The sequence below is a fragment of the Trichosurus vulpecula genome, chromosome 1 (assembly GCF_011100635.1).
Source record: "Trichosurus vulpecula isolate mTriVul1 chromosome 1, mTriVul1.pri, whole genome shotgun sequence".
Classification (NCBI taxonomy): domain Eukaryota; kingdom Metazoa; phylum Chordata; class Mammalia; order Diprotodontia; family Phalangeridae; genus Trichosurus; species Trichosurus vulpecula.
In genome coordinates, this window is record NC_050573.1 from 75,139,143 (window position 1) to 75,211,231 (window position 72,089).

Below are 72,089 nucleotides of genomic sequence, written 5' to 3' on the forward strand. Positions count from 1 at the left end.
TGCCATTTCACTAAAAGATGGGTCAGTCATGAAAATGTTATTATTATTATATTACAGGTAAGGACATTAGGGCTCAGTAACATTAATTAACTTTTCCAGTACTTAGGTGGTATAATACGATTACCCCTTCCACATCACGGGCGTTAGGGACATAACCGCTCCTCCTGCCCCCTATGATCCATGTAAAAATTTGTACCCCTTTGTACCAAAAAAAAAAAAAGTCTAAGCAGCTCATCTTTGGAATTGAGATAGCTTAAGTAAGAGACAAAGCCCCAGATTTCATCCAAAGAGAAATTCTCTGAAGTCTATATAGTATAGTAATCTGGGGATAGGGACATGATCAAGGTGCCAGCTTCTCAACAACTCTCTTTTCAAGGAGCTGAAGAGAATCTGCAACCACATGTCTTCTCTCGTGAAGCTGGAGAACACCAGGGACTCTCTTTTCTCAGGCTCTTGCTAACTCTATCCCTTATTTAGGCATAGATTATTGAATAATTAGTTGCCACCAATGAGGAGAGTCTTATGCAAATAGCTTTGAACTTCAGGTTACATCTTTTCCCACTAGTCTTTTCCCCTTGGACTATCATACAATTTGTCAAATACTTGTGAACAATGCATTCATGGAGTAAAACAAAATTTTATCTTTGCGTGTAGTTTCTGCTGTTTTACTTTACTGAAGAAAGATTTTCAGAATTTATAATTTAGTTGTCATAAAATTCCAAGAGGAGAGTGTGTCTTCATTTTGGGGGATGTTGTAACTTCAGTCCTTGCTATACTTTCTTAGCAAATATTCTTGTAAAAGGAAGTTGATATCATCTGGTTGACTGATATTGGCAGTGCAGGATTGGGATTAGTGAGTACCTGATGGTAGAATCCCAAGTCAACTGCCCCCTGGGAAAAGGGCTCCCTAGTAGGCATGGGAAGTGGGGAAGGTGGGAGAGAGGGTGCTATATATGTAAATGTGATTTTACTGGTATAGGGAACTCCCTTTATCAGTGTAGATCAACTGAGGCATGGAGATATGAAATGACTTGTGCAGGGTGATGTAGCCTATGTCAGAGGTGGAATTTGAATCTGAATTTTCCCAGGATGAGGGCAGCTTCCATCCATGTGCAATGCTGCCTTTCCTCCAGGGGGAGAGCATTAGCAACTAGAGGGACTGGGACAGGTTTCCTATAGGAAGTGACATTTGAGCTGAGCATTGAAGAAAGCTAGAGATCTCATAAGGCAGAGATGAGAAGGGAGCAAATTCTGAGCATAAGGACTGGTCTATGCAAAGGCATGGAGACAAGCAATAGAATCTTATATGTGGAAAGCAGCAAAGAGGCCAGCTTAATGCATTAAGGGGAATGATGTGGCAAAGGTAGGCTGCAGCCAGATCATGAAGGGCTTTACAAGCCAAACAAGGAGTGGGGTTTTAAATTAGAAATAAGAGGGAGGCACTAGAAGTTCATGAATAAGGGAATGACAAAGTCAGTTCTACGTTTTAGGAATACAAATTTGGCAGCTGCGTGGAGGATGGATTGAAGAGGAGATAGGCTGGAAGCCGGGAGACCAAATAGGACACTATCGCAATAATTCAGCTGAGAGGTAATAAGGGCATTATCAGGAGTGGTCATTATGTGAGTGGAGAGGAGGGATGGATGTGAGATAAATTGTGGAGGTAGAATTGGCAAGACTTGGCAACTGATTTGATGTAAGGAGTGAGGCAGAGAGTGACTCCAATCTCATGAACCTGAGACAGGTAGAATAGTGATGTTCTTTACAGAAACTGGGAAGGAAGAGGAGAAGGTTGGGGCAGGGAAGTGGGGACAGAGGGAAAGGAATATTGATTTTTGGAGGAGGCAGAGCCAAGAGGCAGAAGAGCAGAAAGCAGTGTAGCTGAGCTCCCTTCCATAAAATTCCAGATAGATGTAGAAAATATGCCAGACCAAGTTCTAATGGTGAAATCCAGAAGACATCATGGTGAGTCATTTGTCCTACCCAGGTCAGCACAGAGAGACAGAGAGAGAAGTCTGTGGACACTGGGGATGAGTTGGTGCAGGAGCATACTGCCAGGGAAGTACTCCAGAGCCTACAGAGAGGTTGTGCACCCAGGCAAAGGAGGTTCCAGACCCATATCTGGGTACCCTCAGACTCATTCTAGGGCACTGAGATGGGGACAAGTGCCAACTGTTAGTTTAATCACCCATTACCCAGTTCTGGGCCACAGATTTAGGGCAGATTGAGAAGGTGACCTACACCTAGTGGTGGTATTCGCAGGTAGGGAGGCCCTAAGCTGCTGCTGCTGTTTGTCCTTCATTCTTGAACAGGACCGTGACATCAGGGAGGTGATGCCATGATATGTAAGTGATTTGGATTTAAGTGAGGGATAGCTGTGCAAAGTCAACAGCCTCACTTTCTCCTCTAGAGCCATCTGGGTCCAATGGTCTGATACTCATCAGGATGACTGGAGATGGCTCAGGATGCAGTTAGTGTACTGAGAAAGAAGTAGGTTCAAAGCAAGCATCAGCTCAGACCCCAAGAGAAGAGGGAAGTTTCACTTCCAGCATCTAACCCAGATTTCAGAGGAATTGGACCAAAGGAGAGTCTACAATTCTGGCCCACTGAACCAGGAGAGCTTTCCTGCTGGCTGATAATGGCTGAGTCCAGCAGCATTCTATTGTTTTTCTGACTGAAGCCCAGGTCATGAACTTGCAGAGCTCAGACAGTGTGGTCAATAATCAGACTTTGCCTTGCATCAGCCTCCCTCTTTGGGAGAACTGAAAGCTTGCCTGAGTTCCTGGAATAACACAGCACTCAATACCCCAAGAAAGTAGTGACAGGATCAGTCCAGACCATCCCTCCAGAAATATTGCAGAGCCCAACCTTAATATCAAGTCACAAAACAAACAAACAAAAGAATCCCTTTATAAAGAGCTATTATGGTGGCAAGGAAGGTCAAGACACAAACCCAGAAGAAGACTGTGACTCCAAAACATCTATAAACAAAACCTCATAGAAAAAGACAACCTCTGGGCACAAACTCCACTAGAGTTCCTGGAAGAAATTAAGCACTAAGAAATAGAGTTAAAAATATTTTTTTTATCAATGAAATGAGCATATTAGAGGGGAAAATTAGGAAAGAAATGAAAGTGATTAAAAAAAGTATTGGAAAGGGACTTAACGATTTGGCACAAGTGTATGAAACTTTGCTCAAGCAACAAGCTCCCTGAAAATTAGAATGGACTATATAGAGGCTAGTGATTCATGAGACAACAAGAAATAATAAAACAAAGTCAAAAGACTATAAAATAGAAGAAAATGTAAAATATATCATAGCAAAAACAACTGACCAAGGAGAAAAAAATTTAAGTTTCATTATACTATCTGAAGTCCATGACCAAAAAGAGCTTAGACATCATTTTTCAAGAAATCCTAAAAGAAAGTTATCCAGATCTCTTAGAACCCAAGGGCAAAGTAGAAATAGAAAGAATCTACCAGTTACCTCCTGAAAGAAACCCCAAAATGTAAACTCCCATGAACACGATAGCCAAAATCCAGAGCTTCCAAGTCATAGAAAAAATATCGCAAGCAACCAGAAAGAATGAATTTAAGTACTTCAAAATCATAGTCAGGATCTCACATGGTTTATAGCAGCTATCACTTAAAAGGAATGGAGAGGTTGAATGAAACATTGAGAATGAAACATTGCAGAAAGCAAAGGATATGGGCTTACAGTGGGAAAAAACCTGAAATCAATGCTACAGGGGGAAAAATGGATACTTAATGAAATAGAAGACTTCCAATTATTCTTGATGAAAAGATGAAAGCTGCATAAAACTTTGAACTTCAAACATGAGAATTAAAAGAAACGCAAAAAGGTAAACATGAATAAACAATGGTGTGGGACTAAACAAGGATAAACTTTTCATATTCAAATATGGATAGATAATACATATGTCCCCTCTGAACCCTATGGTTATTAGAGAGTCTAATTAGACAAGATCTAGAAGTGGTTCTGTTATGTCTTGATGATCTTAAGAGAAGAATGGAGAGGGTAAGAGGAACATACTACAAAGGGAGGAAGTGAAAGGAAAGTTAGGGAAAATTGTCTCACATAATTAAGGTTCACAAAATCTATACGAACTAGAAGGAGGGGGAGTGGGATGGAGCAGTTGGCACCTCAGTCTTATCTGAATTGGTTAAAAGAAGGAAGAATATACACACATGCACACACACAGGTGGATACAGAAATATATTTCACTCAACAGGGAAACTGGAGGGAAAGAGGAGAAGGGTGAATTAGAGTGAGGGTAAATTAAGGGAGTGATTAGTCTTAAACAAAACAAACTCTAAGGATGTACAAAAATAGTGAGGGTGCAAAGAATGGGAATCTGAGGTGGTGTCCATAAATTGGGGAGTGGATGAACAAATTGTGGTGTATGAATGTGATGGAATACTATAGAGCTGTTAGAAATGAAGGAGGTGGTTTCAGAGAAACCTAGGAAGACTTGGATGAATTAATATGGTGAAATGAATAGAACCAGGAGAGCAATTCATACCATGACAACAATTTGGTGAAGCCAAACAACTTTGAAAGAATTAGGAATTCTTATCAGAATGATAAACAACCATGATTCCAGAGAATTGATGCTACCCATGTCCTGACAGAGAAGTGAAAGACCCAGAAATGAGACACATTTTAAAAATTGTTTTAATTGACTATACATATCCATAATGAGTTTTGTTTTTCTTTTGTTCTCAATGGGGAAGGGGTTAGGGTGAGCAGGTGAGAAGGTAGAATTTTGATGATTAAAATATATATAATTAAAACATAAAACAAAAGAGTACATAGAAAAAGGGGAAAAATGAGTTCTGTTTTGGACGTGTTAAGTTTGAAGTGCTGATGAATACCACTTGGAGAGGTGCCAAAACAGGCAAGACATAGAAAGTTATAGTTGCTTTAGGTGCCAAGTGACCTATGTGCATTTTTGATAATTATGTACTTCTGGTGACTGTACAGTTGGAAATATACATTTTCCATATAGTTTTATAAAAATTCAGAATTTTACTTAGTAAAGGACTAGATACAGGAGTAGGGAGCCTGCAGCCTCTAGGCCACATGTGGCCCTCTCAGTCCTCAAGTGCAGCCATTTGATGGAATACAAACTTCAGTCAAAGGCTCACACTTGAGGACCTAGAGGGCCATATCTGGCCTTGAGGCTGCAGGTTTCCCACCGCTGGCTAGAATATGGGAGAGAGACTGGGGCTGGATATTGATTTGGGAATTGTCTATAAAGAGCTAATAGCTGAACCCATGGGCACTGATCAGATCACCAGAGAGAAAGTCTCAAGAAAGAAGAGGATGAAGGGCAGAACCCTGTTAAACATCTTTGCCTAGTGAATGGAACATGGATGATTATCTGGAGGAGAATACAGAGAGAGCAGTGTAAAAAAAAATCCAGGATGATGGAGTGTCTAGGAGGAGGAGGGGGTAGTCACATTTTCAAATGCTGTAGAAGAGGAAAAAGTACTGAGAAAGGCCATCAGATCTAACAGGTAATGGATCATTGGTAACCTTGGAAAGAGTAGTTTGTCTTAGAACTTTCAAGTGTGTGTGTGAGGCTCTAGAAAGAAGGCATTTTAGTTTGGAAGGGTTCAGCCCTTCTACCCATAAATAAAATAGTTTATTGCTTTCTAGGAAAGAGTTGAGAAAAAAACTGGATGCTCTGGTCAGTGTTTTCCCTCTCAATGAAGTTGTCTGTAGCACTGAAGTTTGTCAATGCCTACTGAGTGTTTAATGGTGGTGAGTTTGCATATGTAGCCACTGTAGTGCTTATATTCAACTCATTAATTTGTAAAGTGCTTGGCCCAGGGAAGGGAGTCGGGGGAGGATTCTGAGTACAAAAGATGCTAGAAAAATGCACAGGTTAACCTGTTTTGATTTTTAACAGAACCTGGGAAGAAGAACCAATCATGGAATAAGAACTACACACATTCTAGGGTGGGGAGTGGGGGGGAGGGAAAAAAGGGAAAAAAAAGAAAATTACATGATAACGTTATTATATATTTAAAAGGAATAGCAAGTTGTACACGACAGATTTGCAGCTTCATGTACAATTATCTTTATTCTACTATGTCATGGAAATGTTTATTTCTTAAGTTCAGAATAAAATAAATAAATATTTAAAAAACCACACACATTGCTAATTCTATTGATTTCTGTTTGGAGAGATGAGGGTGAAATACCACATTGTTTCTTTGCCAGTTAACAATGGTGCTGTCATGAAAGCAGCCTAGACTAAAGGGTAGAATGCTAGACAAGAAATTAAGAGAGACCTGTGTTGCAGTCTTGACTTTATCATTCATTGTGTGCTCTCAGGGATGTCCTTTGGTTTCTTAGCATCTCGGTTTCTTCATCTAAAAATTGAAATAATAATCCTTGCCTACTTTCAAGGGTTGTTGTGTGAAAATCAGATGAAATAATTTAAGGTGCTTTGAAGAGCATAAAAGGTTATACTAATGAAAATTATTTATTGGTGTTATTTACCTCAGAGTTGGGAAGACCTGGATTTAGCTCTGTCTCTGATATATACTGACTGTTTGGCCTTAGGCAATTCACTTAACCTCTCGGTGCTCAGAGTAGAAACTCTCAGAGACTATAAGCTGCAGAGTAGATGAAGACCTGTATTGGTAAAGGGAATCTCTTCAAATGGAGTTTCCTGTATAATACCAATGAAACACAGGTCTAGGCCTTATTTCATTGTTATTACCACTGCCACACCTCATTAATTGCCTAATGGACACTTCAAACTGGATTTCTAGTATGTCTTAAATCGAGAGAGAGAGAGAGAGAGAGAGAGAGAGGGAGAGCAAAAGTATCACAGTTGTGAATTAGAGTTGTCAAAAATAACCCAGCAGAAGCATATGGAAATATTTTTTCACATTTCTTCATACAAAATTTGTATTAAACTTAAAATATCTTTTTGGAAAAAAATTAAAAATCATATACAAACAGTCTATGTACAGGATAAACTGGGAAGGCACTAAGATTAAGGACTAGGAATGGTTTCTTGTAGAAGGTAGGACTTTAGCTGAGATTTGATGGAAGCCAATAAAGCTAGGAGGCAAAGATGAAGAGGGAAGGAATTCCAGGCACCGGGCACTGCCAGTGAAAATGCATGGGGGTGGGAGATGGAGTGTTGTGTTAGAGGAACATAAAGAAAGCTAATGTCAGTAGATCTGTGAGTACAAAGTGAAGACATGGAGGAGGGGATGCAAGGTATAAGAAGACTGGGAAGATAGGAAGGAGCCAGATAATGGAGGGTTTTAAATGCCAAACAGGATTTTTTTTTGTTTGATCTTGGAGGTACTAAAAAGCCACCGGAGTTTGCTGGATAAGGGAGGGACATGGTTAGATTTTGTATTTTAGGAATCGATATGATAGCTGAGTGGAAGATAGATTGGCGTCAGGAGAGTCTTGAGATGGGAAGACCAACCAGCAGGCTATTGTGATCATCCAGGCATGAGATGATAGGGCCTGTGTTTGGGTGCTTGCAGTTTCAAAGGAGAAAACGGGGCAAATACAAGATATGTTATGAAGGTAGTTACGACAGGACTTGGCAAGAGATTGGATATGGGGGGTCAGAGTGAGGGGGCTAGGATGATACCTCAGTTGCAAGCCTGGGTGACTAAGAAGTTGATGGTACCCTTAATAGTAATAGTGAAGTTAGGAAGAGGGTAGAATTTGCTGGGAGAAAAGATAATGAGTTCAGTTTTGGACCTGTTGGGTCTGTCTTTGTGACATCTAAATGGAGATGTCTACAAGGTAGCTGAAGGTGCAAGACTGGAGGTCAAGAGAGAGGTTAGGGCTGGATTAATAGCTCTGAGAATCATTTGTATAGAGGTGATAGCTGAATCCATGGGAGCTGATGAGATTGTCAAGTAAAGCATTATGAGGGAGAAGAGTGCCTAGGACAGAGCCTTGGGGGATATGTGTGCACCTGACCTGCATGAAGAATCAGCCAAGGAGACAGAGAAAGAGCAATCAGGTAGGTAGGAGGAGAATCAGGAGAGAGTGTTGTCACAAAAACCTAGAGAAAAGAGTATCAAAAAGAGTGATTGACAGTGTCAAAGACTGCAAAGAATGGAGAAGGATGAGTATGGAGAAAAGGCCATTCAATTTGGCAATTAGAACATTGAGGACTCTGGAGACAGAGGTTTTGGTTACACATGAATCCCCTTATCACACACTTCAATCCAGCCAACTGGTCTTCTTTGGTGTTCCTCCTACATGACACTCCATCTCTCCTGCCTGTGTACCTTATTCTGGCTATCTCGTGCCTGGAATATACTTCCTTCTCCCTTTTGTCTCACAGTCCCTAGTTTCTTTCAAGGCTTAGTTCAAGAGTTGCTTTCGACTGAGACCTTTCCTGATTCCTCCAACTGCTTGTGCTTTTCCTCAAAATCATCCTGTATCTATCCTATTCTATCCTACACTACCCTAGCCTAACCTACCCTACCTTATTCTATCCCATCCCATCCCATCCCACCCCATCCCATCCTATCCTATGTTATTCTATCCTACCCTACCCTGTCCCCCCGTCCCATCTCTCTCTCTCTCTCTCTCTCTCTCCCCTAAGCTACTTGAGAGCTGGGATTATTTTTACTTTTGTCATTGTGTTCCCATACTTGGCATGTAGTAGGTGTTTAATAAATACCTGATATACATAAATTTTATACCTATATAAACCCAGAGGTAGATAGTCAGATAGGCATGGTGGGACAGTGAGAAAAAGGGAATGACATATTTCATATTCCTGTGTACATAGAATCTAACAGGAGTGATCAAGGAAATACCTGATCTAGGACTGGGATACCTTTTGTGGATCCGGTCATGTGCTCTGACTCAGTACTGGGGACATGTACTTTTCTGGGATGACACAGCTACTTCTAATTGGTACCAGGGACTGTGGCTGGGGTGGGGGTTGGGGTGGGGGAAGGGTTGCTGATGACTGGTCACTGAGAATCAGGAGGATAGCCTCTAGTCAGTGAGGTGGATGGACTCCAGTTGGGCCACAAAGCTGTGGAAATGTTTTTGCTCATTTCTCTTCTTTTGGACTCTTCTTCCAGGTCCTCTCCCTTGGACTTTAGGCAAAGGTGGGGAGGAATGTAGATTTCTTTATATTTCTCCAACGGTGGCTACAAGCACATAGCTGCAGGAACATGTGCTTGCCTAGATAACTTGGTAAGTCAAGAATTCCCGAGCTGCGGATTCAGCTATCAGCTGCCCAGAGAGCAGAGAGCTTCTCAGAAGATGGCCACTGTTAGGATTCTCCCACAGCCAAAGAACTCTGGCTGGCCAGGATTTATGGACCTTGTGAATTCTGAACCTTTTACCTACACTGAATGATGATGCAGTCTAAGATGAATGTGGAATAGCTGTCTAAACATCCCACAGAGGGTCTTCACTTTTTGTGGGGGAAGGGGGGATATAATGAGCATTTGAGATTTTTGTTGATTTTGGGAGCTTTTTCCATCTTAAATATTTTCAGTGGCGAGGGAAATAAACAACTGTTCTACACCTAATACCCACATAAGGTATTGCGTAACCTTTCTGGAAGGACCCAGACATCCATATTTCAGGAATACTCTAGACATGAGACATGCCTAAATTTTGGGAGAGATCCCTGGAATGCTACTCTGGGAAGGAGGAAAAGCAGCGATATGCTGGTAAATGTTTAATAATCAGCTCTCTGGAAAAAAAATGTATGCAGGACACACTTTTAAGTTTAATTTGCATTGTTAACATTTTCTTCATCAATTTCTTATGTCTAGACAATCAACAAAATAATGAATTAAGCTCTGATTTGTAGAGTTTGCCAATTTCCGAGGTAAATGTTCATATTGAAATTTTAACAATTGGTTCTAAGAACACCCTTGGGGTAGAGCTGGTGAGAGAGAAGCCTGATGCTCCCTCTCCCTTCATTTGGGGTCAGTCTGCTGTCATTCCCAAAATAAATTTGGACTTGTGTGAGTTCATAGTGACAGCCTCTTGTTGGGGGGGGGGCGGTGTTCCCTGGGTCACAGGTGAGAGAGATAGAAGCACACACTTTAAATACGGAATCATGAATCCCAAATTTGTAAACATTTCTACTCTGCTATAAAAAACAAAGCTGTAAATATAGAAATGTTTGCTATGAATGACAAGTCCATAAGGATGGCACGCATGATAGTTTCTAGTATCTCATTGCAAACCATCTTGAATAGCTATAAAAATGTCTTAAGCTCGTTGTCTAAATAAATTTTAGAAAGTTCAGTTCATGATCAAATGTCCATTTTCCACTTTATACATATATATCCTTCTAGAAAAAGAAATGTTTAGTTTTTGATCACTTGGCCAAGAATGTGTGCACATGCTCAAAGCGATGCCCACTACAGGCCAGTTTTCCTGTGTATAGATATAAAATGAGGATAATAATATGTATAGTATCTACCTCACAGGACTGCTGTAAAAAATGTGCCTTGTAAACCTTAAAAGCACCATGTGCATGTGAATTATTGTTGGTGATGATAATAGCAACAGAACAACAATAATAATATGAAATTGAGTAGCTGAGTTGGTAATTTGTTCATAGTTAAATGCACACCTTTAATTCTTATTCCTATGCTCACCACCACAGATCAGGATGTAATCACTTTTCATCATGTAGGTGATGTATTGGATAGGGCATGGGATTTGGAATCAGGAAGATTTGAATTAAAATCCTGACTCAGACACTTAATAGCTATGTGACTCTAGGCAAGTCACTTAACCTCTTTGTGCCAGTGGGTTGGACCAAATGGTTAATGAAGAGCAGGGAGCCACACTGGGCATCCTTGACCAGGAAAATGAAAGAATGGTCAGCATTGAAGAGCTTGGGGCTCCACAGCTTCTCATGTCCTTTAATCTCCTAGTCAAAGGGCTGGCCCTTTGTATCCTATTTAAAGCTGTGTCATGGAAGACACTCTACAGGTAGAGGTCTTTCTTGCCTGACATCAGAGATGGGTCCTCTTCACCCTTGTCAATGGCCTTGATTAGGCCCAGGCCAGCCAGCTGTTTCTGGAGGTTGTGGGTAACCTCTACAATGTCCTTGAAATGGAAAATGGCCACAGCCCTCTTCTACAGTTTTCCCACTCAGGTCTTCAGCTGTTTTTTGGTCAGGAGAGGAGCTCCACATAGTGGGGATGTGATAATGATGAAGCTTGAGAGCTTATGGGCCAGAAGCATCTCAGTAATCTGGAGTTTTGGGGTCTCATCACTATAGTAGTTCTAAAGACCTTGTGGGTTGCCTCAAGGGTACCTCATCTGGGTAGGAGCAAGTCATTATGAAACCATGGTTGTTGACAATCTCACGATGGAATATTTCATTCCAGTGAGGCTTGAATAACATGGCATTGATGGATGAGGGTACCATCAGTTTTCTTTGGTGACCTTGGGAAGCTTGGTTCAGGTGGTCCAGGGGGCCACTCATTAATGGACTATTTACAGGGTGCACTACTTGTCTCAGAAGCTGATTCTAGAGTGCTCATAATTGCTATATTTCCTGCTTCTCTGGGCCAAGTAGTCAGCAAAACCAACAGAGCTGGGCCCATAGAGGCAGCTACCCAGTTTCCATGTCACATTGTGGGCCAGGAGATGCTGAGAGCTGCAAGCAGCTTGGCCAGATTGGTTTCTACTTTTTTCTCATGTAGCTTGTCCTTGCTTGGCCCTGCCTTGGCCGGTGAAGCTGTGGCTGCCTCCCCCAGTCTAAGATCAGCCCTAGGGACGAAGCCACTGACAAAGGGGAGAGTAAGATGATTTCCACTATCTCTGCTCCTAGGCAGTGGCATGGTAGTGGTCCAAGGCCAGGCTCCACTTTGCCAGGTCATCTGCCTTCTCACTTAGTTCTCTTTCATTTGTCTTGCTGCCTGTTAGCTTCTTGACCTTAGCTGCCTTGGCCTCTGCCAAGAGGTAGAGATTGCTGATGACTTGTGTCAGCCACATGGCTGTTGGGAGACTAAGGCCTTGCTTCTTGCTTCTAGGAACCTTGAAACTCACCCAGAGGGAGCTCAGTGCTTGCTTTTTCATTCTGGTCTTGGGGGCACACATTTGAGGGGGACCTTGGACTGTGTCCTCAGCTCTGTCTTGGCACTGACTCTTCCATAATGGTTACTTTTCACCAAATAATAATTTTCTTTCTAAAAATCACCAGGCTGATAATAATTTTTACATCTAGTATTACCATATTCATCATCAGTATTCCACCAAAACTAAATTTTGGCATTTCCTATAATGTGATTTTTCTATTGTCAACATCTGCTGAGGTCAAAATAATTAGATTTGGTGTCAGAATCTCTTGTTTTCCTTATTGGTGTTTTCTACCTGGAGCTGATATATTTGGGTTTTTTAAAAAAGGGAAAGGCAGCCAAATTTCACTACTCAGTTTAATTCCTGCCAGATTGGAATGCTTCTCATGCCCAAGAGCACACAATTCTGAGAAAGAGAGAGAGAGAAAGAGATCCATCTTTGGGGGAGGGGTCTCATGAATAAGGTGAATGATTATGGTTTAAATATAGCACTTCTGAGAAGCAAAAAGTTCACGTGGCCTCTTAAGGTGCTTTGAACTTGTCATGTTATTAAACCTGCCCATGTAGAGGTGTACTTAGCACCTGGCAAAGTACTAGGTATAGTGTGGATATTTATTGTATTCTTATGAAATTAATAATAATTAACATTAATGTTGCAATATACAAAGAACCAAAAAAGGGGATTCTATATGAAACTGTCAACTTCTGTTACCTAGTTGTTTTTTTTTCAAAAAAGAGTATATGTTTAATTTTAAAAGGTAGTAGCAAATTTGCTGTTTGTATTTCCTTCTGAATTTCTTTTTTCTTTTCTTTAGTGTATTATTAGAATATTTTACTGAATTACTAGGATATTTACCTTCTTTCCTCCTTTCCTTCCTTCTTTCCTTCCTCCCTTCTATCCTCCCTCCTTCTCCTTCTTCCCTCTTTTCTTTCTTTCTCTTACTTTCTCTTTCCTTCTCTCCCTTTATTTCTCTCTCTTTCTTTTTGTCTTTCTCTGCTTCCCTTTCTCCCTCTCTTTCTCTCTTTTGTTTCTCTGTCTTTCTCTCTCTCTTTCTTCCTTTTCTTCCTTCTTTCCACTACTCACTCACCTTCACACATGGCACCTCCATCCCCAATAGATGTTATTCCTTATAGCCAATAAATATAATCAAACACAACAAATGAATACATGGACCATATGTGGTCCATCACCTCTTCATCATCAGACTTCTGAAGTCATGATTTATCACTGCATTGATCAGTCTTTCAAAGTTGTCTTCTTTTATGTTACACTAATATTACACAATATATTACAAGGTAACAAATATATTGTGTAATATTGTTGTGTAACTTGTTTTTCTGCTTCTGCTCACTTCACTCTGCAACAGCTCATATAAGACTTCCCAAATTCATCTGAATTTGTCATATTTGTTATTCTTATGGCACAGTAATATTTGATTACAACCACATACCACAGTTTGTTCAGCCATTCACCAGTTAATAGGCACTCAATTAGTTTCCAATTATTTGCTACAACAAAAAAAATGCAAAAATATTTTTTGTACATATGGTTCATTTCCTACTGAATTTGACCTCTTTAGAATACATCCCCAGAAGTGGAATTTCTGGGTCAAAGGGCATGCATAGCTTAGTGATTTTCTGAAGACATGTAGTAAATGTTTGTTGACTGATTATATTTATTTTACCATTTTCTTTCATGGAAAGACTCAGCATACATGTTGTGCAAATAACTAATAGGCACTTAGTAAATTTTGTTAGTTCTCTATATTGATCTTGAACAAATGTGTTTCTCTAGAACTTGGAAGCTTATGATTATGATGAACATTTATTAGACATTCACCTTATTCAGAATACAGAGGAAGAAATGGGGGCTGTTCCTGTTAAGTTTGTTGCTGTACAGTTTCTAAATCCTATAATGACATAGCCATTTACATGGGCTACATTAGGTTTAATCAATAAGTAATGACAACGCTATTGTTTCTTTTGTAAAGGATATTTTTGGCTTAATCGGTACCTTAGCTTGAAAGCTTGACATATACCTCCCTACAAGAGATAAATTGAATTTTGAATAATCTATTAAGACTAGAGAGGGAAAAGGAAGTTTACAGAAAAAAATTAACCCAGATCATTTCAAGAGCATTTAAGGTTGAAATAGGAAGGGCAACAAATAGAAGAAAAATGGGAAGGATCTGTCAGGACTATTGCAAAAATCTTTCTCTATATCAGTAACAATGGAGTAACTATGGTTTGACTTTAATGTTAGTCTCTGATATTCTGCATAAGGAAACAGAAATAGCACTACAGAAAACAATGATGGGAAGACAAGTTAGATTAGACCAAGAATATACAGAAGAGGTCCATGCTGTATTTTAGACAATTTTGAGGGCATCGATCTCTTTGGGAGGGGGGTATCTATGCCTAGTGGTACCATCACTAGTATATACCCAGTTTAGTGACTTTTTGGGTATAGTTTGGAATTGTTTTCCAGATTGGTTAGACCAATTAATGGTTCTACCACCATTGGTGTGCCTGTCCTCCCACATCCCTGCCAACTATTGTATTTTCTATTTTTGTCATCCTTGTCAATTTGATGGGTTGGAAGTAGAAACTCACAGTTATTTAAATTTACATTTCTCTTATTATTAGCAATTTGGAGCATTTTTTCATATTTGCTGACAGCTTGCATTTCTTCTTTTGAAAACTTCTTGTTTATATCTGTTGAGTATGATGACGATGACTCATTCTTATATATGTTACATATATATTTGGGATTGTCTAAATATATATATATGTATATGTGTGTGTGTATATATATATATATATATACACACACACATATACATATATATATATATATATATATATATATGGAGAGAGAGAGAGAGAGAGAGAGAGAGAGAGAGAGAGAGAGAGAGAGAGAGAGAGACAAGGCTCATAGGTAGCATGGACAGATATGATCTATGATCTGGTTCACTTTTGTGGAGAGCAGGAGGAAGGCCATGCTGGTACCACCCACAGCCTAGTTAGGATATGGGAGAGATGGGGCAGTCAAGGTCTAGGACTACTGAGGCAGGACAATTTCTCCTTCAGTTTCAGGTGTTATGCTAGAATTATATCTATCTGCCATCCTTTCAATATCTTTAGGAATTAGGAGTCTGGGTTCAGAATGAAAGCCAGTTTGCTCCTAAGGGCTTAGACTAGCCAGCTTGGTTCCCTCCCACCAAATACCGATTATACGAAAGACTGTCACAGATAGCTAATTAACCTCTTTATTGACAAAAGCAGCAAACAGCAATTGGAAAAGTTATTTGGATTAGAATATACCAAAGAACACACAAGAGTAAATGAGCTTTTCATCTGGAAATGAGATAAGATCTTAGCTCAGCTAAAGAGGGGGGCCTGCATATCCCTTCTAATGAGAAGCTGGTGGGGCCATTATGCCTCACCTGCTGTTTGGGAAACTCAAGTCATACAGATGCTTAGAGTCTAAGCCAGGGAGCACTCTGCATTTGAGAAAGGTGTCTATGTGCCCCAACTTTTACTCTTCTTTTACTCCTAAACTCTTTGCTGTTTGACTTTCTACATCATCATTCAACTAAAACTGCCCTTTCCAAAGTTTCCAAAGATCTATTAATTGCCAAATCTAATGGAGTTTGCTCCATACTTGACACTGCTGATCACCTTTTCTTCCCAGGTACTTTCTCCTCACTAGGTTTTTGTGACACTCTTCTCTCTTGGTCCTTCTCCTATCTGTCTGACCACTACTTCTTGGTCTCCTTTGCTGATTGTTTTTCACTTGTGTCACACCCACTAATTTTGGGTGTCCTGAGTCACTGGGAAGATGGTGGTACTAACAATGTGACCCTGTGTAAGTCATTTAACCTCTGTCTGCTTCAGTTTCTTCATATGTAAAATGAAGATAACAATAGCATCTACCCCCTAGGATTGTTGTGATGATAAAATTAGATAATATTTATAAAGTGTTTTGCAAGCTTCAAAGCACTTTAAGGCATTTATACAAATGCTAGCTATTTTGAGTATTTATTATTAAATAGGGAGGTTTGAAAGAGGAACGGTTTTAGAGGCGGAAGATAATGAATCCTGTTTTCTACATTTTGATTTTGAGATGCTGGTAGTATTTCATGATGAAGATGATCAGTAGGCATTTGGAGATGTGGGACTGTAGTTTAGGAGAGAGAAGTCGGGGCTGAAATATATAGGTTTAGGTGATCATCCGACCTTTGGAATGACCAAGGTAAAGAGTATTAAGAAGAGAAGACGGGTGTGGGAGATGGACAATGCACAGAGGAGACTGGGACGTTGGGAAAGGGAGGAAGATAACCAGGAGAGATCGTATTTGTAGGAAGCAAGGAAAAAGCCAGTAGATTGAACACTAGATTAAAGATGAAAGAGAGAAAAGGAATGTGTGGAGTGGGCTAATGAAGGAGCCATGAGGGGATGCAATTGAGAGCTCAGGTAGAGGGGGTGGCCTTGGAAAGAAGAAGAATCACCTCATCCTCTGAGACTAGAACAAAGGAGTAGATAGAGGAGGACACAGCAAGGGTTCTCAACCTGAGGTTCACAGACCCCCAAGGGGTCTGAGGACAGATTTCAAGGGATCCATGAACTTAAATGGGAAAAATCACATCTTTATTTCAATATAATTGGCTTTATTTGTAGTCCTATATATTAAATTTTATGTATTTGAAAACATTATTCTGAGAAGGGATCCATAGGCTTCACCAGATTACCAATAGGAGAATACACTGACATAGATTTTAAAATATGGTGAAAAGGACATTGGTGAGCTCACAAAAGATAAACTTGGTTTCCATGGTTAAGTAGGAGGGGAGTTCATCTGCTGAAAAAGAGGGGGATATGGATGTGGTTGGGAGCTTAAGGGAACAGGAGAAGGTTTAGAATAGTCAGCCAATAAATATTTATTAATTATTCACTATGTGCCAGGCACTGTGCTAAATGCTGGCATTACAAAGAAGTTCAAAAAATAATCTCTGCTCCTAAGGAGCTCACACTGTGGGAAGTATAGTTGTTGTTCAGTTATTTCCAGCCATGTCCACTTTGTGACCCCATTTAGGGTTTTCTTGGTAAAGATACTGGAGTAGATTGCCATTTTCTTTTCCAGCTCATTTTACAGGTGAGGAAACTGAGGCAAACAGGGTTAAGCAACTTGCCCAGGGTCACACAACTAATAAGTATCTGAGGCCAGATTTTAACTCTAGTCTTTCTGACTCCAGGCCCAGTGCTCTATCCCCTGCACCACCTAGCTGCCCCTAAACTAGACTATTAGCAGTCCCCAATTTCAGCCTGTCATCTCTCATTCCTAGAACGTACTAATTCTTCTCCTTCTTTAATGATCAGGGAATAAGGATAAGGGAATAGTTGTGGTGAGCATTAGGGGACAGTAGCCTTGGAATTTCCATTGGAATGGTAGGAACATAGTTAACTTTAGTGTCCTTTTAGAAATACTTGAATATTAAGGGGGCTATTTAGTCAGCAATGAAGCCACTTCAAATAACACAGAACTGAGAAGTTATACCAGTCAGAAGACTTAATTAGGTGCTGATTCAGGAGTCCTATTTCAGGGAAATGACTGTAGAAAATGGGCGTTTTCTATATTCCAGGTTTCCCTTTTTTTCTGATCCTGGTTTTGAGATTTTCTCTTCCTAAGGCTGCTTGTGTTCCTGGCTGAATTCCATAGAATCCGTAGAATGAGTGGTCTCTCAGAGTGCCTTTGATTAACAATGAAAGCAGGATTAGTAAACTTGACTGGCTTAATATACTGTACGTGGCTTTCTCTCCCTCACATTCTTGAAGACAGGGTAGGAGTGATAGGAAAAAGAGTGGGAGTTTAGGAAAGTCAGATTTAAGGTTGCTCTAAAGAGGCAACAGCACCCTACCTGTGGCTTTTGACATTTTGAGGGGCTCGTGGATATGCAGTGTGTACGTGCCTCAGCTCCACAGACAGAAGCTTCTGGGTTTTTAGGAAAAGAAAGGACATTCAGAGAGGAGGAAAAAGAGGGAGACCATGGGGAATAAAGGATCAAAGAGGAGGAGTACAGATGAAAAGGCCCAAGAGAAAGAAAGGGTGGGAAAATATCCCCATGGATATGAAATTCATGGGGGATGAAACAAAACTGCCAGGTCCTGATTAGTGTGAATATAATGAATCCTGTGAAGTGGTCACATGTATTTGAATTCACACTATTCCAAATTACAATTATGTAAAATATGGTCATTGGTTCCAGCTTAAAAGAAACAAACCGTGTAAATTGGAATAATGCAACCACTTCATGGGATTCAGTATTCACACTCATTGAGCCCTTTTGTAGTTCTGGAGGCTGTGAGATGCCTAGTCTAACCTGGTCATGATCATACATAAGCCTGTAGTTACACACTTCAATGTCTGATCATTAGCCAGATCTCGTCGATTCTACCTCTAAAGCATCTGTTCCCTTTTCTCCACTCACATAGCCTTTTCTCTAAGTCTGGCCACAATTACCTTTTTTGAGAATCCTCTGCTCTCCTCTCCTTCCTTCCCTCCCTTCTCTTCTTAGGAATCTAATGATCATACATAGCTGAGTCCTACATCTATATATACAGGTCCAATCTCTCCCCTAAAGTTTCAGCCCCTCATCACTGATTGATTGGACATTTCAAACTGGATATCTATTTCAAAGACATCTCAAAAACCCAACATGCACCAAACATAGATCATTCTCTTTCCCCTCTCCCCCAGCCACCCTTTTTGCAAAGTTTCCTATTTATATCGAAAGCACCCCCATTTCTCCGGTCTTCCAGGTCTATAACCTGGTGAGTGTCGTCCTTAACATGCCTCAGATAGCCCATCTGCCAAATCTTACTGTTTCTACCTCTCATTGGACCCTTTCTCTCCATTCACCCAGCTATTGCTTTAGTTTTGGCCTGCATTCCCTCGTATCTCCCCATTCCGGGATCTCCTATACACAGCTACCAAAGCGATTTTCCTGGAAGGCAGATCTGATTGTATCACTTCCCCACTCAGTAAATTCCAGTGGCTTTCTATTGTCTCTAGGATGAAATATAAAAATATAAAAAGTCTTTTACAACCTGACCCCAAACAATCTTTCCAGCCCCATTGTGCGTGGATTCTCCTCCCACACTCTGTGATCCATCCGACCTGGACTTCCCTCCGTTCCTCACATAAAACACATAAAAACAAACCCTTTCCTCTATTGCCCCTGCTGCCAATAACTGTACATCCTTCTCGTAGAATCCCTCTTTTCTTTTAAGACACAGCTCAGGCAGTAGCTTCTGCAAGAAGCCTTTCCATGTTCCCCCAAATGCCAGTGCTTTCTTTCCCCCGAAACCCTTGTATTTATTTTCATATAAATAAGAATATATTCATATATTTCATTTTCATTTTTGAAAATATATTAATAAATACATGAGAATATATTTAGTCTTCATATGTGAAATATCTTAATAAAAATATTCATTATAATATATAGTATACTCATATATATGAGTAAATATCTGTTCTCATATGAGAATCAATTAATTAATATGAGAATTTATTCTTCATATATGAAAATATATTAATAAATATATTTATTATCATGTATAATATGCTCATATATATGAATAAATATACTCATATATGAGGATCAATTAATAAATATATGAGAATATATTTATTCTTCATATATGAAAATACATTAATAAATATATTCATTATTATATATAGTATGCTCTTATATGAGTAAATCTATATTCTCATATATAAGAATGAATTAATAAATATTATTCTCATACATGAGAAAGTATTAATAAATATATTTATTCTCATAGCTATTATTTTCATATATATATATATATATATATAGTTATTTTCTCTCACCTTTGATTGTAACCTCCTTGTGAGGAGGGGGTGCTTCATACTTTGTATTGTATCCCTAGAACCTAATAGACGCTGGCATGCAGTAAGTACTTAATAAATACATTGTGATTAATAGATTCATTGCACTATTACAATAGTCTTCTAATTTGTCTTTTTGCTTCCAGGGTCTCTTCTCTCTAATCCATCCTCCACAGAGATATTTCTAAAGCATGGGTCTGACCATGACATTCTTCTGTGAAAAAATCTTTAGGATAAAATCTCCTGGCATGTAAGATCCCCTACATTGTGAAACTCAGCTTTCCAGTGTAATGTTGAATGATTCTCCTACACATACTCTCTATTTCAGTGAAACTGACCAAAGAGCCGCTGGCCATGCATGCCATTCTATCTCCTGTCTCGGGGGCTTTGCACAGGCAACCCTTCATGTCTAGAACAACGCTTCTTAAACTGTGGGTCATGACACCATACGGGGTAAGGAAAAATTTGGCCACGGTAAAAGGCTTTTGAACTCACAATGATCAGAAATTAATTAAAAATCAAACAGGTAATGAATCCAAGGTGTTTCTAGTAGCCCTTGCTCATGTTGCATCAGGCAACTTCACTGCAGCTTTTGTTCTGAACACAAAGCATGCGTACCATGCCCTGAGCATACCCTCAGGCCACACCACACCAATGAATACTGACAAAAAAAGTGAAAAAGGATCATGAGTGGAAAAAATTTAAGAAGCCCTGGTCTAGAATGCACTACTTTTACCTGGTGGAATCTGCAGCATTTCCCAAAATATAACTCAGTTTCTTCTTCTACATAAAGCTTTTCCTGATCCTTTTAGTCTTTTCCTCACTTTCCCTCTTGAAATCACTTTATTTCACTGTAAAGAAAGGGGGTCAAATGAGTCAATCAGTCACTCCACCCTACTGAAACTAAGAAAATACACTGGCCTGGATAATTTTATCAGTTTAAGAACCTCTCTAGTGAATCAAAGGCATTAAATTAGTGTTCACCCTATCATACAAATAGTAAGCCAGTTTGGACCCTGGTCTTCAACTTTCTGGCAGCTTAGAGAAGAGAGCAATTCCAGCCAAGGTAAAAGAATGAAGTGGTGTAGATGATTTCTAAATTCTTGTCCACCTCTGACATTCTCTTACCTGCATAATACTTTGTCAAACCTAGGCACAAAGGGGCTCACAGTAAGGGTTCAGGTGGCCACTCCAAGCTCCAGGCCACATTTCTCACCTCTTATTTGGGCTTGTCTTTCCCGGTTTCTTGCTCTGATAAGTGCCTTTTGAAAGTCTGGTTTTGGATGCCACATGTAAGAATTGGAAACTGATTGGAATTGCATGGAATATATCCAACTTTCTACTAATTAGCTGTGGACTTTACCTTTTTCCTTGCTTTGAATTCAGTCTGTTTGGTTGTACATCGAATATCACAGGTAACATCATTATCCCAGGGCCTCCCTCTGGATCTGCTCATCCAGGTGAATCGCACTTTCCCCCAGGGACCATATTGTCCTCTACACTTATAGCACATCCTGTGGTTGACGATCTCCTAGAAAGGAAACACATTTGAGATCAATAGATATAAAGCCCATGCATAGAGCACAGATTGGGTGTCAGTTCAGCCTCTGTGTATACCAGTGGTGCCATTATGGTTTTTCCCTGGTCCCCTAAAAGAAATATACTCAGAGTTGCTAGAGAGTCAACTCCATTAGATCGGCACAGTCCACATAGTCCATAATCATATTAGAGGGCAAAGTCCAGGCTTGCTCTTCCACATTGTGAACAGTACTCTGCTGCCTAGGAAGCTTGGTTTAAGAATTTGAGTGGAAATCTTGCTCTCTTTTAAAGACTAGGTCTAGGAGTTCTCAGTGCTTTACAAAGCTTTCAGCTACTGCTATCTAAGGGGGTCCTTGAGGAAGCCCGAAGGGATAAAAAGGCTCCCTTTCCCCAGTGGCTCAAGTTCATTCATCTTTGGTTTCTGTTCCCACTCTGATCTCTCTGCTCAACCTTTCATATTTCATGTGCCATGTTTCAAGGCATAGGTCATATCCAGCATAGCACTGACATGCTATGTTTTACTCATAGCTACGATTTAATCAAGCACACAGCTCAAGGGACTCTTCACACCCTATCATGCATATGGGATAAGAATCCCAAATATGGTATCAGTGGAAATGTTCACACCTTCCATAGAAAGGCCTTAACAAAGACTTAATCTTTCAAGCTTGTTGAGTTTGTCACCACCATCAGATGGTCAATATGAAATCAGATTAATTAATACTTTTCAGTCAAAGGTGGAGAAGCTCTATACAGTCAATTAAAAATAAGACCTGGAACTGAATGTGGCTTAGATCATGAGCTTGAAAAAAGAAGGGAAAACTATCAGACCATATTAATGTGACTGAAATAACATCATTTATGAATATGAAGTGAAAGTGATGAATAGATTTAAGGGATTAGATCTTGTAGACAGAATACCTGAGGAACTATGAACAGAGGTTCTCAATATTGTACAGGAGGCAGTAACAAAAAACATTCCAAAGAAAAAGAAGAACAAGAAAGCAAAATGGCTTTCTGATGAAGCTTTACAAATAGCTAAGGAAAGAAGGACAACAAAAAGTAAAGGAGAAAGGAAAGGAGGTATTCAACTGAATACAGAATTCCAGAGAATAGCAAGGAGATACAAGAAGGTTTTCTTAAGTGAGCAATACAAAGAAATAGAAGAAGACAATAGAATGGGAAAGGCAAGGGATCTCTTAAAGAAAATTAGAGAAATCAAGGGAACATTTCATGCAAAAATGGGCATGATAAAAGGCAAAAATGGTAGGGACTTAACAGAAATAGAGGAGATTAAGAAGAGGTGGCAAGAATATACCGAAGAACTATACAAGAAAAATCTTATCACCAAAAACCATGATGGTGTGGTTACTGATCGAGAGCCAGAAATGCTGGAGAATGAAGTCAAGTGGTTCTTAGGAAGCACTTCTAATAATAAGGCTAGGTGACAGAATTCCAGCTGAATTATTTAAAACCCTAAAAGATGATACTGTTAAAGTGCTGCACTCAGTATGCTAGCAAATTTGGAAAACTGAACAGTGGCCAATAGAATGGAAAACATCAGTTTACACCCCAATCCTAAAGAAGGGCAATGCCAAAGAATCCTCAAATTACTGAACAATTGTGTTCATTTCACACACCAGCAGGATTATGCTTAAGATTCTACAAGCTAGGTTTTAGCAATACGCGAACCAAGAATTACCAGAAGAACAGAATAGTTTTCAAAGAGGCAGAGGAACTAGAGGCCAAATTGCCAACATTTGCTGGATTATGGAGAAAGCAAGGGAGTTCAAGAAAAAAACTGAACTTCTGTACACTGAAGCCTTTGACTGTGTGGATCACAACAAAATGTGGCAAGTCCTCAAAGAGATAGGAGTACCAGATCATTTTACTTATCACATGAGAAACCCTCCTGAGGGCTAAACATCAACATTTAGAACTGAACATGGAACAACTGATTGATTTAAGATTGGAAAAAGAGTATGAGAAGGCTGTACATTGTCACCTTATTTATTTAGCTTATATACAGAGTACAGCATGTGAAATGCCAGGCTGGATGCATCAAAAGTCAGAATTAAGGTTGCTAGGAGAAATATCAATAACCTCAGACATTCAGACAACACTACTCCGTGGGCAGAAAGTGAAGAAGAGTTAAGAAGTCTCTTGGTGAGGGTGAAAGGAGAATGTAAAAATTGCTTGAAGCTTAACATGAAAAAAAAAAACACACCAAAAAACTATGGTCTTGGCAACTGGTCCCATTGATTCCTGGCAAAGAGGAAGAAATAGAAGCAGTGTCAGATTTTATATTCTTGGACTCAAAGATCACTGCATACAGCAAGTGCAGTCATGAAATTCTGGGAAACAATAGGAGGAATTTTGTTTCCACAGGATTAAAAGTATTCCTCCTGTCTGTGAGTGATGGTAAGATGTAAATCAGAGGTGACTGGTTCTAATCAGAGCTGTGATCTAGCAGAACTAGGCTTCTGATCAGGTGGATGGTTAGAAGCTTGTACTCATGCTTAACAAGCTGTTTGAGGGGGGTTTGACATGGGCAGTTCAGGAGGCTGCAACCAGCCAATGGAGAACAAGGTGGGAAATTCGAATTGGGAGCAGAATAAAAGGGCTCACATTTGTCTGAACAAGTTGTACTCCATGAAGGGAGCATCAGAAAGAATAAATGTAAAATATAATGAAAACCTTCCTGCCTTTCCAATGAGTATTGTTTGTTCCTAGACTAAGTATGTTTCTCACAAAATTAAAAGATGCTTGCTTCTTAGAAGGAAAGCTTAGAAGGAAAAGCAGAGACATCACTTTGCCAACAAAGGTTTGTGTAGTAAAGGCTATGGTTCTTCCACTTTCAAATTGTGGTACTAGGAAAGACTTTTGAGAGGCCCTCAGACAACATGGAGATCAAATCAGTCAATACTTAAATAAATTAATTCAGGCTATTCATTGAAACTTTGGCTACATAATGAGAAGACAGGACTCATTGGAAAAGACCCTGAGGTTGGAAAAGATTGAAGGCAAAAGGAGAAGAAAACAGTGGAGGATGAGATGGATAGAGAATATCATGGAAGTAATGGACATGAGGTTGGACAGACTTGGGGAGATAGTGGAGGATAAAAGGGCCTGGGATGCTATAGTTCATGGGGTCGTGAAGAGTTGGACATGACTGAACAACAAAAACAGGCTTTCTACCCTCTCCCTTGGTCATGCTGTATTCTAGTACAGAAAAATAGACGAATTATAGAATTATAGATTTAGAACTAGAAGGGACCCTAGAAGTCATCAAATCCAATGCTCTCATTTTACACTTGAAACTGAAGCCCTAGAGAGGTTAAGTGACTTGCCCAAAGTCACATAGGTGGCTAGGATTTGAACCTGGGTCCCCTGACTCCCAATCCAGCACTCTTTTGTCCTTGACATTTACAAATTGAAAAAAAATAGTATTGCTATTTTTCAAAGGACTTTTAAGTCACTGGACAAAAGTTAGAAGAAACAGGATAATTATTCTTCCCAACCCAGGGTGTCTGGTCACTTTAGATGACTCATATAATCAGTGTGGTTTGAAAATGAGAATAATTAAACACTCATGGCAAGCTGTACAAACACAGACACACTACACCACAAACCACAAACACTGTCTCATTGCATGATGGAGAAGGCTGAGGGAGAGTATGCTTAAAAATGGTTATTTAAAGCTGGGAAATTTCCCGTTGTATCTTAAGGGGGACAGGAGATTAAATGAACTCTGGGATAATCCAGCCCAGGTTTTGCTTTTTGCTTTGGAACTCTGCCCTGATTCTTAAGGACAGTGTCTCTTATAGAGTCCAACTCCCATTATGTGGCTGACACGTGATCTAGTCGATGGGGTAAGAAGGATTCCCAGCTTGGGCTCATCTAATCCAATCCCATGGGATAAGTACTTTCTTTGCCTTTCCCTGATAACACTTTAAGAAAAAGGTGAAAATGTTCTTTCCAAATACATCTTGCAACAAAGAGAAAAATGTTTGCTGGCTTTGTTTGTTTGTTTGTTTTGTCTTGGTTTTCTGTTAAAAAAAAAAAGACACTGGATCCCTCAACTTCCCAGGGACAAAAGCCAGTATAACTGAGTCTTGTTATTTCAGAAACTAAATGATTCTGATTCAATTTTTGTTCAATGCCCCTTTTTCTCCTCTCTCAGGGAGATTCTTTTTAATAATATAGTTCTCAACCCAAGGAAGAGGTAGAGAAGGCAATTTAGAGTTAATTGGGATAGGAATGAGCAAAATAGCCCAAGGGGAAGATTTGGAACTGTATTTTAATCCTTTTTTTTTAAAAAGGCATAAATAATTTAGCTGAATTTGGTTTTAATTTATTTTAATTGGTTAATAACTATAGCAAGGTGACAGGAAACAGAAATGACTTGGGATGTGAGATAGGTAGGGGAGATGGTGAGGGAAATAAATACAAATAAACACAAGGCCAACCCCCCCTCGCCCTGGTTATTTTCTCCTCTCTTCTACAACCTCCCCACCCCCTTGTTCTGACTTCTCTTCTGCTAGATGACTGTGCAGGAACTGTTCCTTACCTGGTTTGGGGTGGTAGGTGCATCCCCTCCCCCATTCATCCCTCTGATTTTGTAAAAGAAACACAAAGCAGAAAGGATCTGGTGAGAGAAATAGCATTATTCCTGAAAACAGCTAAATATCAGAGGGGTTAGTGTACTGTTGAAAGGGAGACAAGAAGACTGCATTTTGTCTGGGAAGTTGGTAGGGTGAAATCTACTTGGCCAGGTTCCTGTCTCCATGCTGTGTCCCCTTGAAACACTTCAAGCTGAAGATGAGCTGGGCTGGATGACTGGTTCTCTCCTCCTTTCCTGTTCCTTTCCCTTTCTTCTAGCATAAGGGAAACCTCTTCTTTCCTCCTCCTCTCCTCTCCTCTTCTTCCTCTCCTCCTCCTCTCTCCTCTTTCTCTCCTCTCCTCCTCCTTCTTGTCTTCCTCCTCCCCTCTCCTCCTCCTCCTTCTCCCCACTCTTCCTCCTCCTCTTTTTTTCCCCCTTCAGCAGCCAGGACTCTGGCAACTGGCACATCAGCTTTCTTCTGTTGTTGCTTTTAATGGGAAGCATGAAGCTGTGAATAGGGCTGATCTTCCCATCTCTCCCAGCTACTTCAGACCCCTCCAGATCTCTTGCCTCCTTTTGACCCCCCAGTTATGTTGGAAATGGATTTTTGGCCTTCAGAAGTTCTGGGCAGACTAAGGGAGAAGAGGAGGGATACTCAGTGCAGCTGGATCCATTAACCCTTCGCTCACTAGCTGCTTTGCTTTTGTTCCCCAAGGATCCAATAAAATCCAGGTGAGTACATTTTGGAAACAAGGGTAGAATTGGGGGCTTGTGGGGTAATGAAGGTGGGTCTGTTACCAGCAGCATAGTCATCTCTCTTTTTGTGGTACTATATTAGCTTGATAGGTAGAAATGAAAGTAGAAATGTTCCTTTCCACCTCTCATTTCTGTGATTTCTATACAGTGGAAGCAGGGGGAGGGCAAACTCAAGCTTATCTTACACTTGTTAGGATTTTCATTTTAAAAAGCCACTTCCTTCCACCTATATGTAACTTTAGTCAAACATCTGATGCCCTCTCTACCTGCCCTGGGCACATGTTAACACACTGTTCCAGCAATCAGTATGATTTCTGACCACGGTTAATTTCCTTTTGTTAAATTTCTTCCACTTCAAGCACTCATTCTGTCTTTCCCACTTCAACATCCAGGCAGGCAGATCCATCCCTAGCAAATCATTGGGCTTAGTTCAGCTTGGTATCTCATTGTCCCATTGCCAGAGGCTTTAGGTACCTAGGAACAGAAAGTTCCCAGTCACTCTGTCCTGGCTCTTGTTTCATGGGTGAAATGCAGTGTGTGTGGCTTTAGTGAAAGGGAGATGATGGGCAGATGCAGTTCACACTGTTAGGGATAATTACAACTTAGGAATCATTTCCTCCACTTAATATTTAGTCGTTTTACTTCTTGCCTTCTGCATCCTACTCAAAATAAGGGCCATCAAAGGTGTTTATGTCACCTTTACACTAATCCATTTTGGTACAGAGTTCTCCCCCCAGGATATATAATGCTTTTGTCTCAGCCTTTAGAAAGGTATTAAGAAATCCAGAGTGAGAGAGATTCTGGAGCCCTTCTCTTCTCCCTTCCTGATGGCTTCATAGAACAGATGCTTCTAGGAGGCATGCAGTGAAAACATAAACATTCCCAGACTGTCTTTTCCAGGTTTTGCATGTTGGCCTGAGGGTGAGAAACTGTCAGCAGAGAAAGGAGCAAGGGTTGAGGAAGCATGAGCCCAAGGCATCTTTGTCCTGACAGCTGCTTCAGCTGAGCTGACATGAGTTGAGCTGATACCTCTCCATCTTTCCCCCCCACCCTCCTGGCCTCATCAAGCCTGCAGCCAAAGAATTGATCATAGTATCTTAATTCATAGGGTCATCAATATAGAGCTGGGAGAAATCTTAGAGGTCATTCAGTCTGACGTCCTCATTCTACAGATGAAGAAACTGAGGCCCAAAGAGGTTCAGTGATTTGCCTAATGTCATACGGATAGTAGTTGGCATAGACAGGATTTAAACTTAGATCTTATGACTCAAGGTTGAGTACTCTTTCCGTGGCACTTTGAGGGAGAATCTGACATGAATAGGACCTGGCATTTCCAGATATTACAAAAAAGAGATGCTTTATAAAGAGATATGTGATGGTTTAGGAGCTATGTAATGAAAAGCAGAGATTTCCACCCCTCAGAAATGATGCCTGTGTTGCTGTCAGTGCATAACTTACGCTGACCCCCTTTCTACACGGTTTCCAGACTTCCACTCTACATCATGACCCCCCAATCTTCAGAGAGGCGAAGGGCTGAAGAGAGCCTAGCGCAGCAGTGTTATGAGCCTCAAATGAGATAATGGTTATAAAACCCTTTGAAAACCTTAAAGCACTATAAATGCCTGTTGTTGTGCTTATATTCTGGTCTGATGATGGCTTCATTTCCTGAGCCTTCTACTTCATTCTTGCTGACTCAAGAAAGGTTTTAGGTACTTCAGAGGTGTGTTAGTAAATGCCTAACAATCTAGCTCTCCCTGAAAAAAAAATGTATGTACACATATTTTTCAGTTTAATCCACATTACTAATTTTGTTATAGCTCAGTTGTTTCAGCGGTATCTGACTCTTAGTGACCCCATTTGGAGTTTTCTTGACAAAGATAATGGAGTGGTTTGCCGTTTTCTTCTCCAGCTCATTTTTATGGAAACTGAGGCAAGCAGGGTAAAGTGACTTGCCTAGGGTCACACAGCTAGTAAGTGGCTGAGGCTGGATTTGAACTTAGGTCTTCTTGACTCCAGGGCAAGGCTGCTCTATCCACTGCAGCACCTAGCTTTCCCAGCATTGTTAATACTTAGGTCTAGACAAAACAATACCCAATAAAGCAAGCTCTGATTATGATTTCTGGGGTGTAAATGCTCTCCTTGAAAGTTGAACAATTCATTCTCAAGCAGGTTAGAGCTGGCTCCAGCACACCCACCCCTGTCGCTAGAGACTTAGTTCATCTCTCTCCTAGATGGTAAGCTGCCTGAGGGAAGGCACGATCTCTCATCTAAACAAATACTTCATCTCATCCGGTGACTCACAGTCCCTTACACTGTTGGATATGAATTGGAAGCCCTGTGCAGTCTTAATTTCCTTTTTTTATGCTATCTCTTTGCAAAGCACTCTAGAAATACCTGAACCTATTTCATGTGAAACTTCCTCTCAAGGTATTGGGGAAAAAGGAAAGAGCCCTGAATTTCAAGTCATGAGATCAGAGTTCAAAGTCTGCCTATGCACTTATTACCTGTGTAGTCCTAGGTATGTAACGAGACACCAGCAGGGCCCTGGTTAGGCTAAGGTGCACCCAGCAGTGTTCTTTCTGTAGGCAGATTTGGCTTTTTTACCTTTGGAGCATCTCTCTTGTAAGACCCTTCTGTGCAGGCATCCATCTCCTCCCACCTGGACTACTGAAATAGCCTGCAGGTGGGTCTCCCTACCATGAACCTCTCCCCACTCCATTCCATGCTCCTGTCAGCTGCTGCCTAAAGTGTGGGTCTTACATATTACCCCCTCTCAAGAAATTCTAGTGACTCTATTAACTCCAGGTAATATAAGGTTATATTATTAAGTATATATGTAATATAATTGTTTTTTAAATAAATAATTTTAAATATAAATATAAGGTGCTCTGTTTGGCTTTTAAAGCCCTTTCTAGCCCCCTTCCTGTCATCTTAAACCTTACTTGCCACCCCCTGCCCCCAATCCTCTGTAATTCGGTGACACTGGCCTTGCACAAAACACACCATTGCCTGACTCAGGGCATTTTCACTTGCTGTCCCCCCATGTATGGAACTCTTTCCCTCCTCATCTCTGCTGCCTGGCTTCTCTGACTTTCTTCAGAGCTAGAATCTACAAGAAACCTTTCCACAGCCCCCTTAATGCTAGTACTATCTCTCTGTGATTATTACTGTTGAGGAAACTGAGGCAAATATAAAGGCAAAGTGACCTGCGCAGGGTTATGTATCTTGTAAATGTCCAAGGCCAGATTTGAACACCGCTCCTCTTAGCTCCAGTCCTAGTACTCTGTCTGCCGTACCACCTGCTGGGGTGGGGGAGGGGGATAAAACAAAACAGTTTAGCAAAAATAATTGCATTTTAAAAATCTAGCACTATATGTAGTATTTCACAACCATAGTCCCCCACATCAGCAAAGAGGTGGGGAGGAGTATCTTCTCATATCTCTCCTTTTGGGGCCAACCTTAGTCTTATTTGTTCATTTTTTTTTCAGTCATATCTGATTCTTCCTGACCCCTTTTGGAATTTTCTTGGCAAAGATACTGGAGTGCTTTGCCATTTCCTTCTCCAGCTCATTTTACAGATGAGGAAACTGAGGCAAACAGGGTTGAGTGACTTGCCCAGAGTCACACAGCTAATAAGTGTCTGAGGCTAGATACAAATTTAAGTCCTCCTGACTCTAGGGCCAGCTCTTTATCCACTATGCCACCTAGGTGCCCAATATAACACATATTTGTATATTATAATTATCAAAATAGTCTATAGGGACCATGAAGTATCTAGATTTTGATTCTCTCCCAATCCCTAACATGGTTCTTGGGACACAGTAGTTGCTTAATAAATGCTTGTTGTTGAAGGGGATGATTTTTAGGCATGTAGAAGTGAAAGTAGTGATCATTAAGAGGCATCAGGAGTCACGGATAAGAAGAAGTCACACCAGACTAACCTCATTTCTTTTTTTGACAGGGTTACTAGGCTGGTACGTAGACCAGGGGAATATCACAGACACAGTATATACCTGTATTTCTCCATGGCAATGACAACGTCCCTTACGATATCCTTATGGATGAGATGGAGTGATGCGGGTTAAGTGAATTTAGATTTCTTAGAATGATGAGACATGAAGGGTAATGATAAACAGCCTTGAGGGTGGTCTTTATTGGAGGCAGAATTTGTCTTTAGCCTAACTGTTTAACATTTTTATGTTAAAGGCATTACTAGGTTTGTGGAGAACATGGAACTGGGAGAGAGGATGAACCTCAGGTGACAGAATAAGGATCCAAGAAGAAAAGCTGGGGGCAGCTAGGTGGCACAGTGAGTAGAACACTGGCCCTGGAATCAGGAGGACCTGAGTTCAAATCCAGCCTCAGACACTTGACACACTTACTAGCTATGTGACCTTGGGCAAGTCACTTAACCCCAATTGCCCTGCCTTCCCCCCTCCAAAAAAAAAAAAAGAAAAGCTTAGCAGAATGGAACTATAGGCTACATCTGATAAGATGGTATTTGATAGGGACAAATTAAAATCTTGTGTGAGAGTTGGAAAATAGTTACCGAGGAAAGTGGTATGAGAGAAATGCAACTCCACGATAATTTGTTTGAGAGACTTGAGGGTTTTAGTACATAGCAAGGGTAATGTGATGCTATGGGAACACCAATGGTCTCTGACTTCCCTAGCATCATTAAGTGACTTGTGTGGGGGGGATGCAGCTACTAAGTGCCAGAGACAATATTTGAACCCAGGTTTTTCCAACTCAATGCTCAGCATTCTATTTTCTGTGCCAGGCTACTTCCAGAGTCTTAGCTTGTATTTATAGAAACTTAGTGTCCAAAATGAGGGAGGTGCGATAGCCCTTCTGTTTTCAGCTCTGTTCAGACCATATCTATAACATTAAGTTCAGTTCTGGATGGGGAACCTACAGCTCAGAACCCTCTAAAGACTTTGGGTTTATATGGATGGGGTCCAATCCTGGGGTCTACCCTGAACCATAACCATTTTTCTCTTTGGTTTATTATGCTTCTACCCAGAGTTTACTCTGAGTAATCTCTAAATAGACTTGTGTCTATTGAACACAAATGTAGGTAACAGGGGTTCTTAGCTTCTCAAGACAACAATATTCAAGACAACCAAAGCATTTTGGGTGTAAGATTGTCTTTACTTTACCCCACGAAAATGCAGAAATACTAAAGACTCCCAGGAACCCATAAACAGATGGCAAAAACACATAAGGCAACTAGAGGAATTTCCCTTCTTAAAGAACTGAATTCATGGTTGTTTGTGGGGCAACCCTCTGACATACCCATTAATGGCTAGCTCTCCCACATGGCCCTACCCAGCTCCTCCTACTCAAGTAGTGCTCTTGGATGTGTATAAAGTATATGTCAGGTGTGCCAGCATGCCCTGGAGGAGAATTCCCTCAGGGGATGAAGAAGGGCCAATGAAGATGCTCTCCCAAGGTGTGCTGGCACACCTGATCCATGGCCTATGCCTGCCTATGGCAGTGCCCCATGTGTTAGACTCCACCTGTTAGGCAAGCATACTTTGGAGTTGCTAGGCAGCCAACCTTCTTTTCATCAGAACTGTGCTGTCTGGATAATTCATCATAATAGCAGTGGGTACAAAGTGCCAATACCTTGGTATTCCTCCCTCCCCACCCCCATGGTAGTTTTGCTCTCTAGCTGTAAGAGATTACGTGTGGCCAATCCTCTTCTTTCTCCAAAAGTCACACCATTTGTTCTCCAGAAGGTCCTGTTCCCATACTCCTGAACTTAGGGGGACTTTTGAGGAACCCCTAAGCCTGGTACTGCCCAAGACATTTTCCTTCTTGTCTAGAAGGCCAGAATCCAGCATCGTGATGCCTGGGACATTTCCCCCTCTAACTAGGATGAACTCTCCTCTGTCATGGTAATAGTGGCAGCAAAGGGCAGGTCTTCTTGAGGCAGTGCATTTCAATGGAAAGAGCACTGACTTGGGAGTGGGAGAACTTGGGTTCAAGTCCTGTCTCTGATGCTTACTAATGATCTCGGCCAAATCACTTAACAGGGAAATGCAAAGTGTAAACTGAGATTGCTTCGTGAAGCCGTTTATGAGGTAGAGTGGACCTTGTGGTACAAACTAGTTAGGAGTACTGTTGGGTTTAGCTGCCCTCCACTTAGTACTTGTGTGGTCTTGGATGAGTTGCATACTCCCTGGGCCTCAGTTTTCCCATCTGTAAAATGAAGGGGGAGGGGTCCCTGCTAACTGTGATCCTCTGGTTCTCAAATCCTCTGGCCCTTTGACCTAGAGATGGAGCGTAACGATCCCTTTGGTCTGATTCTTCCCCCTGACACTATCTTAAGAGTCAACATAATTTGACTCTTGGCTACTCACAGGGTATAATATCCAGGAGATAATTTATATAATAACTGAATGCTACTTCTCATTCTTCAATTTCCTTCTTTGCTTGTAGGGGATGCTGCAGGGATATTGGACCCAGCATCCTTTAAGTTCCCACATACTCTGTGATTCTAGATGGAAACCAGAAAACTATTCTAGATGAGAACAATGTCATTGTGTAGTAAAAAGAACATAGTACTTGGAATCCCAGAGTCATAGAATTTGAATGGTCCTCAGAGGCATGATGATGATGATGATGATGATGATGATGATGGTAGTTAATATTTATATATCACTTTAAGGTTTGGAAATCCTTACAGACATCATCTCATTTGATCCTCACAACAACCCTCTGGGGTATCAATATCCCCATTATACAGGTGAAGAAACTGAGGCCAAGAAGGTTAATTGATTTGCCACTATAAAATGCTGCTTCACCAATCATTCCACATCACCTCACCCACAATGGAACCAGAATCTGCTCTAAAACATACCTGACAAGTGGGCATCCAGCCTCTTGATGACCTCTGATGAGTGGTAACTCTGCCTCCCAAGGTAATCAGTTCTGATTTTGAATAGCTATAATTATTAGGAGATTTCCCCTTATATTAAGTCTAAATCTGCTTCTCTATAGCTTTCCCCCTTTGCTCCTAGTTTTGACCGCTGGCATTGAGCATGATAAGATCTAATTTCTCTTCTCTACATTGGCTTTTCAAATACTTGAGAACAACTATTATGAGCCTGCTAAGTCTTCTTCAGGCTGTCTATCTCTAGTTCCTTTGATGAGTCTTTATATGGCCTCATCTCCAGTCCCCCCATCACCCCGGTCACCTTCCTCTGCATGTTTTCCAGATTATTCGTGTCCTTTCCAAAATGCGGGGCCCAGAATTGAACATAATAAACTCCAGATGTGCTCTGATTGGGATAAAGTACAATGGGGCCGTATCACATCTCTTGTTCTGGACATAATTTGTCTTATTAGATTAGGTCAAAAACTCAAAATTGTTCCTATCATTTTTTGCTCCTGTCTAACACATTAGCCATCCCTCACACGTTTTATGTGATTTGATCTATGCCCTTATTCAAGTCATAAGAGTGTATATGTATATATATATATATGTTTTGAGCTAGAAGGGACTTTAGAAGCAAGGGTGTGCTAGAGTCAGCTCAAAAGGAATTTCCAGAGCCAACTGTTAAATATTCAGTGATTCAGTGATCATTTACACCTGGGAAATCAGCAAGTAAGGCTTTGATTTATTGTTTTCTTGACTTCAGATTTAAGAAAGTGAAAGTCAAAATATTAATAATGCAGATTAAACTTAAAAGAGTATCTCCTAGGTTCTTTTTTTTTTTTTTGATCTGGTTTTTAACATTCACCATGACACCCCCAGTCCAATATCCTCATTTTACAGATGAGATAGCTGTGGCTCCAGGACAGCTAGGTGGTACAGTGGGTAGAGCACTGGGCCTGGAGTCAGGAACACCTGAAATCAAATCCAGCCTCAGACACTTACTAGCTGTGTGACCCTGGGTAAGTCGCTTAGCCCTCTTTTCCTCAGTTTCCTCATTTGGAAAAATGAGCTGTAGAAGGGAATGGTAAACCACTCCAGTATCTTTGACAAGAGGACCCCAAATGGCATCGCAAAGAGTCAGATATGACTGAAACGAATGAACAAGAAAACTGTGGCTTCAGCAGGGTGTAATCTTTCTAATATCATATGGTGGCAGAGTGAACCCAAATCCTTTGGCTCCAAATTCAGTTCTCATTACACTGTCCATGGATAAAAAACAAAGTTACACAGAACAGGGCCAGGCACAGATCCCTGTAGTATTCCACCAAAGTCTTCTTTCCAAATTGAGCCTGAACCATTGATAGACATTAAATCTAAATCTGCCTCTCTCCAGCTTCCACCCTTTGAGTAACCACTGAGTGTGGTCATCCAACTAATTCTAGCTCCACTTAACTCTAGGTGGAAACCAGAAAATTGTTCTAGATGAGAAAAATGCCAGTGTGTAATAAAAAGATCATTGTACTTGGAATCCCAGAGTCACAGAATTCGAAGGTTACTCAGAGGCATAATAATGGTAGTAATGATGATGACGATAACTGATATTTACATATCACCTTAAGGTTTGGAAAATCTTTATAGACATCGTCTCATTTGATCTTGACAACAAGCCTGAGCAGTATCAACATCCTCATTATACAGGTGAAGAAACTGAGGCCAAGAAGGTTAATTGATTTGCCACTACAAAATGCTGCTTCACCAATCTCTTAATCTTCCCCACAAGAAGAGCATGAGAGACTTTGTCAACCTCTAGATAAACAGTATCTATGACATTCTCCTGTTTCACCAATTTAGTGATATGATCAATAATGAAAAGTGATGAATCTGGCATGCCCTCAGCTTGATCACAGGATGATAGACTTAGAGCTTGTGGTCAGGGAGGACCTTAGATGAAGCCATCCTTGCTCCCTGTACTCATTGTTTCCTGTCTAGTTGTTTGCTAATCATCCCTGTTAATAATACATTCCAGAATATGTCAAGAATTTAAGTCAGGGGGCAGCTAGGTGGTGCAGTGAGTAGAGCACTGCCACTGGAGTCAGGAGGACCTGAATTCAAATCCAGCCTCAGACACTTGACACACTTACTAGCTGTGTGACCTCGGGCAAGTCACTTAACCCCAATTGCCCTGCCTTCCCCCACTCCAAAAAAAAAATTTTAAGTCAAGTTCATTGGTCTGTAGTCTACAGATTATATTCTCTTTCCTTTTGGTCTTAGGGTAAATCTTGTGGCCTCAGTTTCATCATCCACAAAAGAGAGGGTTGGACTAAATGATCTCTGATATCCATTGTTTCTAAATCTATGTATGGTTCCGTGATACTATTTTCTCGAGTGGGAATTTGTACCTATTCCTGCAATGAGATTGAGTAGTCAGGGGTTATAGGAAGAGCAGGCTGGGAAAGAGACCAGCTGTGACATGGTTTATTCTCACTAGGAAGTAATCAGTTCTAGCTGCATTTTGGGTTGCTTGCAAATTTGTCTTCCCTATCATGACCCAGCACATAGGCTCTGCCATATGCTATGAAATTTCATTTAGTTTTGTCCTTATGTATGTGGGGCAGTTCTGGAGTTTTGCCCCCAAGCAAATTTAGCACAGTGAAAGCCATTATTCTGGGTCTCACTTTAGCTTGGTTTAACCTTGCTGTTGGTTAATTTGGATACCAGAATCTACTTTGTTTACGAGATAGATACTTGTGTGTGTGTGTGTGGGGGGGTCAGCTTGGGCTCACTGCTGCAGTCAGATCATTAGAGAGCCAAATAGCACCACGGAAAACGCATCATTCGAATTATACCCCAAGCTTAACCGTCCCTTGGGCACCATCACCATCAACACAGGAGCTAGTGAAGTAAAAGCTGTATGGGAACGAATAACTTCATTTTCTTCCTGAAGAATGTCTATTTGAGGTCTTCTCCAGGGGAGTTTTGAAGCCTGGGTAGGCTGTCAACACTCATCACCTTCCTGGCCACTTTCCCTAATGCCCTGCTCTATATGCTCTCAAGGGATAGAAACTAATTTTAATACCAGACTAAACAAAACATAATTAGGGAGATTAACCTGCACTGCATGTCTCTTTTTCCCCCTCCCTACCCCCTATCATAATGTATTCCAAGGCCCAATATAAATAACATTTTCATTACCCCAACCTTATGCCTCTTCAGGAGCATGGGGAAAGACAAGTGATTGCATAATCCATGGCTTGATAATTTTCGTGTTATTCTTTATCCTAAGTCAGAGGAAGAGAGAAATCATTTTCTCCCGGGCCTCAGCAGATTTAGGATTAGAAACCCCAAGTTCAAGTGCTGGCTGGGCTACTTTGTGCCTGCGTGACCTTGGGGAAGTCTTTTTACCTCCTTAGGTCTCAGTTTTTTTTTTGATTATTTCAGTCATGCCTGACTCTTTGTGACCCCATCTGGGATTTTCTTGGCAAAGATATTGCAGTGGTTTGCTACTTCCTTCTCCAGCTCATTTTACAGATGAAGAAACTGAGGCAAACAGAGTTAGATGACTTGCCTAAGGTCACACAGCTAGTGTCTGAGGCTGGATTTGAACTCAGGTTTTCCTGACTCCAGGTCCAGTGGTCTAACCAACTGTGCCACACAGCTTCGCATAGGACTCAGCTTCTGCCACCGTAAAACAAAGAGGTTGAATTAGAGGATGTCTAAAGTCCTTCCCAGCGCTAGCTCCTTTAATGCATAGTCTTCCACTTTCTTGTTGCCTTGATGAAGTCATCAGCTTGTCTGGATCTCCATCCCATATCTGTAAAGTCAAGGGGTTGGCCAATATAATATTACCATCCCTTCCAATTTGAAAACATCGTATGAATCTATCTCATCCTTTGCTCAAGATTAGATTAGAAATTCATAATGAAATGATACATACTCACTGGGGGAATGAGTGGCAAAGAATAATTTTTGAAGGACAAAGTACAAACTGTTAGTAACCACATTAAGAAAAAGCTTAAGTTCCCTAATAACCAGAAGACAGTAACCAGGACAACTTTACGAATTAATTAATCAGAGATATGAACTAGGTGTAAACAAGGCCCTAGATATGCCATTGAATCAACCAATCATCATTCTACCCCACTTAAAAAAAACTACATAAACCAGATGAGAACATCTCCATTGAATCAATCAATGAAGAACATTAAACCAGGTTCTAGAAGTCCTTGAAAGCCATTAAAGGAAATGTAGTGACACTGAGCAGAAGGTGTGTTGATATAGGCTGAAGATACTCAGCCACACCCTGTGGGAATGTCTGAAATAAACTAGTTTGGAACCTAAAATTTCAGTGGGAGGGAGAAGAAAGTAATTCCAGCTAAGCTTTTACAAAGCGGGGAAGGAAGAGAAAACCTCTCTATCCTTTCCTATCCTCATTGACCAGAGAAGGAAATTGTAAATTTTGAGTCTGAGGATTTGGATTTCCTGGTATCCTAGCCATGTTCCCAGAACAGCACCGCTTGGCAGTAGTGTTTGCTCAGGAGCTGAGGACAAGCTAGACACCCTGAGGAAAGGCAGCTTCATGATGCTATAAGGAGCTCAGCAGGAAGCATAACCACTATGCTTGAGGAGAACCTCATGAGGACCCTTATGAAAGAGAGAAAAGGACTTTTAACAAACAGCAGCAGTGAGTAATCCTTTCTCCATAAGTGTTCTCTAAGCTTAAGCCTACTTTCTCCTGGACTCTGTATGTACTAGTCGAGGAATGTGTAAAGACTTTTTGAAGGATGTTTTGCATCCCCTGTTCTTACTATAATACTTTAGTAAACACCCCTTTCTAAAAGCTAACTAAGTCTGGCTAACTAGTTGACATAAACTGATTATGACTGGGGAAGCCCACTAATAGGGGCTTATGAGCTATAATGTTAGGAAAAAAATCCCAGCCCCCAACTCCTCTGGGACAGCTAGGTGGTGCAGTGAATAGAGTGGCTGGCCTGGAGTCAGGGAGACTCATCTCAAATCTGGCCTCAGATGCTTACTAACTGTGTGACCCTGGGTGAGTCAGTAAACTATTTTTGCCTTAGTTAACTATAGAAGAAAATGGCAAACCACTCCAATATCGTTGCCAAGAAAACCCCAAGTGGGATCACAAAGAGTTGGATGCACCTGAAAACTGAGTGAGCAATAATAGCTCCTTTAGGTTACCTAGACCCTGGGAGGGGAGGAGATAAAAAAGGCCTAGCTGTATAAAAATATTCATAACTACTCTACTTCTAAAAGAAAAAAATTAGAAACAGCCGACGTGTTTAATGGTTAGAGAATGGATAAATAAATGATGGTATATTCAATGTCATGGAATATTATGATTCCATAGGGCAATGACATCTGAAGTGAATGTTATTTATACACCCTCAAGGGGCCATCATCAACCAATTAAAGAGGTGGGAATATGAGTCACATGCCATTCACCTTATCATAGCCAATCATGGGCTCATCTCCAACACAAGTATTTTCCCCTCCTCCACTTTACTCAGTATCGCTCATTACAATTCCATTCTACCCAGTCCTGCAATCGTTCCACTATTATTTGCAGAGAGTCACTCCCTTAAGGTGATCATAGCCTAACTAGTAAACCAGGCATCTTCATCGGCTGCAGAAAGCAACCTTTCCTATCTCCCTGCAGTCTCCCTACACCCTACCTTCCCTCCCCCCTCTCTCCCATCATCTCATGGCTATGGCAGATGCCCAGAGCAGGTTATGTGCTTTAGGACAGTGGCCTATGAGTAATGCTGACATCCTCCCCCTCTCTCTCCTTTTCATTTTCTATGGGACAGAGTGAGTCACTGAAGGACGAGCAGGCATGAGTGGATTGTGCTTTACTTCAGAGATCTCATTACATTATCTTTCTCCCCAAACTCTTTCAATGCTCTTTATCACCTTTAACCATACCACTATTCATGACCTTGATTTCACCCTTCACTCCTCCCCCACATCCAATCAGTTGCCAAATCCTGTCATTTCTATCTCCATAGTCTCCTGCATCTGTCCCCTTATTCACAGAACTACAACCATAGGCCCTCATCACCTCTCACCTGGATTATTACAACAGCCTTCTATTTGGCCTCCTAGCTTCATCTCTCTCCCCTTTCACATCTGTCCTCCACACGCTCGCCAAAGTGATTTTCCCAAAGTGTGTGTCTCTCTATAAACTCCATTGGCTCCCTGCTGCCTTTAGAATCCTGTATTATTTCATTTTTATTTCATCATTTTCTAATTTCTACTTTTGTGTAAGTTTTATGACACACACCTCTCAAAAGAAACACAAGATGGGCCAATTTAGAGAATTCATCTCAAATGTTCACATGGACTATTTGTGCCTGACCTGTGGTAGAGCATTCTGAGGTCTGAGTCAGGCACACTGTACCTTGAGTCTAACATAGTGATGTGATTTTGGTTCTCTTTGAGAATGAAGGACAACAACCAATCGTAACACATGTAAGGTGTAGAGAATATACTGGAGCTGTGTGCTCAAGAAATCTTTGTTGATAGGTATGTATAATCCAAAAAGTTTGGAAACCATTGCTATAAGGAGTGGGGTCCTGCCCTGTGATTTCTTCCCCATGAGGATATTCTAACTTGTTCTACAACTTGGAGTCTAAGAGAATTACCCAGGGCACTGAGAAGTTAAGGGATATGTCCAGTGTGTCAGAACTCAGGTTTTCTAACTCCGAGGTCAACTCTCTGTTCCCTATAGATAGCATACTGCTTCTCATGCTACAGAAATAAGAAATAGGAAGCATACACAGAAATCTGGAGAGACCTAAACAAAGTGATAGAATTCAGGACCAGCAGAATCATAACTGTATGTATATTGACTCTGTCTAAAAGAAAGAAAACAGTTTCAAGGTCGTGAAATTTCACTGACTTCTGGCAAAGGCCACCAAACAAAATACTTATTTTGTTTGATACCATATTTGGCTCTATTTTATTAGATGCAAGGGAAGCTTGTATTACTTGTGTTTGTTTTTGTTAATGATTCATTACATTTATTTATATTTATTTTTAAAGAAATGTTTTAATTATTTATTAAAAATTTAAATTTTTTTTTAAAAAGAACGCTGGTGGGAGCGAGGAGCAGGATGACTTGGAAGGAGAGAATCTGTTTAGGACAGGGAGATGCAAGACTAAGGAAAGGAGAAGAGGGCCCATAAGAAGGGAGAGCTGGGAGAGCAGAGCTGAGAGGAGAGGTTTGCTTCAGGGCCGGCATGTCATGTGTAGAGAGTTTTTATTTTTAGCCTCTTTGTAATTAACACTTTGGTGCCCCTGACATTCTGGCTACTGGAGTACTAATAAAAAATAATATTAAATATTATAAGATGTCCTAAATGGAACATTTATTGCTTCTGTAAAAGTGGGGGTGTTCTTCTCTCACAGTGCACCTCTCTGTGATCAGAAGGTGTTGAGATGAATGAGAGAGAGAGAGAGAGAGAGAGAGAGAGAGAGAGAGAGAAACAAAGAGGAAGGCTTGTAAGGCTGTTTTCGGGACTCTGGCCACGTGGCATTTGAACACCACAAGGTGGCGCTGTGCAGCTTTACCGAGAGATGGGCTGGATTACTCACTGGGGCCATCAAATAGAACAATACACTCCAAAATAAGCCAATTTAGAACTACTGGCCTCCCTTTCTGATTGCTTTGGCCAGCTGTTCAGCTGGTTGATGCTTAGGGGATGCAATCTGATTTTAATATTGGCCTAAGTGAAATATAATTAGAAAAAGAAACTGCTGCTATTAGTCCTTACTTATACTGCCTGGTAATTAGGTGATACTCAGGATATATTTGCTGAATCAATGCTACAAAGTCATATAACGCATTACTAGAAAAATAAAGAAATGATTATTTTTGGTGGTGGTTGTCTCCCCTGTCCTTTCCCTTTTCCTGGTTTCAGTTTATTTGTAAAGTGAGGGGATCGGGTTATATGATCTAAGTGTCTTTGCAGCTTCTAAACCTTATGAAAGCCTCCAATGAAGAGTTAACTTTATTAAGTATAACACTTGGTATGATATCTTGGTCATATTTACTTTAAAAATCTATAATTTCATTGGTATGAGGGCTTCCTCTAATGATGCATGTTGCACTCCCTCCGTGCTTTGGTAGACTGTGTTTATGAATTGCTGTGGTCAAATCCACCCTCACTTTGTGGTGCTAAGCTTCTCCACACTTCATGTTAGAGGCTTCCTACTGGTGTGAAGTACCTGGGGACACTTTGGGCTTAGCATTAGGGTTCTCTCATTCTTTGATCCCACCCTCATCAGCCCTTAGACCCACAAAAAACAAAACATAAAAGTTTTATTTTTCAAATTAATGGACAAAGAAGAAAATTATGTAGCATCCCCCTGTTGGCTACCTTCCCAACTCACACATATCTATGAAGCATTCTTCCCCCCAATCTGAGGCTCACTTTCTCACATATATACCCGTCATCCAAGGGGAGAGAGGGCATAGAATTCAAGTACCGTGCCAATGAGGTATACATGCGGCCATGGCAACGCATGCCAAAGGGACGGTGGGGCTTCAACATCTTCTCTGCCCTCTTGGAATCCTTATGCTGCTCCCTGCAGGTGCATTATCTCAGCTGGGTGAGTTTGCTCATCTGGGTTCCAAGTGTCTGGCCCTCTCTGCATGCAGAGATCTCTTAATTGCCAGGGCTGGTTCTTGAAATTATGCTTGGTTTTCTCCTTTGCTGGCAGAGATAATGCTTCTTGAAGCTTATTCTCTGTTCCCCACTCTGTATGTGTGTCTCACTAGAAAACTTTTCTTGGTGCTTTCCTCAAATTCTCTTAAGCCAAACTATTAAATTGCCGGAAGGAGGGAGGGATGTTTCTCCTGCTGTTCAAATACCAGTGCTACAATATATTCTTGTTGGTTGTGGGGAAGTAGAGAAAATGTCCTCTTCGCTCCTTGCTATTCACTGGTAGAGACTGAGAGGTCTCATCTACAAAGCAGCTACTGGCCTAAACTCAACCAAACTCCAGGGCTAGGAGGCTTGGCCATTTAGAAGCATCCAGGGCATGGCCAATTTTTCCCCTAGCCAATGGTGAGCAAGTCAGAGAAAGATGTGCATAAGGAGACAAGAAGATGTCAACTCCTTCTTATCTGGGATTATACACTGGGGCTAATGACAAATTCTCCCTCTTACATTTGCATCTGAGCCCACAGAGAGTCAAGAGGCCCCTTAACAGGTAATCCTTCCCCCTTTCCCACTTATACAGTCCGTGTGCATTGTGCTTCCCTGATTGGGCTCTAGGAAGGGGGGAAGCAAGGGTTTTTTTCTCATGTGTCACTGGTCACTTCTGGGACTGCTTCATCAGCCCTATTGCATTTTCCCTCTCTGTTCACTGGTTATTACATTCTTCCCTCCCCTGCACATCCCCTCCCCCAATACTCCATTCTCTCTTTATATGTACATATGTGTATACACACACACATATATGGATATACATATACACATATATCCACATATATCCATATCTATGTCCATCCATCTATCTGTCCATCCATCCATCTGTCCGTCCGTCCATCAATCCGTCCATCTATCTATAAAATCTCCAGTGCTATTGTGGTTTTGTCTTTTGTAACTCAGTGCCACCATACCGTTTTGCTGACTTCTGCAGTCTTCTCATATTGTCTTCCTTCCCCAGGGGACCAGCTTTCTCACAGCTGGACTGTATAGAATGATTCCTTTGGACCCTCCACTTCAGCTTGGTAGGACCTGCTAGAGCTTGAACTTTCCTGGGATAGTCTTTAAAAACTCCAGGGCCATTCATATGTTGTGATGATGGCTGTGTTTGTCGTTCAAAAATTCAGCTTGAGGTCTGAGTGCCTCCCTTCTTTTGAAAATCATCTTTTGTCCACCTGGGTCCCATAACCCCTTACCTTTCATGCAGAAATCGGGTTGCTACCAGAACACTCTCTTCTTGCACTGTTCAAACAAACCTTTATCTTGAGCTCTGTGCAGGGTTATAACAAGCCTGTCCCATTAGGCTTCTGCACTTCTAGCACTTTGGCTCAGTTTCTTCCTCCTGTTAGTACTTCCCACTGAGTCTTGGGATTTGGAGGTACACCCTTACACTCTCCCTACTCATGTTTTCCTCCAGGGCACCTGGATTGGGTTATTCAAACTTCATGGATTTGCATGGCCCTCTGCAAATATAGATCAAATATTCAGTTCACCTTCTTTATTACTTAGGAGTAATGTGCAGGGTGGCACTGGTAAATTGTTTAACAAATGGCTCTCCAAAAATGTAGCCTCAGCACACTTTTAAATTTGCATTAACATTTTTCTCCATTACTTTCCTAAATCTAGACAATCAACAAAACAATAAATCAAGATTTGTGGCATTTGCTCCCGCTGAGAATTTAACATTCGGTTCTTGTGATTCTCTTCAAGCTGGCTCCAGCATTTCTATTTCTGCCACTTTAATTATGCTTCAACTTACTTTGAAGGTCTTAGGATTTCGTCATTATGGGCGCTCCTCTCCATCAGACCAGATTGCAGCTCAGCTGTACCTTAGTAGATGAATTACTATGGCTGAGATCCTTGCCAACCTGAGGATCGAACTTGTGGCAATCAATCTTTCCTTGCTTCTCTAGGCTAATCCCCAAATGGTAGACACAGGCCTCCCAATTCTTTTCAGTTTGGTAAGACCTCCTAGAGTTTGAATTTGACTGGGATAGTCTTTAAGAACCCGTGATGTATGCATGTTTGTATACCATGATGAAGGATCAGAGTCGGTCTTTAGTGGTGGTTATAGCATACCACAGATTTTATGTCAATATACTCTTACAACACACCCCCTTTCCCTCTTTCCAACTCCTTGTTTTACCAGTTAGCTGGTGCAGGGGATAAAGCACTGGACCTGGAGTCAGTGAGACTTCAGTTCAAATCCACTCTCAGATATCTGCTAGCTGTGTGATTCTGGGCAAGTCACTTAACCTGTTTGCTTATCTGTAAAACAGGGATAATAAGAGATAGCACGTATTTATTATAATAGCAACGACCTAACTGGTTAAATGAGATAATGCTTGTAAAGTACTCTGTAAACCTTAAAGTGCGGTACAAATACGAGCTCATTATCATTGCTGTCATTCATTTGTTTATTATTTACTTATTCATTCATTCATTTATTTATTAATTTATTACCTTTAGCTCTTCTAGGGCAGGATATATGGGATTCCTTCTTCCTCTTTAAGTCTTTCAGTATATATATATATATATACATATATATGTATATGTATATATATATATTCAGGAGAGACTTAGTATTTGTCAGTGACTGGCTGACACCTGAATATGAACTTGTAGAAGTCCAGAAGGACAGTGGGGGTTGGGGGTAGAAGGGACTGGGGGTGGAAATTAAAGTGAAGGACAGATGCATCTGTCCCCATACTGTATTTCTCTTCTAGTCAGTGACTAAGGATTGTAGATGGATCTAAACTCAGCCCTATGTTCTTTCTTTTTGGGGTGCTTTTTTGGTCCCCTGCGTTTAACATTGGGGAGCCTGGTCATTGAGTATGTCTTTTTGGAATGAATGCTTTACTGACCCCTCTTGGCCCTAACTGAAATTGCCAAGAAGGCAATGGCCAAACAGCCTAGTTAAGAGCAAGTCAAGAGTCCCCAGGCTTCTAGCCCCTTCTCTTCCATGGTTCAGCATTAGTGATCCTCTATCTATCTATCTATCTATCTACCTACCCATCCTTGTATCTATCTATCCATCTGTCTATCAGATACATAAATATACCCCATATATATTGCATATCTATATATCCCATATATGTATATACACATATATGTATGCAACACGGAGTCTTTTTGTCTTCTCACTGCTGTTGAATTTTCTCCTCTCAGCGACTCAAACCAAATTTCTTCCTTTCAATCCTTCCTCTTTCTTTCTCTGCATTCAGCTTTTGGTAATGAATGGACTCTGGTCACCCCCTCATAAATGTGCTCTTTTGACAGCAGGTACATTTTGGTGACTTTATTGGCGATATAGATATACACATATCTCTATAAGTATACATATATAATCCTATGTGCATACACACATGTGTTGTGACCACCCATTTGGGGGACAGCTACATTGCCAGGGTAACTTAGCGGTCTGTTGACATGTTTGCTTTTCAGGTGCACACATATGACTCCTATCTGGCAGCTGTGTCTCTGTAAAAACTGTTTGTTAACGTCTCATCCCAGCGCCCTTTGTTTTGTTTCCCTCTGATCACCTAGCCAGGAGCAGCTGTTCTATTTCCCCTACTCTCTGGTTGCCATCCCTCCCTGGGTTTCCCCCTCCCTTCCTGGATCACACACTTAGGAAAATATCAGGGGGAACAGCACCTAGTCTGAAGTCACTCCTCTGTTCAGGAGGTAGAAAATGACTTGGTAGCCTCATTCCCAGGAATATCCCTTCTGATCTGCCTTCTAAGATTTTGTCCACCAGTGTGGAGAGTATTCTGGGCTACTTTTCAGACCTGTGGAATTGTTCAGGGGAACTTCTTCAGCTTTCTTTAGAGATCTGGTATGTAGCACTCATTCTTCTGGGGAGAGCCACTCTGGCTGGCGTTCTGTGGAGTTAGTACTGAAAAGGATGCTGTCCCAGAGAGTCTGTTGGTCAATAAACATTTATTAAATGCCTAATATGTACCAGGCACCATGATAAGCTCTGGGGATATAAAGAAAGGCAAAGGACAGCCCTTGTCCTCAAAGAGCTCACAAGCTAATGGTGGAGACAACATGGAAGCAACTATATACAAGCGAGTTATGTACAGGATAAAGAGGGGGGAAAGCGAAGGCACCAGGATTAAGAGGGAACGTCTTCCTGTAGGATGTGTAATTTTAGCAGGGACTTGAAGGAAGTCAGGGAAGAAAGGAGGTAGAGATGGGGAGGGAAAGCTTTCCAGGGTTGGGGGACAGCCGGTGAAAATGCCCAGAGCTGAGAGATGGCGTGTCTTGTTCATGGAACAGCAAAGAGGTTAATGTCGCTGGAAGGAAGGGTACGTGGGGATGGTGGTGATGCAAGGAAGAAGACTGGAAGGGCAGGAGGGGGAGGCTGCTAGATTGCAAAGGGCTTTGAGAGCCCAACAGAGCATTTTATATTTGATCTTAGAGGAAAAGGAACATCTGAAATTGAGTAGAAGAGTGCCACAGTCAGACCTATGCTTTAGGAAAATCACTTTGGTGGCTGAATTGAGGATGGGCTGGATTTAAGAGATACTTGCAGCAGGCAGACCAACCAGCAGGCTATTGCAATAGTCCAGGTATGAGGTGATGACAGGATGGTGGCAGTATGAGAGGAGAGAAGTGGCAGCATTTGAGACACGTACAAATGTGAAATAGACAAGCCTTGGCAACAGATTGCATATGGTGGGGTGGCGGGGCGGAATGAAGAGTCAAGCATGATACCTAGATTGCAAGGCTGGGGGGGTCTAAGAGGATGGTGGTACCCTTAACATTAATAGGGAAGTCTGTGGGGGTTAGGAGGAAAGATAATGAATTCGGTTTGGGAGGTGTTGAGTTTAAGATGTCTACTGGACATGCAAGCAGTACTTTTTCTTGATATGTTAACTGTGGGGCTTCAAGAATTGAGGAAAGTACTTAGAATTGGAATTGCATCCTTTGTGGTCCAGGGGGATTTAGGGGCACTGCCATAGATTGTGGTAGGACATTTGGGCATGATTTCTGGGTTTCACTTTTCTTGTCTGTAAAAAAGGAGGGGGAAGGTTTCCTTTTAGTGTTGCTTGTAAGGAATAATAGATAAAAAAAAAGATGGCAAAGCAATTTACCAAACATAAAGGACTCCAAATATAAATGTGTAATTGTAGGAGTTAGAAAGAATGAAATTTGGCAGTAGAAAATTGAAGCTGAATATCTAATAGACCTGTTAAACCCCATTAGTTACATTGAATATTAAATTGATCCCATCAGGGAAGTAGGGAGAGCCTCTTTAGTTTGGGCCCTTAAAATAACTTTAGAGAAAATAGATTAAGAATAAAATCCTGCCTTCCCACATTCCTAAACTGGTTTGTATGCCCAAGCAGCTGCACTGGCAGAACTCATTTAGTTATATCATTGGATTTTAAAAATGCATTATAAATTTTTTTCATTCCATTTATCTTTTTAATTATGATTGGCTCAGGCTAATATCTAAAAAGGCTTGTCTTCCTTGAATGTAAAAGACAGCATTGTATCATAGATGGAGGGACCCATATTGAAGTTAGGAAGGCCTGGGTTCTATTTCTGTCTCTGATAACATACAAGCTGTGTGACCATGGGGCAAGTTACAACTTCTCAGGGTCCCAAGGGAACTTTCTAAAGGCTATAAATTACAGACAATTTGCTTAATATGTGTTAGTGAAAGGAGTTTCCACATCAGAAGTTCTCTCTACTGATGAAATCACAAATCTGAACCTTCAATTTCTACCTCCCCATTTTTCTTCCTCCCTTCTCCCTCCAGCATACATGGGCTTTATGGTGAAGAAACTGGCATGAGGCTTAAAATTCTGCAAATGAATAATTTACTTATACTTTGGGGACTGGAGAGCTGGACCGACTTGAGACACAGGGAGTTCACCCTCAAATGTAGTGGACAAAGGGGCTAGACTTGGAGTGAGAGAGATCCAGGTTTGAATTCTACCTCAGAAACCCACTGTCTGGGTGCCTCTGGGAAAGTCACTTAAGTTTCTTTCTGCCTCAGTTTCTTCACATGTAAAATAAGGATAATAATAGCATTTCCTTCACAGGGTTATTTAAGGGTTGAATGAGATAATGTATGTAAAGTCCTTTGCAAACCTTAAGTGTCTTTCCGGCACCTCCAACTAGATGTCCTTTAGACATCTGAAATTCAACACATCCAGAACCGAACTCATTATCTTTCCACCAAGCCTTGCCCTCCTACCCAACTTCCCTCTTACTGTTGAGGCCACCATAATCCTCCTAGTCCCTCAGTCTTGCAGCCTAGATATCATCCTCATCTCATCACTATCTTTCACGCGCCATATGCAATCTGCCACCAATGCCTGTCAATTTCATCTTTGCCACATCTCTGGAACGGGCTCCTTTCTCTTCTTTGATACTGCCATCACCCTAATACAGGCTCAGCTATCAAAGTGATCTTCCTAAAGTGAAAGTAACCCTCCTATTCAGTAAACTCCAGTGTCTTCTGGACATTTCCAGGATCAAATATAAAATCCTCTATTGCTGTGGTGTAAGAAATGATAAGTTGGTGCACTTAGAAAAATATGGAAAGACTTGGACTTGTGAAGGAAGATGTTATCCATCCTCAGAGAAAGAGAGGACAAACAAGTATAGCACAGTCTTACATAGGTGCAAATGAATGTTTATATCTATATATGAGTATCATTATAGATATCCAAGTATACATATGTGTATACATATGTGTATATATGTGCACATGTATATGTATGTGTGTGTATATATATGTATATATAAATACATCTGCACTTAATTGTAGCCTTCTTGGGGGAGGAGGGGGAGGAAGAAGGGAAGTAAGAACCAAGTAAAAATTGCACAGCAGAGAACAAAAGAAAACTTACAAGGAAGTAAAGATGGACAGCTCTGAACACAATATGTAGTATTTATTATTTTGGTGTTCTTGAAATGGAAATTTATTGCTGTATATTTAAAATCCTCTCTTATGTTCTACTGTGCACATGGCAATGCTTTTCTTTTCTTATTTTGTATTTAAGTTTTAGTATTCAAATTTAAAATAAATTAATAAAAAAGAAAAAAATTTAAAAATCTTCATACCCTGACACTTCCCACCCCAAATACCTTTCCAATGATTTTACATCCTCCACCTCATATAGGTACTCTTTGATCCAGAGACACTGACTGTTCCCTGAAGGAGATGCTCCCATCTCCTGATTCCAGGCATTTTCTCTGACTGTCTCCCATGCCTGGAATTCCCTCTAGTCTCATCTCTGCCTCCTGGCTTTCCTGGCTTCCTTCAAGTATGAGCTAAAACTCCATCTTCTACAGGAAGCCCTTCTGTGGTCCCCCTTCATTCTAGTGCCCTCTCTATTGAATATTTCCAATTTATTCTGTACGTATCTTGTTTGTGTATAGTTGTTTCCATGTCATCTTCCCTGTTAGACTGTGAGCTTCTTGAGAACAGCAGCTGTCTTTGTCTTTGTGCCCCCAACATTTAGCACAGTGCCCGACACATAGAAGGCACTTAGTTTGTTGACTGACTGATGTATAAATGTGAGCTATTAGAGGGGACTTTTGTTCAAGTATAAGTTGGACAGGATGACCCTGTGATTTCTACCAACTCTAAATTTCTATAAGTTTGAAAACTCAATTTAGAAAAAATTTACACCTTAAAGTTTCACCTAGTAATAATCTATCTCCAGTGGTACAAAGTAAAGTATCTCAAGAAAAATGCACCGGTTTAAATAGAAGAGAAACAGAGCCCCAGAGAGGTTACAGAATCCTTTTTAGCCATCCCCAGACTTCCTATCGCTCAGACATTTATTATTATTAGTCGGGAATTATGCTATTATGATATGGAGAAACCTTAGTGTGGAAACTGCCTCTGCCATTGCTGTCTGGTAACTTTTCTCCAACTTGTAGTCTTAATGAGTTGCCTAGGGTATTGAGAGGGTAAGGGACATGCCTGTGGACACTTCCTCTCACAATTTTTATATAGACAGATTCTAAACTATTCTATTTTTTTAGTCAAAGAATTTGCCCAAATAATTTGTTCAGGATTTGATGCTGTCATATGTAAACAGCATCAGCCTCCTTCAGACCCATTGTGGACAAGATCCCCCATATTGAACACAGTGGGTGCTTGAAAATTTTTTATTGATGAAGATGTTCTCATCATGTCTTTTCCGATCTGCCTTCTCTCCCTCCCCACTCTCTCAACTGAGAAACCAAAACCGAAACCAAACCCCTGTTACAAATGAGTATTGTAAAAAAAATCCCCTATGCTCCCTATGTCTTAATCTGTATTCTGAGTATTTCACCTCTCTATTAGGACATAGGTAGCATGTTTCATCTTAAGTCCTCTGGAATGTGGTTGGTCATTGTGTCGATCACAGTTCCAAAGTCTTTCAAAGTTGTTTGTTTATAATATTGTTGTTACTGTACAAATCATTTTTCTGGTTCTGCTCGCTTCACTTGGCATCAGTTTATATGAATCTTCCCAGGTTTTTCTGAAATAGTCCCCTTCATCATTTCTTGCGGCACTATAGTATTTCATCACATACATACAACAAAACTTATTTAACCATTCCCAAGTCAATAGGCCCCCACCCCACCCCTGGCCCTTTGCAGTTCTTTGCCACCACAAAAAGAACTGCCATAAATATTTTTGTACATATGGATCCTTTTCCTCTTTCTTTGATCTCTTTGGGGCATTGACCTAGTAGTGGTATCTCTGGGTCAGAAGGCGTGTATAGTTTTGTAGGTTTGGAGGCATAGTTCCAAACTGCTTTCTAGAATGGTTAGACCAAAAGAACCCTAATTTTATGTAATGTATGTTTTTATTAAGCACTTCCTACTGTGTGCGGGGTACCATACTAAGATGTTATAGATACCAAGACAAAAACAAAACAGCTTCTGCCTTCAGGTAACTTAAATGCAGCTTAATGACATTGTACCTTTAGTAGTTCATTCCTTCTAAAGAGAACATAGTCATTTGCCAACATTTTCTCACATGTCCTCTGCAAAGCTTTTGTTAGAAGGGAAGACCAGGCCTCAGAACACCCATTTTACAGATAGGAAAATTGACATGAAGAGAAGCTAAGGTTGCCCGATAATAGGGAGGTGGACTTAGAGTTTAAGGCTCTTGCTTTGCCCCTTGCTCTTGTTTCCACTAGCTTACAATGCTTCTTTTGATGAGCAGCCCTTGGAAAGTAGGTTTCGGTGGTTCGTATCACCAAGAGACAAGCCGGCCCTGAGCTATGGGTGGTTTATGATTCCATATTCCATGAAGCAAAGAGAAAAGGATTATGGGATCACAAGAAATAACAAAGGATTTTAGAGCTGGAAGGGACCAAAGATGTCAGACACACAACCTGCAGGGTCCATATGGCCCACAACATTCCAGAGTGCTGGAATTAAATTGGAAAATATTTAACAAAATAAACAAAATATGATACAGCACAGATAACATAAATATGCGGTTTTCTAAGTCCATATGCAGTCTTCAGGGATTCTTATGTACAGTTTAGTAGCCCCTTATTTCTCCTTAAGTTTGACACCACTGATCTAGTCCAAGCTTCTAATTTTGTGGGTGAGAATACTGATCCAAGGGAAGGGAAGGACTTGCCCAAAAGCTACTCAAGTAATGAGTATCAGAGTCAGGATTCGAACTCAGGTTTTCTTACTCCTGCAACTCCCTCCTTCACCCTCCACATTCAAAACTCCAGCGTAGTTTGGGCCTCTTCTAGGTAGGTCCCCAATCACCTCTGACATTATAGGGATGCTCCCTAATCTCTTTGTCTTTTCTTTCTTTTTTTTAATCTTCCTTCTCTTTGTAGTTTCACCCTCAGAATAGTGAGGGCAGAAGACTTTGGGCCTCCTTCCCAAAGGCATATGGATGGCAAAGCTCCACATGGACCAGGCCCCCATGCTTTCTCCACCAAGTTATTATGATATTCTACGAGAACAAGACTCCGGGTTCTCTGGCTTGGACTGCCCTTTTTTGGGTAGGTCCAGAAACCTGCGAGATATGCGATACCATCAGGTGAATGAGAGCCAAGAAGTACCTTCTTTCAAGCGTCGTGGTGGTGTGGTGGACCATCGGGATATCATCTTGGCTCACCAGGCCCACAAAATCCACAGTACCCCCCAAGCCAAGCGGAAAGAATGGGAGTAAGTATTGAATAGAATTCTTTAAGACCCACTTAAAAAGTGTGGGCGAGGGGCTAGTATTTTTGTCAAATGCAAAGCACTCTACACATGTTTGGCATTATTTGTGCCTCATGTATGTGGCTGTGAAAACTAGGCCAGTCATATTTTTAGCCAAGTGTCATTTTGTTTCCCTTCCTTCCTCCTACTTACATGTCACAGAAAAGCAAGAGTACATGAAGCAATAATAAAATATTGTTGAAATCAAAGCTTAGAGACAGTTGCTTCAAGTCCTTGGAGGGGTTTTGCATTTGTAGAAGGGTGAAGTGAAGGTTAGGTAGTGCCATGACTAGTGCAGGAGAAACTGGGGGCTTTGTGCTCCTCCATGGGATTCTTGCTGCCCAACAATGATGACCCCTGTCCTTACTTGACTAAAGCTACCACTCCTTGAGGTTGCTACATCACTGTCATGTCCCTTTCCCAAGTCTTGCCTGCCCCCACACCATGCTGGTGTGATTGTCCCTGGCTAGGCTGGATGGCCCACGTGACATTACAGTGCTAATGGTGCCATGCCATGTGGAACATTCTGGATCAGTGGCAATGCTGCTTTTCCCAACCACAGCCTCAGGGTTCTTGTCTTCCCCACTCTCAGTTGAATTTGTCCTATATTCCTAATTATGGCTCTGGGGTTGGGCCATGGCGAACAGAACTTGCTTTCTAATAAGTTTCTAATACTATCTAATAATAATACGTTTATCAAATTGAATTAATAGTAACCCCTATCCAGTTTCTGTTTTTCCTTCTCTTTTCCAGTGATAGGTAGAAAGTACCTTTTAATGCCTTTCAGCTAGATAGTGCTGGGCCCAGAGACAGGAAGACCTGAGTTCAAATTTGATCGTAGACACTGATTAGTGTGACCTTGGGCAAGTCACTTAACCTCTGTTTGCTTCAGCTTCCTCAACTGTAAAATGGAGATAATAATAGAACCTACATCCCAGGGCTGTTGTGAAGATCAAATGAGATAATATTTATAAAGTGCTTACCACCACGCCCGGTACATATTGGTACTTAATAAGTGATTCTTTCCTTCCCTCCCTCCCTCCTTCCTTCCCTCCTTCCTTCCTTCCTTTTTCCCCTACCTTCCTTCCTCCTTTCCTCCTTTCTTCCTGAATTCCTTCATTCTTTCCCTCCCTCCCTCCTTCCTTCCTTCCTTCCCTCCCTTTTTCCCTTCCTTCCTCTCTCCCTTCCTGTCTTCCTTCCTTCCTTCCTTCCTTTCTTCCTTCCTTCCTTCCTTCCTTCTTTCTTTCCTTCCTTCCTTGGTGGGGAGGGTATCATGGCACAATAGAAAGAGCATTGGCTTTGGAGTCAGAAGAGCTGAGTTCAGATCTTTCCACTGCAACTTATTGCTTATGTGAATTTGGTCAAGTCACTTAAACTCTCTGTGCCTTAGTTTTTTCATCTGTAAAATGAGGAGATTGTATTTGATGAACCCTAAGGTCTTGACCTTATGATCCTATGCCCATGCATGGTCTCCTCTCCCAAGGAACCTTAGAGCAGGAGCGTATGAAAGTTACATGTATTTGACCCCAGCTTATGAATACAGGTTAGATGCTAGTTACTTCAAGAGACTGACTCAGTTCAAGTGTGAGACATGTTGGAAATTACTCAGATAATACAGGTCTATAGGAAATAGATTTCTTGTTCAGCGTTTGCTTGCCTTCTGGAGGAGGAGAGGTAGGTGGAAACCATAGGGTGACACTGAGTCTTGGGACAAGTGTGAAAGACTCTGTGGTAAAGAGTGACTCACTGAATGTTATTCAGCTCCTTTCTGAAGGAACTTGATGAGCTTGAGTCGATGACTGTCATAAAAGTTTTAGGATCTGTTTATGGGCTCCTGTGAGTCCTTTGAGTCTTTTATATTTTTTTGTGGGGAGAAATAAAAGCTGTCCTATACCGGATACTAATTTGGTACCTTGAATGCCTGTATGGGAGCTGGGAATCGCACCTAGATTTGGGAAAACTTAGATGTAAGTTACATTTGAGCTTTCTTTTGGATATGTTCACGGAGTAATTCTAGATGGGAGGCAACGAACCAAGGAGAACTAATGAGATCATTTGTGGGGTTAAGTACCCAATATTGAACATGGATTCGTATGAGCCCAGAGTCTTGGAGGGGTCCTGGGCCTTGAATTACACTGAGTCACCATTCTAATTCCATTTCTACATGGGATACCAGGTAAAGGATCCATGGGAGGTTTGAGCAATGGCCAGCCATACCTACCCTGAAGATAGGAATGATGGCTATAGCTACCCTGACCACATGGGCTCCTTCAGCCACCAAGTCTTCTGGCTTTTACCTTTGCAACATCTTTAACATTTGTTCCCTTCTCTTCACTTGAAAATCACTCTCTTATTTTGGATCCCCAGAATCTGGACTATTACAACGTCAGCCTCCTGATTGGTCCTCCTGCCTGAAGTCTTTTCCCCATTCCATCCATCCTCCACATGGAGGCCACAGTGATCGTCCTGAAGTACAGCTCAGATCATGTCACTCCCCTGCTCATCAAACTACTCTGACTCTCTATTAGCTCTAGGATCAAATGCAAATTCCTCTGTTTTGTATTTAAAGCCCTTTAAACCCTGACTTCAACCTATTTTTTCCAGCCTTAATAACAATAATAATTACTGTTGTAGGACAGGTTAAGTAACTTGCCCAGGGTCACACAGCCAGTATGTGTTAGAGAAAGAGGGAGAAGAAATCAGAACCATGAGAGAACAGGACAGGGTCTATGGGAGGCAGGGGCACTGGCTATGGCATCAGAGTACTTGGGTTTACACTCTGCTTCTGATGCGTACTACCTATGTGTCCTTGGGCAAATCACCTAGCCTCCTGGGGTCTCAGTTTCCTCATGTGTAAAATGAGAAGGTTGGACTAGATGAACTTTGGGGTTTCTTCTAGCTCTAGATCTATGGTCCTATGATCTTGGGCAGCTAGGTGGAGCAGCCCTGGAGTCAGGGAGGGCCTGAGTTCAAATCCAGCCTCAGGCGCTTATTAGCTGTGCGACCCTGGGCAAGTCACTTAACCCTTTTTGCCCCAGTTTCCTCATCTGTAAAATGATCTGGAGAAGGAAATGGCAAACCACTCTAGTATCTTGGCCAATAAAACCCTAAATGGGGCCATGAAGAGTCAGACATGACTAAATCAATTAAGTAACGACAACACTTCCCTTCTTTTAGAAAGGCCACATACCACAGTGCATAGAGGGCTGGCCATGGAGTCAGAAGGATCTGGATTCAGTTCCTACCTCTGACAGGTGCAGGCTGTGTGACCCTGAGCAAGTCACTGAAACTTATTGCGGAGAAGGTGCTGACCTGCATTGGTAGATGGAGTTCCCTATACCACTGAAATCCCAAGTCTAATCTCTTTCAGGTTCTCGATGAGGTACCCAAACCACCCTTCTTGCTGTTCCTCATACACAGAAGTATGCCAGTAAATATGTAACAACTGGATCTCAAAGTGAATGTATGTAACAGACCCTTTGAAGTTGAATATGCGTTATTGATGTTACAATGAACACATTATATGTTAGATCTTGACATAGTATATCATATATAACATAATAATGCATGAATATGCATTATTTCTCCATCACTTTTTAAAGTCTAGACAATCCACAAAGCAATAAATCAAACCCTGGTTTGTGGTACTTGCTGATTTCTGAGGGGTGAAGGCTTGCACTGAAAATGTTTATGTTAGCTCCAGCTAACATGAGTCTTATGTGTGTGATTTTCCTTTCAGATTATGGGAAAATCTCCCCCTTCAAACAGCTGCCATTTAGCATTTTCGCAGTAATCCTTTTGTCTTTTCCTATTTTTTTCTTGTCATGTAAATAAATAAAATAAAGGGATCTCTAGATCTAGGCATACTTCTTGGATATCAATCCATTAGGCAGAATTACAGAGGGTTCAGACCACCATAGGTCACTTGCCATCTAGGAAAAAATCCAACAAAAGACCACCGTTTTCCTTTCAGTGAGTTTGGCCCTGAGTTATAAGTAGGACCTCAGAGGTCATGTCTTCTACCCCACAAATATCCTCTGCATTCTCAACAAGTAGTAATCCTGTCTTTGTTTCAAAACCCCTAGGACTCAGGGGAAGGGAACCTGCGGCCTCGAGGCCATATGCGGCCCTCTAGGTCCTCAAGTGCAGCCCTTTGACTGAATCCAAACCTCTTTGTTCTATGAAGTTTGGATTCAGTCAAAGGGCTGCACTTGAGGACCTAGAGGGCCACATGTGGCCTCAAGGCCCACCCCTGCACTAGGTCATTCCCTCTAGCAGCCATCTGTTCCACTTTTGCAAATCTTAAATTATTAGAGAATATCTCCTTATATTTATTTGAAATCTGCTTTTGGGTAACATCTGCCCATTGGTGCAGATCTCTTTCTCTCTGGAGCCAAAAAATTATCTAATTCTTCCATAAACTTGAGTATAAATCCTACCTTAGACACTTACTAGCTGTATGATTCTGGATAAATCATTTAATCTCTATCTGCCTCAGTTTTCTCATCTGTAAGATGGGGATCATAATAGCACCTACTGCCCAAGGTTTTTTTGAGGATCAAACAAGATAATATTTGTAAAGTGCTTAATAGAGTGCCTGGCACTCTATAGTAAGTACTTAATTCCTTCTTCCTTCCTTCCTTCCTTCCTTCCTTCCTTCCTTCCTTCCTTCCTTCCTTCCTTCCTTCCTTCCTTCCTCCCTTCCTCCCTTCCTCCCCCCCTCTCTTTCTTTCTCTCCCTCCCCCCCCCTTCTTCCTTTCTTCTTGTCCTTGTCCTTCCTAAAATGTGGCATGCGGACCTGAATATGATATACCGGCTAAGGCTACCACCTTCCTTGTTCTGCCCACCATATTTCTATTAATGCTGCTTAGGATTAGATTTGGGTTTTTTGGCTGCCATTCTGTTGATTGATCTTGAGTCGCCATAGGTGGTAAGTGGAAAGACTGACCAGTGTCTCCATGGAGTGCATCGATTAGATTTAGCTTGTGCTGCTGAAGCCTGTTGGTTATAAAAGGCCCACTTTTCCCTGAGTCTTTCTCCTCCTTGGCCCACCATGAGAATCAAGGCAAAGTGTCTCCAGATGTTCCTCGGCAACACAATGATCTCTTAGTCCAAGCAGATCCACCAACAGCACCTCATCAAACTCAGAGGCAACCACATTTTCTGCTCTTGAGTTTCCTGAGGCAGTGCTGACATCTGGTGGCAATTTCAGTCACCACTTACGAAAGTAAAGTTGCTTCAGAGGGTGCTGCTGACACAATTCTCACTCGATCTCTGTCTCTGTTGTTTTTCATCTTAGTGAAATACATCCCTGCCTCCCCACCCCCCATCCCACCGGAAATTAAATAATAATTTCTTTACCAAGCTTAACTACTACTTTCTTCTCTTTATGCCGTGTACACTGGAGCTAAAATGGACAGGTCTTTGCCCCTTGAACACGTGCTCTGTTCACCTCTGTGCTTTTGCTTACATTGTGCTCTGTTTTAAATGTCCTTCATCTAGGAGTGTGCTGAAGGCAGCTCAAACCGGCTCTGGAGAGTTGATTGTCAAATTTTCAGCGTGAGGCTTCTTTACACCTCTGAAATTAGCAAATGCTACAAATCAGGGCTCGAGTCATTGTTTATCATTGATTTTCTAGACTTACGAAAGTGAGGGAGAAAATGTTAATAATGCGGATTAAACTTAAAATTATGTCATGGGTACATTTTGCCCCCCTGGAGAGCCAATTGTTAAACTTTTTCCAGCCCACCCCTGTCTCCATCTGTCTTTGCTTGTTGAATTTCTGACCAATTTTTAAAGCCTACTTCAAATACCACCATCTCTGAGAAATTTATCTTGATTCTCACTCCCCACCCCCAACCTGGCAGTGATCATCTTGACCTCTCTCTCATTGTGCTTTGGACTGTAGTCGTTTAATACACTAGTGTAATATTTCATATTATTTGTGTTTGGGTGTCATGTCTCTATTGTTGTTGAGTTGCCAGTTGGGATTTTCTTGGCAAAAATAGTAGAGTGGTTTGCCATTTCCTTCTCCAGCTCATTTTACAGATGAGGAAACTGAGGCAAATAAGGTGAAGTAACTTGCCCAGGGTCACACAGCTAGTAAATGTTTGAAGCTGGATTTGAACTCAGAGCTTCCTGACTCCAGGCCCAGAGCTCTATCCACTGTGCCACCTAGCTGCCCTAAAAGACTGTAAACTTGAGAGCAAGTTCCTTTGTCTTATTTAAATTTTGTGTTTCTCCCATTGATTAGCACAATATCCTAAAGAGAGTAGGTCCTTAATAAGTACTTGTACTTCCCAGGTTGTCTGAAAGGAAAGAGGATTTTTATAGGAGGGAAATGTGTTAAAGCTTTAGAATAAGAATTAAATGTAATCCATGGCTCAGGGCCCCAGTCTCTGGACTTTCACAGACTAGTTTCAGTCTTGTGGTAGGCTCCACAAGTCAGAATTCTTTGGCTCGTTTTGCCCCCAAACAGTTAGTTGCCTCTGTGACATCTCAGTAAATCTTTTGTACTTCATGTCTAGATCTCCACAAGTCTTGAGCTCTTATGCAAGCATGCAGGGTAGCACTGCAGATCAGGGACAGGATACAGTTTAGCCTTTATTTCACAGACACTAAGGGAAATACCAAGGACTCACAAGAGTACGTAAACAATCAATACAACTCTCTGCCCTCTCCTGGAAGCCCCACCTTCCTCAGGGCCTAATGCAGTTCCATAGATGTACACCATCACACTGTCATTTGCCCTCTCTTTTTAAAAATTTTAAGCCTTTTGTTTTTTTCCAACCACGTGTAAAAACAATTTTAATATCCATTTTTAAAATATTTGAGTTCTATTATGCCCAAAGGGCTATAAAATGGTGCATACCCTTTGATCCAGCAATACCACTACTAAGTCTGTATCCCAAAGAGACTAAAAAAAGGGTGGGAGGGAAGAACCTATTTGTACAAAAGTATTTATAGCAGTTCTTTTTCTAGTGGCAAAGAATTGGTAATTGAGAAGATGCCCATCAATTGGGGGATGGCTGAACAAGTTGTGGTGTATGAGTGTAATGGAACACTACTGTACTTTATAAGAAATGATGAGCAGGCTGATTTCAGAAAAACCTGGAAAGACTTACATGCACTGATGCAAAGTGAAGTGAGCAGAACCAGGAGAACATTGGACATAGTAACAGCAACATTGTATGATGAGCAACTGTGAATGACTTAGCTCTTCTCAGCACTATAATGATCCAAGACAATTCCAAAGGACTCATGATGAAAAATGCTACCTACCGCCAGAAAAAGAACTTGATGGAGTTTGAATGCCGATCAAAACATACTATTTTTCACTTTTGTGTATGTGTTTTCCCTTTGGGTCTGTGTCTTCTTACATTACTAATATGGTAATATGTTTTTCATGATTGAACATGTATACCTATCCCAAATTGCTTATTGTCTCAGGGAGGGGGAGGTGAGGGAGGAAAGGAGAAAATTTGGAACTCAAAAATTTTTTTAAAAAGAATGTTAAAAATTGTCTTTATATATAATTGAGGAAAATATTATTCAAAAAAATTTTGAGTTCCAAATTCTCTTCCTCTTTCCCTTCCCCCCTCATTGAGAAAGCAAGCAATTTGTTATAGGTTACACATGTGCAGTCATGCAAAACATATTTCCATATTAGTCATGTTGTGAAAGAAAACACAGACCAAAAAAAAACCCAAGAAAAATAAAGTAAAAAAACGTATGTTTCGTGTACATTCAGAATCTATTGGTTCTTTTTCTGGAGGTGGATAGCATTTTTCATCCTAACTCATGTGATTGTAGATAGCTTCGATTTCTTCATCTGAAAATTTTGACTTCTCTTTAGAAGGGAAGCAAACTTGGGACTGCTAAGACAGGCACCCCCTGACATTTTGGTGAGTTGAGCTTTCACTGCAGACACCTTTATGGGCATCAAACCTTATATTACTACCCTGAAGGCTTGATTCCCAAAGAATTGAAATGAATTGGGAGGTTTCCATTGGACCCATGCTATTTGGATAACATAGAGTAATATTCATTGTTGGGTGAAGTCTGGGTCTTTTGCTTCCCTGTTGTAGCTTTAGTCCTTTGCTCCTCGTCTGGGAACCATATGCTCAATCTTGTTTCCCCTAAGAGACTGGGGCTGCCCAGGAATTCCCTTTTCTCTCTCTAGAGGACTGGGATTAGGGAGCTCTCATTACTTGGCCTTGCGTTCCCCTATCCTGGAGCCACAATTGAGAGTACATGTCACTGTCATGTGTCTTTGCTGTTGCTTCTCCAGTTTTAGGTGGAGGTATGCAGAGTTCCCGGAAGTCTTGCTGCTGTCTTCTCACCCCCTCAGTTGAGATGGTTGGTGGGTACTTGGAGGGCTAAGCAAAAGTCACCACCCCCATCCTCAACCCCACAAATATATCCTCAGATTTTTGGTTTTTGACCTGTGCTCAGAAAAGGGGGAAAAAAGGGGAAAACAGTCTGATCCCTTTTAGGCTCAGCCCAAAGGGTTGTCTTTGACCTTCAACAATCTGAGCCAATCAATTCATTCCCAATAGATATGAACAGAGTCCCAGACAAAGGCTTGTGGCCCTATAGGAAGGAAGGAAGCAAACCAGGAGGGAAAGAAGCGAACCAGGAGGGAAGGAAGTGCTGTGCTAAGAGCATTACAAATGTTATCTTATTTAATCCTCACAACCACTCTGTTATGACTTCGATTTTACAGCTGAAGAAACTGAGGCAAGCAGAGATTAAATGATTTGTCCAGGGTCACACAGCTAGTAAGTGCCTGAGGCTACATTTGAAGTCACATCTTCCAGACTTTGGGCCTACACCTCTTTCTCTGTACCACCTATCTTTAATCTTAAATTGATCAGCAAACTCCTTTGATGAACCCCATACATACACAGTTAAAAAAACCAAAACCAAAACCATACATCCTTGATTCCTAAGGGAATGAAAAATGTCCCCAATTTTCAAATACACTTTATCTTACTAAATGCATTTTGATTTTATGCTCTTCTGGGCAACAGTGAAGGCAGTCCAAAAAAGGTACTGATTAGAGAGGCCAGGTTTTCTCTCACACACTGTTGACAATCTAATTTTAAGGAAGTTCGTCCATAGTTGGTAAGGGCTTGAATGACAGGTCTATACCTCTCCCTGAGAGGGTTTTTCATCCTGGAGGTCCCATATATGGTCCTAGGTACCCAGCAAACACTTGAGCATTTATGATTGTGAAAGGCTGTGAAGGGCTTTTAAAATGAGCCTCTTGGTTCCCAGGAGGATTCAGCTTGGTTATTTCCACTCCTCCTCAAGATCCATCTGACCAAAGAGCTCTCCTTTGTATCTGTAATCCTTAGGTTTTATCCAGTGTCAGAGTTAAAAAGACCCACAGCTCACATACATTTTAGGGTAACATTAAAAAATTTTATTGATATTGTACGGTGTTGAATGTGGCAATAAAACCAAGCAGGCAGCTTGCAGAGAGAACCAACTGGGCTTTCCCTACAGTCCATTTCTCATCAGAATATATAGAGTATGAATAAAAAGAATAAAGACCAGTTAGTCTAGATCACAAGCTGCCTGCGTCTGGCCTTGGGACAAAGCAGTTTGTTGTGTTCATGGAAAGGGAACAAAGACTTGCTAGTGTGTTTTTGCCCTCAGGTGATCAGAATGGGAGACTCTGATTTTCCCTCTGACTAGCCTTGCATAGGAACTGGGGTAGAAAAAGAAGACCTAAATGCAAGGGGGTGGATGTGACTGCTCATTAACACCAAAAGAAAGACTAGGTTAAAGATGGAGTCATTCATGTTCAGAGAGGGAAGATACGGGCCCCTCTCTCTTTATGCTTCCACACCAGGGTCCTTCTATGTAGCCCCAGGGATGCCCACAGGACATTGTGAATAATGAGCCCAACTGGGGTAGGGGATTTAAAAAAGGGATTAATTTGAATGTGAGGATCTTGGGCTTCCTGGGTAGTTTGCTATACATCATATATAGCTTTGGACCTTGTACTGCAGAACTCTGGAAGCTACTAAGGAAGTAACTACACACACACACACACACACACACACACACACATACATATGTATATGTGTGTATATACATACACACATAATATATACATATAATATATACACATATACAATATATACATATACACATACACAATACATACAAACATAATACACATAATACAATAATATATTAAATGCATATATGTATGCATGCATATACATATATACAACATAATATATACACATGTACACATAATATATACATATACACACATGATATATATATACAATACACACATATGTATATATGTACATATGAAGAAACATTGTATTGAGATTTGGGACATTTAAAAAATAAATTCAACAAATCTCCATTAAGAAGTGCTGTAGACAGGGTCTTCTACCTGGTAGCAGAGTTAGAAGGAAGAAAAACGTGAATCTTTGCCTTCCAGGAGCTCACATCTAGGCACTCTGGCCCCACGCTCTCAGGGCCAGGTTTGTTAATGCTGTCCACAAGGTGCTTAGGGATCCTGAGGGGATTGGGAGTGGTTTTCCTCTACTGCTACAGGCACAAACTCCACTGGCTATATTCCCTCGACTTGTTAGGGGCTAAGTGACTAGCGTCTCAGTTCCATTTCATATATAATCCAGTGGTTTTTACAAAAGGATATTAAATTCACAGACATAGAAAGAATAAGTGTACACACATTTCTCTCCTCCCTCTCTACCTCTCCCCGCTGCCTCCCAATGCTGCTGGTGGGTAGATGGGATTAGGCTCTTAACTAAGCTTAGTTCTGACATGGCATGGGTTCCAACAAGTTCATGTTCCAATGTGACATCACAGCTGGATGAGCCCTTTGGCTGGGCCGAGGTCCTAAACATTACTCCCAAAGATTGCTCCTTGCTTCCCAGAGCATCATTGCTGGGCTGGCTGCAGTATGGTCTGGACTCCAGTTTGCAGACCCCTGTGGTCAGAGATCCTACTCCCTGCACCCGGAATGGAAGACAATGGATAAAAGGACCCATGTGGCCCCATTTCTTGGGGCTCATATTGCCTCAGAGGGGAAGAAGGGCCTGAGGCTTCTCTCTTTACAGCATAGTCTCTCTGGACCTTGTGAGTGAAGGAGTCGTCATGCTTCCTCAGCAGGAATAGAGCAAAAAGAAACCAGAGAAGCTGACTCAGGCCCTTTGGAAGATGCTGACAATTCTCACTATACAGCCAATTGATAAACGCTCCTCCCAACCATGTGGTTAGCCAATTAGAAACTAGAAACAGTTACAGCGTGTCTACACATGCTTCCTGGTCTCTACAAGGCCCTTTCCTTACATATCCTCAAGATTCTCCCAGAAACAGCTCCCTAGCATCCTTCACATGGAGACACCATCTTGGTCTGTGCATGCACCATACCCCTATTACTCATACATATATGATACAAGGTTGGTAGCTAGGGTGAGATTGAAGCAAATGAAAGATCAGGACAAAGTACGAGAGAGAGAGAGAGAGAGAGAGAGAGAGAGAGAGAGAGAGAGAGAGAGAGAGAGAGAGAGAACGAGAACAGTTTCAGCTAGGGGAGATCACGAAAGGCTATATGAATGAGTTGGTACCTAAGCTGAGCCTTGAGAGTGGGGGGATGTCAGGGTAGACCAATATAGGGGGAAAGGAATGCTGAGAAAAAGGTGTGCTTAAAGAAATTTGATGAAGAAAGAGATCACTTTCAGCTGGAAGGATCCAGTCTTGATTTCCCAACCACCTTCTAGTATAACCTCTTCTGATTCAGTTTTCTTCCTTTTGTAAGTATAGCATGAGAACATCTAGGGCTCTTTCCACTGCTCGACTACAAAGCAGCATTGCCTCACTCCTTGGGATAGCCCTTGCTATAGGGAATTGGAAGTCAAGCTTTGTTGACCCTGATAATACTATAGCCCCCTATCCACTTCCTTCATGAGTCCTGACCTTGTAGGGAAATTCAGAGCACCAACTGAAATGATGCAGTTTTTAGTGCAGTGAGTAACATGATGATTATAATAACCACCATAATCAGCATGGCCCCAATTTTGTCATCGTTGTTAGTAATAATGTTTTGGAGCCCATTGTACTTTCATGAAGCACTTTAATATTCATTATCTCTTTTAATTCTCATAATAATCCTGTGAAGTAGGTAGGACCAGTATTTTTATTGCCCAGAATAAATGAGACCTATGGAGGCTATGCATGTAGTAAATTTGGGGCAGGATCCATACAAGGATTTTTCAGAGTTTTGACTTCTGGCCCAAAGCAAATACACACGCGCACACACACACACACACACACACACACACACACACGCACACACTATGGCATTTAGTACAGTGATTACTACATGTGTACATATATGTACATATACATATACATGTTTATATGCATGTGTATGTATATATATCTGTCTATCTATCTATGTATCTATCATCCACCTTGTGGAATCATTTACCCAGTGTTATTAGCATGGTTGCCATGTAGTGATCAGGGGTTCAGTACTTTTGGTAGTTGGGGATCTCTGGGTGTTTATGAAGATGAAAGAGGCAGAGAGGAAGGACTTACCATTTCAAACCAGTTTGTCATCTGTTTACTCAAGCAATATCCCTGTAGCCTTGCTCTGGGAGGTTAGGGTTATATGGAGATATTGAAATTGGGATAGCAAGCTAGGTCTACTTGCTAATGCTGTTCCACAAAAAGAATCTACATGGGATCCCCATGGTTTCTAGTTGCTATGAGCTAAGAGGGAAGGGGAGAAGGGGAGGGGAGGAAGGACCAAACATCTATTTGGTACCAGACACTGTGCTAAATGCTTTACAGATATTATTTCATTTGATGATATTTGTCAAGAGTCAAGAGACCTGGGGTTCTGGTATTGGCCTTGCCACCTGCTTGTTGTGTACCCCTGAGGTACACAGGTCATTTAACCTTTCTGGGTCCCAGTTTGTTCACAGGATTTAGAGCTGGAAGGGATTGTAAAGACAATCTCTAGTTCTACTACTTTTTCAAATGAAGAAATGAAGGCACACAGAGATTAAATGACTAGTCCAAGGTCACAAAGGTAATAAATAGCAAAATTAGAATTTGAACCATCTGTGAAACCCTAGACAAGTCTGGGTCCCCTATGACTCTGTTAGAACTAACCTCTAGTGGCTCTTTGTGAGCTGTAGGATAAAATATAAACTCCTTTGTCTGGCATTTAAAGCCCTTCAAGACCCAGCCTCAACCTCCCTTCCTGGCCTTTTTATACAGGGTGTCCCTAAAGTCTGGACACATAGGAAATCTCAATAACATGTCACTAACCATTTCATTGAAGACTCTGTGTTATTCAGCGACTTCTTTTTCTGGGGTATGCTAAAGGAGAAGGTGCACTCAGTGAAAATCATGGATACAACACGCTTGATCGAACACATAGAGTGAATGTGCTAAGACTGATGGTAATGTGGAGTTATTGCATAGAGTTCATGTGAATCACGTGAATCTTGCAAAGCACATCAAACTTTGCATCACAAATAGTGGAAATCATATTGAAGATGTTATTTGTTAATATTCAAATTAAATAAAATGTTGTTGAAAATTTCATTTCTTGAAAATATGCATTTCTGCCTATATGTCCAGACCTTAGGAACATCCTGTACGTTACTCTGCATTCCCACACACTGCAGTAGAGTCAGACTGGTCTTCTGGCTTTTTCACACTCATGGAACTCCCATCTGCTCCCCTGCCTGGGTGCTGTTTGGCTCCCCATGCCTGGAATGCACTACTTCCCCACTTCTACCCCGGAATCCTTTACTTCCTTCGACTTAACTTCTAGTGGCCTCATGCCCCAGACCTTCTTACGATTCCTTTGTGTTAATTTTTATGTACACGATGTCTCCTCTGTTAGAACAGAAACTCTTTGAAAACAGGGACTATTTAATTTTTGTCTTTGTATCTGTACTAAGTATCTGGCACCTAGTAGGTACTTTAAAAATGCTTTTTGGTTGATTTTTGGATTTATTAGATGGTTAGGAGAAGAAAACCTGTGGGCAGCCAACTGTGCAATTTTCTAGCAGGGCAATCAGTATGTCTGTTACATTGAGTCTTATCTTCATTGTCAGTATTTAAACTAAACCTCTGGATACAGTTCCCTTTCTCCGTTTACTTTCTGTTGAGCTTATCCCAGCAACAGATCAGTTCACCAGATGGCGGTGTTGTTCTCTCGATGCATGGCTCCAGGCTGGGTAGGTTGCCAGAGGTTGAGGGGAAAACTGTCAGCAAACCCCTTTCTGGGACTTATCTCCCAGGCCAGCTGAGTGCATACTTCATCTGTACTGTTCCCTAGGCTTTTTTGAACTCCTTGTTCTTAAAAATGGAAAGATGCTTGCGATAAATAATCCAATTCATTTTATTAGTTAATAATTAATGGAATTACATTTGTGGTGGTTTTTCATCCAAAAAATATTTTGTAAACATACTAATAGGGAGACAAGGTTTTTGGGTTTAGCATCTATCTCTGAGTAATGATAGATAGGATTAAATCAGGCCCTAGGAGCCCTGCCTCCTGGGTTCCATTTTTTAGCTCTGTGTTTGTTTAAAGAACTTTTAAAGAGAAGTCTTTTAGTTTCTGGGACCTCATTTTCCACATCTTTAAAATGGGAATGGCATTCAGAAGTAGCGATTAAAATGGAATGTAGTGGATGAAGACATTTTCATTAGGGATGGAATAGTCTTTCAAAAAATGATTGGACAGTTCTAACCTAATTGATTGAAAAATGTGTCTGGTACCAAGGGGCCAGGGTTTTCAGTTTAGCTGGTAGATTTCTAGTTCAATGAGTCCCTTGAATCGTCCTTCTTTGAATTATCATCTTGGGTTTATTCAAGTCAACATGACCTGAGAAGGTTAGATGAAATTGACTGCCTACATTTAAATTTGTGCCCCCCCTTCTGGGTCCCCCTAGAAAATTTTCAGAAAGGATTCTTTTACCTTTTGTTAATTGTAAGATTAGTACTGAGAGAGAGAAAATGAATAAAATCTTTGACAAGATTAAAGATGTGAATAGGGTAAGGGGATACAAAGAGATTTTGTTCACTAAACCCTTTATATCAGAACTACAAGCACCCTTTTAAATTCAAGAGAGGTAAATTGAGTGCAAATAAAAAGAAGTAATAATGTTACATTTGTAGCATTTTATGCTTTTCAAAGGGTTTTCCTATCCATTCATTATGTCCTTTGATTCCCACAGTGACCACATGGTAGGACATATATTATAACTCCCCTTTTACAGGTGGAAAAAGAGAAGCCTAGATAAGTTAAGTAAGTGGTCCAGACTCAGCAAGTTAGCAGCAGAGCAACTGTACTCTTTCTGTCATACTCATGAGATATAGTGTTAAAGGGGCCCTCAGGGATTATCTAGCCCAACTCTCTCTTTTGATAGTCAACCAAGAGGGATACGTGACTTGCTGAGTTTCAGTAATATAGCACTCTTGAGATTCAAACCCAATGCTCTGACCACAAACTCATCTCTCTTTCCACTATGCTACCAAGCTATCTCTCTAAAGTATTTATTGTAGAAAAAGCAGGAAACGTATGAATTTGTAACCCCAAGAGGTGAATACAAATATAAATACATTCTAAAAATGCTTAGATTAAATTAATTTATTAAGAGAAAAAAAGTTTTGAGTGTGTCATCAGGGAGGATATTTGTCACTTGGTTTGTTTACCACCAAGCATTTCTTAATTGCTTACTATGTTCCAGGCACAGTGCTAAGCACCAGGAGCTTACATTTTAGAGGGGGAATTAATATATTGTGTTAGCAAGGCAATAAACACAACATCGATGATAATTGTGAATATGCCTATGTAATTCTGTATCACAAAATATGAGACTCTCCACATAGAAGGTAGAAGAAGTAAAACATTTATTCAGATACCAGAGGACCAAATCCCATAACCAATAAGTCCAACCCATCCAAGCAGCAAGCAGCTCCCTAAACCAGTAAGCCCACTTTATCATAACAGCAAGGAACTTAAAACATGAGCCTCATCATCCCATAACCTTCTGCCCCCTGCTGGGGCCTTCCCACAAACACACTCACAACACAGCACACATCTGGTCTTTCCCTCAGTTCTAACTGCTCTCTCAGCATTTCCTGTGACATGCTTTCCTTTTTCTCTCAGCAAGCTCCTCCCACCACATGTGACTTAGGCTTCCTGTGATGTAAGCAGGTCACATGGCCTATTAATGGGTGGGAAAGATCTTCAAACCTAAATTGTTATTACACACATACATAAAAAGGTATAACACTTTTTTCCAGTTATTTTTCTAACTTTTGGGTTCCCAAAGGCTAGCTGTTACCTTGGGTTTTAGGGACAGCCTTGTGTGTGACTACTTTTTCCATGTAGCTCACAAGCCCCCATCAGTGTGCTCCTCATTAACAATAAGAGTAAAATTAATCAGCTCTTGGTAAAGGTATCTTTTATGATGATATAATAAGCATAGTCTATCAATCAACAAGCATTTATTAAGTACTTACTGCATGTCAGTCACTGTGCTCAGTTTGGAAGACATGAATGAAGGCCAAAAAAGAAAAAAGAAAAAAAAACATTCCCTCACATAAACCTGGGACATACCTGGGGAATACCTCCAAATACATACAGTTTCTATGGGGAAAGCGGGCTCAAATTCACAGTGAGGCATGTGAGAAGGATTTACAAGTAGCCATGACAACTCACAGTTCTTAGTGCTGCAGGCTCTGAAAGTCCTTATGAAGCTCCTTGTGAATTCAGCATCTCTTCTGGGCAGGCCACTCAACTAAGCCTCCAGGGTCCGCTCCTTTCTTGAATCCATCAGCTTTCCACTCTGCTGTGAGGGATCATGTTCCCTGAAGCAGCTTCTTCCCTTGGTTGAATATTTCTCTGTAGCCCTGTCTTGCCTTTCAGTATGTGTCTTTGCTCCCAACTGGATGAAATATCTCCTACCAATATCTCTAATGATATCACTGATGGGAAGTGGGGAAGAATATATTCTCTCCTTCTTACTGGCCTTAGGCATATCTCTAACACTCATACTTAAACTCCTCAACTGTTGAGTGACATTTCTTTTAGACTCAAGGGGCATGATTGATTCTCTCTGACAATCACAAGATGTTCCCTAGGTGATCAGTCACACTTGTCCAACAGATAGCCCCCTATAATCTTCTCAAGTTGATTAAGGAACTGCTTCACATGTTGTTGTTGTGGGTTTGCAGGAAAACTCCTTAATACCTAGTATTTATCAGAATAATAATAACTAGCATTTATTTTGTATTTTAATATTTTAAGTAAGGGAAAGGGAAGAAAGCAACAGGAATTTACTAAGTACCTCCTATGTACCAGGCATGTTCCTAAGTGCTTCACAAATATCTTATTTGACCCTCACAACAAAGCTGGGAGGTAGATGTTATTATTATTCCTCATTTCACTGAAAAGGAAACTGAGGCAGATAGAAATCAAGTGATTTGCCCAGGTTATAGGTCTAATAAGTATCTGAGGCTGGATGACTTCAGGTCTTCCCAACTCCCGGTCTAGCACTTTATTTTATTTTATTTTTTTTGGAGGGGGGAAGGCAAGGCCGTTAGGGTTAAGTGACTTGCCCAAGGTTGTACAGCGAGTGTGTCAAGTGTCTGAGGTGGGATTTGAACTCAGGTCCTCCTGACTCCAGGGCCGGTGCTCTACTCACTGTGCCACCTAGCTGCCCCTCGAGCACTTTATTAACAGCACCGCCTACATGCCTCTTTATTTTGTATATGCTTTGTATTTCCTTAAAAGTGTATTGTTGTTTCAGACACCGCCCCCTCCCCCGTAAAATATAAGTTCCTTGAGGTCAGGGACCATTTTGCTTTGTCTTTATATCTCTAGTCCTTACTAGGATGGTTAAAAAGGTTCAAGAGACAGAGTTTCTGGGTAATTTAATCATTTTGTTAATAAGGCCAGCAGGTTATTAATAAAAGGAGGGTCATTTGGCTGTCTCTCTTAGACCAAAGATAACGACCTCACAGTTTATATACCCTTAAAAACAGTAGGTGGTCCATCCAACAGCAATTGAATCTAATTGGTTAATGTGATTGGAAGTGGACTATGTTAAAATAAAGGGCTGAGTATCTCTTGGATAGGGAAAGTATCTCTATATCAGACTGCCCATAGCTTTATTGCTGATGTTGTTGGGAGCAGAACACAATGGGTTCCCCGACTCTAGATTAAATTCCTTGCAAGGCTGGGTGAAGACTGACCAAGATTGAGGAGAGTCAATGCAATCTCATTGTCAGTAATGTCCTTCAAGAAAAACTTGACTTAAAGTCAAGACTTTGGAAGAGGGAGGCAAGGGGGGAATCTGAATCTGTCCAAGATATTGGTTATTAATAAGCATTTCTCACAATAGTACCTTAAAAATTAAGTCCTTATTAAATTGAATTGAATTCAGAATTTTATCCCTATGAGCGTGTGTATTAGTAACCAAGAATGAGAAATCTAGAACTTCTGTTCTTATTTAAAGGCTAAAAAGGAGGGGGAGGAGGAGGAAGGACATTAGAACGTACCTCTTAAACAGAAATCTAAAAATCATTAGAAGTATGCTTTTAGGTTAAAAGTCTCACCTGTCTCAAGCACAGAATTGAAGGATTCTGCAGAGGAAAAAATGGAGACTTCTTTTAAAATAGTTATTTAAATGAGCACAGGCCCCTAAGTGCAAAACTTGAAAGAAATCATCCAGGCTTTAAATGAAAACAGACTATGAAAAAATAGGCATCATAATACAAAATGGGAAAATACTGGTACTGGCCTGTTCTCAGCTTCTGGTGTCCATTACCATTAAATGCAGCACCAGAGTCCAGAAAGCACAGGAAACACTGGGGAAATGTGATATGCTGGCACAAATACTTTACAGAATAATTGGGTTTTTGAGTTTATCTTCAAGACTGCTTTAAGATATATGACAGTTTCTCTATTTAACTTCTCCTCCTCTCTTGGAATTGGGCAGAGGACCCAATGATTTGTCTTTGTACATTGACATAACATTTATTCTGTCTGGCAAGTGAAGCTGCATTATAGTACATTATTCTTGTCATGTAACCTGTAAGGCATCCCCTCTCACTTGTGGGCCCCCAGAATAGTTTTTCCAGGTTCGAATCACTCTGGATCTGTACCTACTCAAAGCCGTAACTCACAAGTTCCCACTGATGTGTTTATTTTTTCTCCATTTGGCAGAGAACACATTGGTTCGAAACAGTTAACTTTTTATCAACTAGTATGGCAAATAAAACAATAAGAAAAGATTCCTTCCCCCATGTACACATGGGGCACAGTCTTTCACAGTGTGAGGACATAGAGAA

The 72,089-nt window shown here is 41.0% G+C and overlaps 1 pseudogene; it reads right to left on the reverse strand.

Moving 5' to 3' along the window:
- Nucleotides 1-8,112: 8,112 nt before the first annotated feature.
- LOC118833099 lies at nucleotides 8,113-12,007 on the reverse strand (annotated as a pseudogene).
- Nucleotides 12,008-72,089: the final 60,082 nt, after the last annotated feature.